The following is a 72,089-nucleotide window of genomic DNA, read 5'->3' as shown; positions in this document are numbered from 1 at the left end:
TAAACACTGAAAAGTAATGGGATGCATGGGTAAATAATCTTTTTTGTGTGTGTGTGTGATATAGATGTTTACAAATGCTACGTCTCTAATCTCATATGGCACAAGAAAAGAGCCTTAGTCTAAAGGGCACAAAATGGATTGGGGTTCATAGCTGCTTCATTCAGACCAGCATTTAGACTGCACAGCATTTATAACGAGCTCTCCTCTTGGACATGTGTGGCAATCTTTGTCACTCTAAGCCAAAATTACTGGTTTTTTATTGCCTTTTTTAAGTTCAACATTTCTAAAACAGTGTAAAAGGGTAGCTGATGAACAATAATGTCATCCTGTACATCGAAAGAGGAGTATATTTTGCATGCTCTAGGATGCAAGATGAAGGTGCTCAGGACTATTTGAAGGTATAGGCCTGCCTGGAGGAGGAAGCTATTCCTGCTGCACTCTCACCATGGACATTTGTCACACTGCATATAGCCTGCCTAGGGACATCACTCAGGCTGGTGATACCTGAATGTTTCTGCCCAGCTCAGACTGCCTGGATTAACCTGGATGAACTGGATAACAGAGGAATCTTTTCCTTTTTGTAACTCTTTTGGCAGGAGTCAGAGGGTGGTGAAAACCACATTGGCAACTGCTGACTGGCTCAAGATTGACTAGCTGACTCGCAAAGCCATGTAGTTCTTGCTGAAAAACTAATAGAGAGAACAATAAAAGTTAAAACAGTAACCCTTACTGGGAAGGCACCAAATGTAATGTCCAGGATCACACAGAAGTAATAGCCTGAGCATGACCCATTGCACACAGTAGCCACACTGCTAGGCACGTATCTAACATGCAACGATGTAGTCAGTGACAAAAACCAACCATGTGGTCAGCAGCATGCAGGGGTCCTAGCCTATCTAACAGCGTGGATGTACTTTCATGATAATACCTGCTGGAAAGGATGCATATGCTACAGTTCTCTTGACATACGTACTACATCAAGTAAATTACCTGAATAGCTCCCAGGTCCTTTTAATGTGAGTCAGTAGATTTAAGACTATGTGCAAGACTAGCTAAGAAGCCAACCCCGTTGGTGTTCAATGATTTGGGGTATTTTTTTCTCCTTTTTGAATGGCAGTAAACTAATATCTACTGATATACTGTACTACATTGCCAAGAAAAGCAAATTTCAGTCATATCTCTCTGTTTCACTTTTCACTGTTTTTCAGGAAAGTGTCTCTGATCCCAGAAACACAATCATATTTAAGGATAGAATCTATCTTTTGTTCAGGAGCTCATCTCTCCTTCTTCAATGCCATAGCCCATGATCGTACTTCAAATAGATTCATTTTTTCACGGCTCTGCACTCAAGCATTTATGAGGCAGAAACCTGATCTTGTTTATGTGAGAACCTCAGCTGATGTACGTCGAGTTTGGAGCCTTTGCCGATGCTGACTCGATTAATATGTAAATAGATCTAGATCTCTTTGCTCAAATTAACATTCCTATCACCTTTTTTCCTCAAGATAACTGTTTCTCCTGGCTAAACATCAAAACTGAATGTCAGTATTTCCCCAGATCTTAAAATTAAAAAGACAGGGCCCATATTTAGCAGTGATTTCTCCATCTCTAAAATGAAATCCCAGCAGATGCAGCTCCATCTGGCCTGGTTATTAACCACATTTATCCTGCTCTGTAATCCCGTTGAAATTCCAGATTGGTTCACTGAAAAAAGGAAAAAGAGGATGAAAAACATTCCTCCACTGAAACCTCCCTGCCACAATTGAATGGGTGATGCCAGTAATGAGCCCAGGATTCTCTCCTCTGCTTTCTGCTCCTTTCTTCCTCTATGGTAACACTGATGGTGAGGAGAACAAACATCTCTGCATCCACATTTTCTTGAGGACAGAAATTTAAAATGTCATTTCTTTCTTGCTCAGGAAAAAGAATGAATCAGAATACAAAATGCCGGTCCAGCCATGCACAGCTTAGGCTTCTCCCAGCCACTGCTGCCCATTCCTGATGCTCGCCTACCACCCAAGCCTCCTCTTTCTAGGCCACATCACAGGCCAGTGGCTGCTGGCATATTTTGCCCCCATTGCCATCAATCCCCTTCTGATGCTACAATCCCATCCACATGCCTATTTTTCTCCGAAAGTGACAGGGTGTCTCTGTCAGAAGTAAAAGCAGCTGGCCATTAGAATTCAAAGCTGATGGATAGCGCGTTTGAAGAATGACCATTGAACTGTTGGCTGTATTTGCTTTTAACACAAGAAACAGAATACTTCAGTCTATATTTGTAAACACTACAGGAGAAAAATGTGAGGTAATAGCTACAGTAATGTTAACTCACATCTTTTTCCACAATTTCTATACATATTTTCTCTGGAAAGAAATATTTGAAAGCCCTTTAAACTTTAAACACTTCTGATCCATAACTTTGAAACAGTCATATTTTATCTGGGGGCATTCAACTCCTCCTTTTTCCAAGGCTTTCAGCTCATTTTCTACTGATCAATAAGAGTGGTTGTGATCATGAACTATATATATAAGGGATATGTCTACATGACCCTGTCTGCATTCCTGTGTGAATGTTTTGAAGCTAATGTTAAGCTATCTACTCTTCTTTCAATGACTTTAGTAGGAGCACAGATTTGTAATTTGAGTATGTAGACAGCTTTTAGTTTAAAGTAATATTAGATATGTCTAAAGCTCCAGTCACGAGCATGTGTCCTCCAGTCACAATCATCTCACAATAACTCCTGTAGCTGTGAACTAAACAAGAATCAAAAATGATCAAGTTAAACATATATGATTAGTTGATTAGCCGTACTCTCATATATTTTACAGTAGGGCACGACAATTTCCCTAGGGAAAAAAAAGTTTTTTTTTTTTTTTTTTTAGTTTTGAAGAATATTTTCCCAGTCTTTATTTCTATTTAAATTGCAAATACATTATGGGAAATATATATATATATGTTACTATGCATGTATGTTCTCTGCCACACTGTCCAAGAGTCTTAGTCTTTCTTTATTTCAAATATAATGTCAGGAGTGAGTGACTGCAGGACATGCAGACACTTCTATTTACCCACCTGCTGCCTGTGTTAGCTCAAAGTTAAAAGCTAATGTATGAATAGGAGTAAAAATGCAGCAGCTACTGAATACCTGCCAAAGGTCCTGAGGTCCTACTGAGATTTTTTTAGCAGCTTGTGAGGTTTGTGCTGGAGGTCTAGCCGCTGTGGCTTTGCTGTGGCTTGATTTGTTTGATATACATATATTAAAGAAAATGTTCCGTCGATACTTGCTGCCTGTGGTACATGTTAATTATTGTAAAGAATGATAAAGGGGCACGAGTCAATGTTAAAGCTTCAATCGGCACAAAATGGAACAACAGATAAAATCTAGGAATCTTTTAACTACTGGCTTAGCACATTGAAACCAGATGTGGTGAGTAATAGCTTCCTATATGAGAGGGGCTTAATCCCCTTCTAATACATTTTCCTTGAAATGCATTTGAAGGTTGCAACAAGTTCACTAATAACTATTAGTTCTTCCTGTCACAGATCTTGGCATTGCTTAAATCATGTTAAAGTGCTCTTAAATATGTTTTAAGTATAAAAAGCTTTAAACTGTCTTCTAAACAATAAAAAGGAACAATTTATGGGATTTCTTTCTACGGAAAGATATCTCCAACCTTCATCCATCAAGTGACTTGAATTCAACATTTGCCCAAAACATCCACTGAAACACATAATCTTTGATATGTGTTCATTCACAATAGAATCCCAGTGCAAAATAGAAATATAATTATTTTCACACATGCATATACACTGTAATTTGTGTGATTCATACAGGTCTGACTCCTGATAAATCTTATAGCTTTGTGAGCAAATAGGTACATTTCAGCCTTGCAAAACCCAGAGTGAAAGCAGAAAGCTCATCCCATGGAAAAAAAAAAGAAGAAAAACAAACAACAACAACAAAAATCCAAAATATCCAAACATTCATAATTTATTCAATTTAAATCTTTTCAAAACAACTTTAAGATGGTTTTCATTTAAATTAGATTCTTCTAGAAATGCAAACTATCATCTTTGTTAAGTCACTCTTATGTTCAAAGGCTTTTTTTTCCCCTTTTTTTTCTTAGAGCAGAATGAATGCCAAAATATTCTCTTTGTGGCCTAGTAAGCACTCTTAGTTCATAAGTATTTGAACTGTGATCAAACCATTCTGAGCATCTTTGAGGAAAGCCTTTCTCCCTAATGACCTCTTACACTGAAGTGAAGCTTTAAAGCAAATACCAAAACTGAAAATATGAAATAAAGATTTAAATGAAAAGTCAAAATATAAAATACCTGACCTTCCTCTACTCTGATCCCCTCCCTCCTTTTCACTGTCCTTTCTCCTTACTTATGTTTTTTTCCCCCAAAACACATAGTGTTTGCTGCCTGAGAAAAGCTGATGAATTGTAAAAGCTTTTCCGTTTGGAGAGGCTTTACAGTTCCAAATCTCATGTCTCACACTGGACTTAATTCTCCAATATATTAAAGACATAAAGCCATTTTACCAGATATTGTAGGATTACTTCAGTCAAGGGGGATGTGGAGAGATGATGATGGAGAGATATCACAGCAATGTGTTTACCTCTGCAGATCCTTTTGGAAGAGTAGATGTAGATGTGGAAAATAGTGTGTCTCTTCTTCCTTATATTTGGATAATTGGGTAGTTTGTGGCTGTTAAAATATGTTGTTGGAGTCATTGGTTGATGGCAAAAACTGCATATACAGAAGAGTTGTTGATAACACAAGCACTAACATTCACATAACTTAAAAACCATTCAAAAATGATTTTTTTCCTCTCTTTTTTTTTTAAGCTTGCCTCCTTGAAGTGTTGCAATTTTGGATATACTCTGTAGTGAAGCAGAATGCAGAAGGCAAGACAGACTATGAAGGAAAGGTATGTCTGTAATACAGCCAGAATCTTTTCAAAGAAAGAATTAAAAAAGCAGAAAAGCAGCTGAAATGTTTTGTATTCCTGATTTCTGGCTAGGACTAAGACATAACATAATGATTTCCTGCTATATTTCCTGGGAAGTATTTTTATTGCTCTTTCAGTGAAATTGAAATTTTTTAACAGCGAGGGTGACAGAGCACTGGAAGAGGCTGCCCAGAGAGGTTGTGGAGTCTCCTTTTCTGGAGATCTTCAAAACCCACTTGGATGCAGTCCTGTGCCACGTGCTCTAGGTGACCCTGCGTGTGCAGGGGGGTTGGACTAGATGATCTCTAGAGGTCCCTTCCAACCTTAAGCATTCTATGATTCTATGGCAATTCTTTTTTCCTGTCTCTTCTAAAATCCTTATCTATTCCTTTCTGCTGTTCATTGCAGTGGGAGGGTATTTTCACAAGGAGCCACCTTATGAAAATTAGTAGGGAGAGAATAATTTCTAGACTAACTATTTAGATAGAAGTAAATTATACATTAAATATTAAATGGCAGCAGCTTCTTTAAAACTTAACTGAGATCTGTTAGAGAGCTACTTATTGAGCACTCAAACTGAAAATGAGCTTTCACTGAAATGTCGTGAAACACCTGGTGTTTATTATTACTTCCTGAAAGATTTCAGGGATTTCCATCATTGCCTTTATTCAAGTACTCCTTTCAAGGAAGAAAATAGAAGTTAATCAGCAAACACCCCAGCAAGCTTGTAGATAGATATCTCAGACACTACTAATGATATAGATATATGGAAACACAGACTTACTGTGTCTTAGCAACTTAAACATTTTCCAAGTTATTTCAACTGATTTTGCAACTTGCCCCTTGCAGTAACCTCTGTGCTGTAGTAACTGTACTGCTAAAGCACAGCACTGGATCTCCCTGTCTTACAACTATTTGAAGTAGATTTGTGTAAGTGTAGCTACCAAGGGTGAAAGAAAAAGCAATAAAAGCCCCAATCCTGCAATTACAACTCTGATAGCAAATTCACGGGTGGAGGCTGAGCCCATTATCTCTAAAATCCTAGAAAGCATCTGAAATTCCAGCAGAGCTCTACACAAAAGTAGGGCTTGTTCATGCAGAACCAATTGCAGGATAAAGGCTATGTACGTTTTCAAGGAGGCATGTGTAACAGGCTTCTCACTGTAAAAAAAGATGTAGCTCAGTAAAAAGATGTAGCTATTTGCTACTTTTCTATTGCAATTTTACGCTAAGAAAAACTATTGTTCTGGAAGACAAAAATATTTGTGGACTCTCAAAAAAGAAGCTCACTTTGCCTTTTTTTTTTTTTTTTTTTTTTTTCCCCTCCAAGGAACAGTATGGTGGTATATCTATCAGCATCTTGAGTTAATAGCCTTGATTACATCCCTTTTTAAACTGTTTGGAAGACTAGAGTTAATTTAGAGCCTACTAGATTTCATTCAGTAGGATTTATTTGGTCATATCTGATGCCAGTCAACACACAATATGTAGTTCTGCTGCAAAAAGCTAAACTGAGTACCTTGCTGAGATTTGTATATTATGCATCATAACTTCCTTCACTAAATGCAGAAAGATAGATGACCTTATCCTAGATAAAAGCATATATTTAGCTGCATGGGGACTTATATTTTGGGGGATTGCTGGTATGCTTTTAGACATTTTCAGGGTCTCTGCCTGATTTCAAGTCAGCGATTCTGACTTGAAGTCAGTGGTACTTGCTAGCTTCTGGATAAATGGATGTAATTTCCTTCTCATTTGGCACCTTTGAAGGAAGTCCCATCTCAGGAGACTGAAGATAGAATAAGCTATGAGACTGAATTGAATGTTTACCACAGTAAATGATTTGCCCATATTTGACTTGAAAATTGGTTATATCCCAGCACGTTTATTATTCTGGAATTGATCATATGTCAGTGCCAAGCTTTTTATTTATTTATTTATTAAAACTTCAGGAACTACAGTCTACTGAAGTGATTTGTTGCAGTCTTTAAATACTTTCTCTAGAGTCTCATATGCACAAGCAGGTGAATCATTATGACTGGACTACAGATTTTCAGCTTACTGGCAGACATCTGAGTAGTTCTTTTATGTAATGGCATTAGCAGTGCTTCCCAGTTCAAAACAGTATTGGCTACACATAGCAGGGTGAGAGCAGTTCAGATTCTACAGTGATTATAACTGTGACATGGCCAGGGTAGAAAAAGGGTGAGTGAGAGAGGAGACAATGTTGTTGTCGTAATAGGGATTAAATAGGATTTTTTGAGTGTGAAAACTTTCTAAAATATCACGTTGTTAAAATAATTTTGGCAATATATGAGGTTTCATTAAAATACTTGGTGCCGATTTAGTAGTTTTGAAAAATGATTCTGGCTGAAAGAAAATGTCCAGAAAGAAGAAAAAAAAAAAGCTTTTTTTTTGCTTTTTTTTCAAGTAATGAAGTATCATATACCACAAATAACTTTTGCTTGGAAGTATCATTTGGAAACAATGTAAGAGGAATAGTGGATTCTAATATACATTCACCTATTTTTCTCCGTTTTCTAACCTGCAGTAACACGGGTCTCTTCATGCTCTGAAATCTACCTACCAGTCTTCATGCAGATCCTTGGCAGGAGCAGGAATGCTACCTGCAGCAATGCTGCTTAGAGCCTCTTTGAGCAGAGCTGTCCATACCCAAATTGCCTAATGCCATACTAACAAATAATAATAATAATAATAATCACAAACACACAAAATATGCCACCCAGTCTATCTGGGCACTTTGCTCAGAGCTTATGCTCATGCTTCTAGAGATGTCCACTGAACAAATAACAATGCAAGGATCAAGGTTGCCATCAGAGCAGCCTTTGCCAAGCCCTCTAGCCCTTCCGGCTGCATCCCGTATCAGGCCATGGTGATCACTGCAGGATTTGCTGGCAGTCAATCACTCTGGGAACAAACAAACTCTGAGTCAAGCTCAGGAAGAAGAGCCTAAGGAACATACTCTCTAAAAATGTCAGGCTTTAATGCCTTTGCCTTTTAGCGCCTAACTCTTCAGGATAGTGTTGTGATAGAGAAAAACAATAGGGATTCTTCAGAGCTCCCTTGCAAAAGCAGTCAGTCAGTCTTCTTTCCTTTTAGAAAGTGTTTCAGAGAATACTTATTTTAAACATTTTAATGAAATTTTCTTCTCCAAAGCACGCTGTTTGTAAATATCCATTTGTTTTTAACAGAAGCAGATAAAATACAGAAATCTATTACTGGAGTATCTTTAATTGCAAGTCAATTGGATATTCTTGTGTCTCAATATATCCACATCTTTTTCTACTCTGTTACAGAGACAGTGAGAAACACAGTTTGGCTTTGTGATTTTGTGATGGTCATGTGTTTATCCTTCACAAATATGAATTGCTTACTTGTTTTTAAGGAGAAATCCACTGAGTCAACCCACTGCTACAAGGCTATTTTCTAAGAAAACCCTTGTTGATACTATAGTTGATACTATATCAAATTCACAATGCTTGGAAGGAATTAAAAATTAAATTCACCATTACGAATCTCTTTCAGCCTTCTCAGAGCACCAAGTGTCAGCTACAGAGGGCAATAGATTCTACACACAGCATACAGCTCTGTTATGGAAGGCAGAGGGAAATAAGAGGTAGTAAACATACTATCGAAATATTGAACCATTTTGAAGAAATAAGAAAACAGGGATCTTCATGTTATCCCAATAAATTGCCAATTATGTGCATAAAAACAGCCACAGCACAAATACCAATGTAATACAGAGACTGCACTGGCCAAAGCGAACTGAGTGAACTAGGACTTACCTGTAAATGTTTCATTCAGTCTATCATTTTCATTTACACAATTTTTGCAGTATGGCCAAAAAGTACTCTTTTATATATAATGAGGTATATACATATACCTCATATGTCTAAGATGAACATAGAATTTTCAAACAAAAGTCAACATATCTAATAAACTATTCCACACATTGCATACCCTATATGTAAAACCAACTAGAAATAAAACTCAGCACCTTCCAGGTAGTTGCTTTGAAGCATTTTTTTCAGTACCATTATGTTTACATTATTCTGAATGCTTTGCTAAATGAAATCAGAAGGGTTTTTTTATTGGTTTTGTATCCTTTTGTTGTATGCCATGGACTGTTTTTTTATTCTTCTTCTTTGCCTGAGTACCTTTTGGAATGACTTTGGCTCTCTTTGTCTAACTGATGTCAAGTAGGTGCATGAACATAATTATAAACACTGAAAATGAAGAGTGTGTAAACTCTGAAAAAGATGAAAGGAGGTGAATTTATGTGATGATGTTTTTCATTGTGCAAAGACATTAAAACATTAGAAATAATCCATTTCATCAGCCTACTGCAGCTTTTATGCACATTTACCTGTTTCTGACCGAGCATATTAAACCAGTCTATCAGAAAAAAAAAATAATGTGCTAATTATAAGATTAAAGCAATATTGAAAGCTGAGGCCAGTAAGTTAGCACAGACATATTTCTATTACAAATGAGCACTGTATCCCTTTGCAATATGTGGGAAATGGGGACTATTCAGCAATATAATAATGGAAGAAAGAGAGGGAACAGTAAGGGAGGCAATAGGATCAGGCTATATTTACAAAGCCTCACAATGTACTCTGATCAAAAATCATCTGCTGTGTGAATCAGTACAAATGACTTGATTTCACTCACACTCTGCCAGTTGACATCTGTTTCAAAACTAATCACTATATTTCAGTTTCTCATGCAATTTCATGTATACTTTTTTTGCTAACTGTGCTCATAAACATTATAGAATTCCATAGCTTTTTCAGTGATATACTGTCTTTCTTACCTTAGCTATTTCTTACCTTACCTTACCCTTACCTTTCTTACATATTTTCCTGGAAAGTTCTGTACATGTTGTCTCATCAAAGAAATGGGATGGCAAACAAAACTTCCAGAGGACTTTTAGAATGGTTTGAATGGTAAAACAGAGAGCATAATGCAAGTTCTCAAATATTAATTTTAATTCTCTTTAGGAAGAACTTAGCATAGGTCCCTATAAAATAGTACAAATGAATGATCAAGTTTAGTATGATTAACCTAGTGTCTTCCAAATAAGATTATATGTTAAGTTATTGAAGGTTTAAAGTGACTGAAAGCCAATGAAAACCAGGGCAGATTCTAACTGCTGAGGAGGCTACATTTTTCTCACAGTATTTCTGGGAGAAGTAGCTGGGCATTATAGTCATTTTTTAGAGCCAGTAGTAAACCTTTTAGGAAAAAAAGGAGAAAGAATGTTCTCAAAGATCAGAGCTTGGCTCAACTAATAATAAAGAAAAAACAGTCACACAAATATGTGATATTTCTCATAGTTCATCATAGGCCTCTGGGACCTGACTGAAGTTTTGCTCCCAAAGGCCAAACAAAATGAGTGGAAAAATGGAAAAATCATACAAACAGAAAAAGAAGGACGGAAGGAAGGAAGGAAGGAAGGAAGGAAGGAAGGAAGGAAGGAAGGAAGGAAGGAAAGAAGGAAAGAAAGAGAGAGAGAGAGAAAGAAAGAGAGAGAGAGAGAAAAAGAAAGAAAGAAAGAAAGAAAGAAAGAAAGAAAGAAAGAAAGAAAGAAAGAAAGAAAGAAAGAAAGAAAGAAAGAAAGAAAGAAAGAAAGAAAGAAAGAAAGAAAGAAAGAAAGAAAGAAAGAAAGAAAGAAAGAAGGAATGAAAGAAGGAAAGAAAGAAGGAAAGAAGGAAAGAAGGAAAGAAGGAAAGAAGGAAAGAAAGAAAGGAAGAAAGGAAGAAAGAAAGAGAAAGAAAGAAAGAAAGAAAGAAAGAAAGAAAGAAAGAAAGAAAGAAAGAAAGAAAGAAAGAAAGAAAGAAAGAAAGAAAGAAAGAAAGAAAGAAAGAAAGAAAGAAAGAAAGAAAGGAAAGAAGGAAAGTAAGAAGAAAGAAAATTATTTTCTCTTTCTTCTCATCTTATTCATTCCTGCTTTCCAAGAACAAGCAGTAGGAAAAATAAATACGGATGCAGATGCATAGATATAAATGTATATAAGTGGTTTACTTCTGAGAAAATTCACATGGGTGACATAGCTTTCTCAAAGAATCACTGTCAAATCCCCTGCAATGTCAAGTAGGTTGACAGCAGGCCTCATCATGACTGTAATTTGTGAGTCATTCTGCCAGTTCCTGTCTGGTAAAAGCAAACTGTCCTTGAACACTGACTTTTTTTCTCTCCCACAAAGTGGCCAGTGATTCTCCCCTCAGTGTATCATCTCAGAGATGCAAAGAAACAGAGCTTGCTTTTCCTACAACCAAGTAAACTATTCTCTTGTCATCTTCAAATAATTTGATATCCCAGTCAGGTCTGATCTGGCTGTTTTACAATCCAAATGTGACTGGTTTTCCTACAGTTCTACCGATTCAATGTAGTAGTGACTGCTATACTTTTGAAGAAAAATAGCATTAGCCTGAAGAAAAATACAGTGCAGTCAAAACAGATTTGCTGATTTCAGATTAAGGTAATACTCTGTGGAATGTAAACTCTTACTGCATTCAGAAGTCTTAAAGGCTACTTTCCACAGCCTGGTACTACATGAGAAACACTACAATAAAGGTGTGCTAATTATTACATTATAATGATATTAACATACCCATTACTGTTTATTTTCAGAGTCCTGCATTTGAAAATGCAATGAAAATATGAATCCATATTTTATTTTTATTTATCTTTAGATACAATCACTTTCTAGACAAAAGATGTCAACCAGTCTGAAAATATAACATTGTAAGTCCTGTGAAGTTTTCTATCTGAGCTTAGAATATATATCATTAAAGACTGGACGCACCATCTGTCCTTCTGTTCTGTAACACACAGTCTAATTTATTCTAAATATGGGTTTAGTATTATCCACGTTTAATACACAAAATGGTTTTTATCCCTATGCCCATAGTTAAACCATTTTAAAATTGCAGGCACCTGCTATAACCTCCGAAACTGAAATCTTTAACTTGGGCAGCAAAGGTTCAGTCTATTATACCAAAGATTTCCAAAATTTCCATTTTTTTTTCTTCTAAATCATTTGAAAATGACCTCACATTTGGAACACAGTTAATACCCATTTGCATGGTGGTTATTTTAGAGGTGCAGGCCACCTCACCCAATGCAACAGCTGTTTTTCAGGCATCCCTGATGCTCAATGGGATGGTTATATTTCCCATCATCATGCAATAGGGGAAAAAAAAAAAGAAAAAAAAATCATGCTGATCTATAACTTCGGGTTGAAATAGCTATAATCTAACTAATCTAATCCATCTAAACTGATTTATTTATTTATTTATTTATTTATTTATTTATTTATTATTTTAACCTTCAGTAAAGTACTGAGAAGATACTACAAATCCTGTGATGAAAGCCTAGAGGACAAGACAAACTTCTCTCATGCTCATTCTCTACTCTTTACTCCATCTATAATTCCAGAAACATGCTCTATATCTATGGAAGAGAAGGGGAAATAAACTGAAATAGTTAAAAGGGGAAGCATTATTATAAGTGTAAAAAAAAAAAAAAAAAAAGTAATAGTCTATGTAAGCCTGGGAAGTTAATTATGTCTGAGGACTCCCAAATATAAAATTAGAATCTGGGACAAAAAATAAACAGCACAGAGACTTCGTTTTGTAGTTTCTTAGAGCTATGAGAGAGTCAAGTCTGCTAGGAGTTTCCTTGCAAGAAGCTGTTACTCATGAATGATATTGTAACCTACATAAGGAACTTGCACACTTACGGATACAAGCTGAAACACAGGAAGTTTTGTCTCCATATGAGGTAGAACTTCATTACTTTGATTGTGACAGAGCCCTGGAACAGGTTGCCTAGAGAGGTTGTGGAGTCTCCTTCTCTGGAGATCTTCCAAACCCGCCTGGATGCCAACCTGTGTCACGTGTTCTAGGTATCCCTGCTTGAGCAGGGGGGCTGGACTAGATGATCCCTAGAGATCCCTTCCAACCTCAACTATTCTGTGATTCTATGTAATGGCTAGGGCATGCATCAGGTGGCTAGAGCAGCTAGCGGGGATGCAGCAAGTGATGAAGATGGTTGGTGATCCAAGAACAGGACCAGGCAGGGAATGCCTGGTGGAAAGAATCATAGGAGACCAGCCAAGGGGAAGGATATCCTCCTACAAGACTGCTGTCAGTCTGGATCAGGCTTTGTTGCCTTGAAACATCTGACAGTCACCTGCTGGTGTAGTACCATTACAGCTTGCCAGCAGCTACCTCACAAGAGCAGAGGGTAGTGAAGCGTTTCATGCTACCTGGTTTGCTATCCATAACCTATCTGGTTGAGGTTTTGTTTCATTTGTTTTTCATACTGTTAAGCCAACTGACTGGCATTTGTGAATGGGGAAATGAGCACCATTTATTAATGTATTTTTTCCTAGATGTCCAAGTTCCTCTGTGGGGCAGGGTTTTTTTGTTGTTGTTTTGTTTGTTTGTTTTTGTTATAATCTCATTTAAATTAAAATCTAATCCTACTTTCTGTGACCTGGTAGAAAAATTGCAATCATATTATATTTTAAGAAAATATTTACAGAACTTATAACTATCAAGTACCATGAAAGAGCTTGCATCATCTATAAAGATTTTGAAGAAGATAAAGAAAGCTTGTGAAGTCTCGCTTTAGGAGTTTTGTCTTATCTTTTGCATAGACATTGACTACCTTAGAAAGACTGAAAGGAAATACTAGAAATACTAGAGGCAGGATTCATCTATTTATGACCCAGACCTCCCTCTATAGTCACTGGAGAGAGACTCTACACCGGTAGAGCATGAATTATCTCACCTTACTGAGAATACCTAAAGCGGACCAAAGGAATCATGGCCTAAGAAAGCTTAATTACCTCTTTGACTATAAGGTGAATTCAGACTTTCTTGAAAGTTGTTCTCATACTAGGCAAAATGAATCTCATGTAAAAGGCTCAAATGAAGTTTTGGGAAATACACTTACCAAAAAAAAAAAAAAAAAAGCCAACCAACCAATTAACCAAACACTACCAAAAAAGAATGATACTTCTTCAACAGGAGTGAAAAATTAAATATATGGAATAGAAGAGAACCTTGGATCAAGAAAGAATTTAGTCTTCTTCAAAAGAAAGGTAACTGGGAAAGTTAGCTAATTACAAATTGCCAGTTACCTACACCTAGACCCACATGTAACAAATTTAATAGTCTACGAAAGAGGTTTAATGGAATATTTTGTGTTCTAATGGAATATTTAGGAGTACTAAATGATAATAAAACAAGTGGAAGAGATGTATTAATCTTATCATTCACTCTAACAATTGCACTAAGAGAAAGATAAGAGATTCCTCTTTCAAAGACTGGAAGAAAATTTTATTTTCAAACTGAAAGGTGTTTGGAATTCCTCCAAGCTTGCAGTACATTGGAGTTATCAAAAGAATTGATAAAATCACTCAGATATATTTACTGCTTGGTGCCTTAGGTGGCCTAGAAGAGGCAGAGAGTCAATATAAAAGCAGAGACAGGGTAATAAGCAGCATGAACTTAAAGTGAAAGTAACAAAATATTATCATGTGCAAAGCATTGTGTAGAAATATACTCTAACAGTGTTATAGGCTCACAGACAGAATCTTATTTTTTTTCAAGTGAAGCTTAGGAAAGCATTGCATTAGTTTTCTCACATGATTTTGATGCATTAGGTAGTTCTGAAACAGTACAACTCAATTCACAACACTGTAAACACTGAGGAAAGACAATAACCATTAATGACTGGATGCCAAATCAGTTAGTTAATATTGATAATTAGAAGACTAAGCAATTAGTTAACAGTGTTAATGGGAGATTTGTTGTATTGTTTCCAGTGGAAAAAGAAACTAAAGTCAAAAGAGTCATTGCACATCAAATTCTTTATGTGCAATTCAGCTCATTCACAGAGAATATGCATGCTGTTTTTAAGGCAGCAAACAGGGCTAGCATTTGGCTCATAAGTAAAAGCAGGCCCATTGCCTGAAACAAACTCTTTCCCTGTCTGATCTCTCATTCATTATTTTTTCAGCTATTTATTCGGGAGTGGGGTAGAAAGGGGCAGAAGGGATGCCACTTGTCCTCTTTCTTGTGATACACAGAGACACACTCAACAAATGGACAGTGCTAAACCTGAAACTGAAAGCTCGTGAATGAGACTGTGAATAGAATTCATTACTAAGTGTTTATTCCTCGTGGCTAAGCACCCCTGATATTTGTGTTGATGTCGTTCTAGTGAAAAATTGCTATTTTGATTGTCTTATCTGATGACTAATCCATCACACTGAGCATGTTTTAATATGGCTAAACAAAAGCAGTATTATTTAGCCACTTAGTGGGTTTCATCAATCTGCTAAAAAAAAAAAAAAAGTCCACCAAGACTGCAATTTCCCCCTTAAAATCACTTTGCCCCAAGGTATGTCAAGTAGATGCTAAGCATCCTGTTGTAGTTATAAAATTATGGAGATCCCAAACATTACGTCCCATCAAAGTAATTTCCATAGGAAAAGCATGCTTTTACCATTTGTTACAGAAAATTCCCTCACACTGTATGATGTCTTATTGTCATATAGCCTGATAGACATTTTGAGGCAAAGCTTTCTTCAATTTATTCCTTTATTATAGAGCCACTTATCCCAGCTACTTCCAGTGCTGCTATATTCCTTTCCTGTACCTCCTATATACCTCCTATCTCACTGTTTTTTTATGAGGGCAAAAGAAAAAAAGAAGATACGATTCTTAAAATAAGAACTATCTTCAGTTATAAAAAGTAATGACATGTCAACAGTTCTGGTGGTGTACAGAAGCTCTGTGATCTGATATGATCTGCACTTTGTGGGAAAATTACAATGGTTTTTAAAAAAGCAAAGAAATCTAAATAGAGATTAAATATTAAAAATAAAGCAAAGGAAAACAAAGGAAACTGTTAAAGGGTAGCAGTTTAAATAACATCTGGCTCCAAGCCACAGTGAGTGTGTAATTTCTGGTAAAATTCTCAACTCAGTCATGCAGAACAGCATTAAGAAAAGCAGTTGAACCAAACAACTTTTAAGGACTGTTGTTAAATAATCTCTTTATTTTTTTTTTTTGCCAAGGGTACATAAGAAGAGCAGTTTATTCAATTATACTTGGTGAAAAAGTAAGGAAATAAATAGAAAAAAATAAGTAACGATCTTAAAGACTTCAGAAGTGTTAGCTGTGAATTTTCACAGTTATTCTTTGGTACATTTTCTTTTCAATTTCCTTCTCAACATTTGCACTCTATCCTTGCAATGGTTGCATATGAGTACATTTCAAAGGATTTACTGAGGTTTCCACATTTAGGAAGTTCCCCAAGACTCAAGGCAGGTACTTATAGGGCATACATAAACGTACCCTGCACAGAGCAGTGCTGGTTATGGTAGACAGGCCTTTCAGGACTCAGCAAGGTTTGTACTAAGCAAAAATAAAATAGGACAACAGAAACAGAACTGGAAGAGACTTCAGGAGGTCATTAGGGAATGGTTTGCCCCAAGGAAGTAACGACTATATCTATGACATTTCTAACAGATGCTTGTCTAATCTGTTTCTCAAGACTCTTGTGAGTGAGATTTCACAACTCCTCCAGGCAGTCTATACCACTGCTTCGCTAATCTTACAATTAGAAAAGGTCTTCTGATATCTAAACTAAATCTTAACTTAACTCTAACCTACTTAATTTAAACAGCTTACTGCTTGTTCTATCCTCCAAAGATGCACTAAACAGATAGCTATTCCTTCTTTAAAAGCCTTTTATGAATTTGAAGCCTTTGTTGTATATCCCTTTTGAATCTTCTCAATTTAGTTCAATTCAAACTGTTCAATTATTTTAATATGATTTTATTTTCTAAATCTATAAATACTAGCATACATATAAAAATATATAATAGAGTTTTGTTTAAAAAGAATATGAATAATAGCACAAGTTATATCAACATCAGTAGGATTTATCACCTCCGGAAATCACACACATTTGATTTGTGTGGACCGCACAAATCAAAGAAAGTAAAGTTATGCTACTTGATTCTTTCTCCTTTTTGACATTTGTTAGTAAAAAAAGGGAAAAGAGAAAATTAAAAATTGAAATCAAGTTTTGATTTTAAAATATCACATTTAAAAATAAAAATGGTTCCATTTTCCACAAAGAAAAATGGAAATGAACTGCACAACTTTTTAACTGACACAAGCTGTGCTTTTTTGATTCTCCTTTAAACCATTCTCTGCTTATTCTAAGCTCCAAATTACTTCTCCCTGTACTTGCTTGCTCTGGAATAACTAACTCCTGCAATCAGCCCCTTTGTCTTCAACTCCTGAACTATTTTTATGTTAAAGCTGCTGCAAGATTCTGCTCATATTCTCATATCTTATCAATAGTTACTAAGTATTAGATAATTTAACATATTGGAATATAAGAAAATGGAAAGAGGGGGAAAAGGAGTTCAAAATATTTTTTTATTGGAATATATTTGCTTAGAGCAAAGGAAAAATCATCATTCTGTATCAAAAATTGGTTAATGTTGATTCTCATGATAGTTTTTACAAGAGAAGAACTTAGGCAAAGGAAAGTAATTTCTGATATGATATTGGTATGAATAAGCAGAGTTATTCAAGATAGACTATGAGGCATAGAGACTGAGTGGGGTTACAGAACAGGAGGGGAAGAAAAGTTGCAATGGTGGGTATACCAAGATTGCAAACATTTTTATGGAATCATTTTTGAAATCAGGATGACATTGTATTCTCTGCACTTTCTGAGCTCATGCAAGGAAAACAAAGTCCCTGATATAAAGATAAATTTGCTGCAGTCAACTCTTTCACCAAATCAGTAAGTTTTAAATATATTGAGTTCTTGCTTTTATTGTGAGGCTCATTTATTTAACTACTTCTTCAGTAAGTAATATATCATCATCATATAGATTTTGTGGAATAAATTTATTTGATTCTGCTTTAGGAAGAGATCAATATTGTACTGTAATAGTGTATGGATTCTCAGGAAAGCAAAAGTTAAACAAATGCTAGTCAATACAGTGAACTGTTATTACCATAGACTAAAATTTATATGCAGAGAAAATAAAACAGCATTCTGAAATGGTTGCTTCTGCTGAAAAAGATATTGTTTTCTTGACAGTATATATCATTCTCATTATGACACGATGCCAGACAGACCATCTCTATTAAGATATGAAATGCAATTGCTCTGAAACTATTTGTTGGTGAGAAAGTCTAATTTTCTAAATGTCAAGAGAAGATCCGGTGATCATGAATGAAAGAAATGAAATAAGCAAAACCTGATATTTTACAAGGAGATTAGGGGGTTTCTTTCATATGAAGTCAGACAATATTATTGAAAATTGCTAAATTTAGATAGCCTTTTAAAGTTAAAAGCTGTAAATATAAATTTATATGGTTGGTATTGCTCCATTCCTACAGAGATTCAGCCCATTCCTTCTGAATAGTATAGAGGAAGTACCTAAGTTCCTATAGTGTCTGAGTAGCATAAGAAAATACACAGGGAGGAATGTAACAGACCATTTTTCCTAAAGGAATTCAAAACTTTCAATGGCAACTATGATGCAATTGATTATTTCAGTCTAGATCCCTAAAGTCATTAAATACAGAGCTTCTCTACTGAAATGAATTTGAATTAGAACCATTAATGAGAAACTGATGACTAAATATTTTTTTTATTTAAGTAACCTGATTTCTTCAGTGTTCCAGGCAATGAATCAGAGGCTTCCTAAAGGAAGTAAAAATCCAAGTTATGACATCAAATCTTTTTTATTTGATTCAGAGCTAAAAGGAAAGTTATCTATTTTTTTTTTACATGGGTACAGATTTGGTCTACAGAGTTTAGGAGCAGAGGCACAATATCTGTAATATAAGTATCACTGAAAGTGAAGATGAAGAGAATAATATCATCTTTAATAATATTTTATGCTCTAAGTAATGGGTATGCAATGCTTTAATCTAATTAAACAGTACACGCAGATAAAAGATTATCTTCTGTCCTCATTGTTAATCACTATTTGTTAACTAGAGTTTTTCACTACGGTAACTGCTACGGAGAATATTTACCAACTACTGTTCTTTGTTTGTTTTAGCTGTATTGGTTAAGTGATTACTGCATATGTCCTAAGAACTGCAGTTAAATTTGAAGAGACAGAATTCCCCAATTTAAAATCTTCAAGTGAGGGGAATTTATTGCATCCTTTGCAAACAGGTTTCACTGATTGAAGTCAATTGCTATTAAAACCTTGTGCTTTATTGCTAGTGTTGCCAGCTTCAACTTCTAGCCCCCTTAATCTTGTTATCTGATTAAGATACTCCAAGGTAATAGACAACTCCGACTTTTTCCTGCATGTCCTACAGTGTCTGTTTTTCCATATGTCACACAGTAATCATGTTAAAACAATTTTTTGTCTTTTGCTCTTACTTTGATATTAAATGTAGGTTAATTTCAATAAATTATCTCTTTTGACCCATCCAAACTAACTTACCTGTCCTTGTCCTTTACAAACTCTTGTTCACGTCACTGTTAAAATCTTTTGAATGGATACATGTTTTCCAGGTGGAAATGATAACCCAAAAGACTAATCTAGAGTATCTGAGGTAATGAAATAAACTAGCAATTGATAAATGGGACAGTAAAAGCACTAAAACATTATCTCATGATGAGTAGAAACAGATAATGTCATTTAGCTAAAGATGTCAAATCAGTCTCTACAGAAACCTCATTTGATGTCTCGGTTATCCAAACAAAAGCTACAATCTAATCAAAGAAACACAGCAAGGAAGTGCTGGACCTTTCACAACTCACTGTGAATAAAAGTGTCTTAATTTTTATTTTTCCACTTTGCTTTACATACCTAGACGATTCAGCGGTGTTTTAATGTTAAATAATATATCAGTTTGTTGTTTTTTTTCCCTCCATTTGGATAATTCCTTTGGAATTATGATCTTGTATCCTCATATAAAATGGAGTGTGGTGATATTGCTTTGTCACTTGAGGCAGTAGAATTCACTTCTCCAAAGAAAGAAATTATCATTGGTCAGGAAATATAATAAAGTAAAGGTTATTCTTTAATTCCTTAAGGCACTTGTATCTGTTACGGTCATTACATTTTAACTGAAAGATTATAGAGCTAATTAGTCAGAAGCAAAAGTGTAATCAATGCTGATTTATGAATATCTCCCATGAGTAACACTACTTGTTTGGACAGAATAAATTGTTATTTGTATCAATTAATCTCTGTGACTTCTTAGTGTTCTTTGTCATTAAAATAATAACCCTATTTCTTTACAACAGAAAATATCCAACTGCAGTTTCCTCTGAAACACACTTTTTCTTTTTTTTCATGTGCATATGTACAGATGCCTATGGCTGCTTTGGGACCATGAGACTCTGAGCTCTGGATTCTTATATAAGAAGAATTAATCCAGATCAGCTCCTGGCTCAAGATTACTTGTGATGTTATGAAAATTAATGCTAGCTAGTTGCCAGTCATTCATCTGTTCCTTTGCAGATTAGTGTGTGTGATCTCTGGCCCCAAGCAAGCTTGACAGAATTACAGGCATCACAGTCTGATAGGCTGGCATCCTGTTGTAAGTGAGATATTTCTAACCATTTTAATTGCCTTTCCCTTTTTCTTTTTCTTTTTCTTTTTCTTTTTCTTTTTCTTTTTCTTTTTCTTTTTCTTTTTCTTTTTCTTTTCTTTTCTTTTCCTTTTTTTTTTCCTGCTTTGAAACACATCATTCTTACTTCAGTATTCCATGTGCTGGTAGATCACCATTTTTATTTGGGTCATCTCTATTGATAACCTGATTTATTCTTCTATTCAGAATTTACAAGTCTTCCTTTTATACCATTTTGTAACACTATCAGAATGACCACTGATATCTAAATGACTTTGCCTGAGTTATCACTAACTAAAATGGAACTCACGGTCAGTCTGGGAATGACAGTATCAGTAAGTGGGAGTTCAGAGGACAGCTACTCAAAGCATAGAGGGGCTGTTACATGCACATGGGTTTTACAAAAGGAAACAGTCCCTGATGTCGACACATTTCACAGACAGACGGTGCTCTTGCTCAAATTTACTCAGCTATACAGTGAAAGATAAATTTATGTTTTCCTTTTCTCACTTTGCTTTCATCTAGTCGCAGACAAAAATGATATTATTTCAGAAATAGTCTTCTAAGGACAAACATTTTTAAGTACTGTGATCTGTTTCTCTTGACCTCACACACAAAGTTTTCTAATCTGATATCTGGAGAAAAAAAATACCTGTCCAAAGATCTGCCATGTTATTTCTGTCAGGCTAGCTAATCCAACAATTTCCATTTTATAGATGTCATGTTTTCAGTATATAGCAGGCTGCTTTCAGAAAAATTCAGTGCTCATCATGATACTGCTGTGTTATGATTGTGCATTCTTGCAGTAGTGGCCATATCAGTATTTATAGTGGCAGCAGTTGCCTAATATGCAGAAGTCCAAAGGCTTCACCTATTGTGAAGCCTTTGGACTTCTGCATATTAGGATGCTGCCACTATAAATACTGATATGGCCACCTACTGCAAATGCACAATCATAACACAGCATCTAAGATCCATTTCTGTATAAACACAGGTATAGTACACCTTAGTAGATGTCTTTCATGCTTATCACTTCTTCATGTTTAGAAGCATAATGGAAATCTCTCATATCTGACACTGGTATGACAGAGAAATGTTATTTCACCTACCTGTGAATATAATACTTTGAACATACTGTCTATAAGCTCTGGGATGTTGCATGGGATACACTCTTACATTGCATTTTTGCTGCTGGTTTTATTTTCAGTTCTATTTTTGTAGCTGTTGCATGTTGCTCTGTTGCTTTATCATTACTCTTATTCTGTTTATTTTTATCCTTTGTTCTTTTATTTCTTTCAAGGATCTTTCTTCAGCATTATATGCATGGCAGTAGCTCAGGAACAGAAGCAGAAAGAGGGCATGTGTATAGATGTCTTCCTGAGGACTGTTTATTTACTTTCATATCATTCATTTTTCCATCGCCAAGAGAAGTGTATTATTTTCTTATGGAAAAGGGTCTGGAAAAGTTTCCTGAGAATACGTGTGGTTTTATTTTGGGGTTAAATGTGGATAGTCTTAATGTTCACTGCTTCACTTAGACTTCTGTTTATCTAATAGGAAAATAGGACTGAAAAAGTCCTCCTAATTCATCAAATCCAATCCCTTGCTATTGCAGGAACCATTTCATCTGATTTTGTTTATAAGCTTACAAATATATAAATGACTTTGATATATAAATACTTCTGTGACTAAAGAAATCTAATTCACTGCAACTCAGTCAGACTCATGCTCCTAAATTATAAAGGTTCTTTGAAATTCTCATTGTCAGATACACTTTCCCCTGTTTTAGAACTAGAAATGCACAATCAATCATATATTTAGCTCTGGAAACAGGCACTAATGCAGATGGGAAAAAAAGGTACATGTAGAAGTCTGGGTGAGATGGTAGAAGAAAATGTTTTCACCATGAAGTGTAGTCTAGACTATGAATAATCAAACTAGCTTTAAGTATCAATGGACAAGAAGACATAGAATGAGTGAAAAGTGGGTAAAGAAAAACAAGCATAGATTTGAAGACAAGAATGGAAATATTACAGAATTTCATAGAAGCATTATTGAAAGAAAAAAAAAAAAGAATATAGCATAATTACTTCAGCATTAAAAACATGGGAGTTTATCTGTTGCTTTTTCTTGCTTAAATGAAAGTTATGTGAAGTTATATCACTGAAGTCATGACATACCTGAATGAGGCCTTCATGGGTCATAGTACAAAACATGGCAACATAGATGGTAAAAAAAGTGATGCAAAGCAATCAGTGTTATTCTCAGGTCTTCATAGGTTCGGTTTGATAGCTGATAGACCTAGAATTTTACATTTCATATTCCAGCTTCTTATGGAATCATGGGCCCAAATATTGGGCCTATAAACTATGTAAGCCAAATATACGGGTCTATAAAGGTTCAGAAGCGATTCTTATCACAACTGAGATGACAAGAGTTGAACTTCCTGAACTTTAGGTTTCTATCTTTTCAAGATTGGTATCAAGTTAATAATCTGACCCCACATGTGTTTTTTAAACATAAAACATTTTATGTCAATAAATAAATAAACAAACAAATAAATAAATAAAGGCATAATGGTCTCTAACCTTAATATCATTATCAAATTTTTCTTACAGAATTCTTTTTTTTTTTTCCTGGGGAAAAGAATCTTCAAAAGCAGAAAGCAGTAAATTTTGTACATCCTATATCTTCAAGAACATTGAAGAAGCTGATTGAACATAGAGTTCCTCTCACAAGAGTAGTAGAAACAAGTGTTTTGATTTATTCAGATGACTTTCATTGCTATTCCTTCCTTGGAGACTACTTTTCCTTTTTGTTATTTGAAATACAGCGCCTATCTCCTCTTGTCTCCAAGTACAGTGGTAAACTACAGCAAATTTATTGCAAATCAAGCAGAAAAGGTCATGAGATATACCTACTAGCTCCGTTCAAAAAGAAAAAAGTCAGCAAAATTAGAAACTTCTACGACAGTAATTTGTCTTTTATTTATAGGGAATTAGGAAACACTTCTATTTCCATTTCTTCTTTTTTTAACTTCAGTTTAAAATCATATCATATGCATTTAGCCACTATAACACACTGCAAATTTTCTCTGTACATCTGTGAAAAAAAAAAAAATTGAAGCAGCATAGTTTAGAGACACATTTTCAGCATTTTTCATGTGTGGTATTTTCACTTTTTTAAAAAATGTAATGATAGCAGTGGAACATATTTGGTCCTGGTGGCTCTGAGAAAATCAAAGTGCATTCTCTAAAAGTACTCAAATTTAAACAAGGAAGTGCAAATAAGGGGTTACAAAGGAATAATGAAAGATGATGGGAAAAACTAGATGGAAAGTAATCAATGAGGAGCAAAAGCGGTCTTCAGCATCTCCAAAATTAAAAGAGAATAGGATGTTAAAATGTACTTATTAGCAAATGCAAAGAGACAGAAATTGAATTGTATGTTTGAGGTTTTGTTTAATGATCTTCTCTCACTCATTAACTACCGCCTATTTAAAATTCTCAAAAATGAATAAAATAAAATGGATAAATCCTAGAAAAAAAAATCACATGTTGCAAAACAAGGATCATCATAAAGACTTTTTGACACTTAAATCTTTACAGACATATAGCATGAATTTTAGACCAAACTGACAGTTTATGTGTGGCAAAAAGTTGGAATTGTCAGTCAAATTGACTTTGGTTTAATATTGAATAAGACATAATATAAGACTTCTGTTTTTAAACCCGCTGAATGTGCCACAATATTTAATCTTCACGATCACAAGGCTGTGAGTGCTCACATACGCATTCTTAGTCTCTCTTATTTTCATGTAGGTAAACATGGTATAGGATACCCCATCTATCTGAGTGTAAGTTGTGTGACAAAAACATCATAAAATTTTAAAGCCATTTTGTTTTAGAAATGAACAGCTGTGAGGCAGAATGTTTCTTCTTTCTTCCACTTTTATTCCACCCAAAAACAATACAGAATAGAGAATAGCAAACTGCAGACCTGTTGGAAGATCTTATCTGTCTGTATAATTCACTCCTCTGCATGGCTCAGTGGCTGAATCAAAACTATCAAGGCCTAGATATTAAGATTTTAAAATAGTAGCTGAACTTTCCAATATATAGGTCATTTAATACATAATGTATTGAAAATATCATCTTTAATACATGAAATGTGTGAAGCACTGACTTCTATTTTTCCCCAAAACAACAGTTTTTTAACAGAGATATGATATATAAAAGCCGCTTCATGCTTTCGCACTTTAAATAATGAGATCACACAAAGGAAAAGAAGAAATCAGATGACCGATGGTATCCTGGCCTGGTTAATTGAATTATAATTTTCTCTAGATCACATTTACATCATGGTCTCTTAAATTAGCATTGTTATTGCCCTATGGCAAAGTTTAAGATAGAAGCTAGAGATTCTTCAGCCTAATGCAATCATTTCATGAAAATCCTACTGAGGGAGCATGTGCCCTATTGTAAACCCTTGGGCCTAACAGCATGCTTAGGATTCTCCTGTGCTTTTTTTTTTGCTCAACCAGATATTAAAACTCTCACTTAAAATAAAAGCAAAGCTCTTTGTCGAGGAATCACACAGTTTCTTGGTTCTCAGAAGGGACTACAGATATGATATCATCTGATGGCTAACTACTGTAAATATCCATCTTGGTATAATTTAAACTGACTTGAAAAGTGATTGGTATAGAGTGCACAATCTGCTTTTGATCTTGTTCCCCTGCTCTCTCTTTTCTCCACGGAGAATGCTGGACTGAGTGGTGATAGAGGTGGCAGGAACATTATATCATGGTAGCTATACCAATATGATGCACTGTGCATATCAGCACATCCTGCACTTTCTTGTTGTCACTAATTTTAAAATAAAAACTTCAGCTTATTCTGGGCTGTCCTAGGAGACATGACAGTCTCTGTCCTGGTCAGCATTAGTCTCCTGTTAGGCCCTCATGGATGCCTGACTTACCTTGCTCCACTGCTGTTTGGGTCTTTGGCACCCAATGTGATCACAACTGAGGAAAACAGAACCTTGGAATCTCTGCTTTAGTAACATTATTTATTTTTCTTCACTTTGATATGCCTTTTGGCAGAATTCTCAGAGGAAAAGTTTATATATTCATATGTCCAGGGTGTTCTAGCCTCTGAAAAAGGCCAGTTAAGCAAAGTATTATAGCTCATATCCTGAAGACAGACCTCCTACTGCAATCACAATATACTTTAAAACATTCAGACTTAAGTGAAATAATGTAAGGAGAAAAGTGAAGGTGAACATACTTCGAAATTCTTCTGTTTCGTATTACATATTTAATAACTTACAGTTCTCTATCGGGAATGTATTTAGAACATTTCTTGATAAGAATAACAAATATAACCTTCCTTAAAATGATAAACAGGTGCTGGGTGTTTTTTGATTTGTAAAATACAGAAGAAAAGGGAAAAGGGAACAAACCCTCCTGAAGCCTGTCAGTGATAGCGTTTTGTTAGTTTGATATCTGTGTCCGAAAATCAAAGTCCCCCTGCATAAAAGTAAAAGTCACTCAACTGACAAAATTCCTGAGTGACTGAAAACTGGCATCTGTTCTTTATAGGTTCATCTTTGAGAATTCTCACTAGAAAACAGCAGTTGAAAAGATTATCTTATAGCAGTACTAAATAATGGAGTGTGCTGTGACATTCAAAGGTCTGGAGCTCCCAGTGGAACTCGTGACATTTGTACAGCAAGTTAGACTGCTTCAGCGGAGGAGGAGGATGGAAATGGGAAGCTGATAGATTTTTGACAGCATGTTAACCCCAAGTTCCCAGATTTTCTGGCAGATAACCATATAAAGCACTGTAATAATACTTCTCTAAAAGGGCCAGATTCTCAGGTGAATTTTAAACTGATACATTTCCATTGATTTTGATGGTCACAACAAATACTCTGGCCTTGACACCTTATAGCAAAGAAATAAATGGCCTGTTGTTGTTTATGGTGATGAATCAGCGGGATATTTTTTCCCAGGTGGTATTATGCAGCATTTTATTAAGGGCAGCTCCTTTTACCTGTCATCACAAGATTTGAAATAGTTTCTCTGTTTTTTTTTTTTTCTGGTTGACTTATCTGAAAGTTTTAAAAGTTTTTCCAGGCTTATTTAAAATAAATAGGACTAGTTCGGCTATTAAGCAGGGGTCACTGGCTCCAAATGAGATCTCTTACTTCCCTTCCTCTATTTATTTCTTGCTCTAGTGGAATAGCATTAAGACAGAATTCAATTGTGGACTTGCCTCACCCTGAAAAGATTTGACCTAACATGTCCTGCCTGCCTCTTAGAGCAGACAGAAACTCATGCTGGAAAGGAAAGTGCAGAGGACTCTCCACCACTCCTGTTGAATCTGGACAAACTTATAGCCAGGAATTTAAGAGTCATAGCAAAATAAAGCAAGCAAGCAGGCAAAGAGAACTTGGATTTCTACCGGAAGCAGGAGTCCAGTCCAGACATGGCTATTCGACATTTCTTTCAACAGCCCTCCATATACTGATATTTTCTTCACTGTTTGAAAATTCAGCTCCACTATGAGGATTATCTTATTTATGATACTCATAATCCAGACACTGAAGTCTTTCACTTGGTTAGTGGGAATCACTTCTTTACAGACTGAGGGTCTACAAGTCAGAAGTGCTGAGGAAAACTGACACTGGGATGCCTGTTAAAGTGCTGCTATCTTCCCCTACCAACAACCTAATATGGTTAGTTGTGTATCAACACAATGACCCATATTCTTCATGGCATTTCTTCATTCTTCAGGGATTTAAGTGGAATTCAGCAGCTATCTAAAATTGTGTAGCGCGACAACTCAGCTGGAAGACAAATGACCAGCTCTTTGGATCAGAGGTTAGAACAAATCGGATCCAAATTTGAATCCTCTGGCAACTTCCAAGTCAAGAAAGGTAGCACCTACTGAGGTAAAGGAACTAGAGAACTTGGCTGTGTTAGAAGCAGATGGTTTTGACTATGATCTTAAGTGAAACTGAAGGGCCTAAATCCCAAATGAGATGGATTTCACAGGGTTGTATTTAGCCCCATTAACACTTCCGCATTGCCTACCTATGTCCTCTGGGTCTGGCAGGGAATCATTCAGCCCATCTCAAAGCAGTTCAGACTTTCTTGTATGGAGAAGCAGAGAAACTGAGCTTCACACCAGAGAGGGATTTAGGCCTCAAACACTGATGGCACTTTGCACTAGGATTATGGAAGAGGTACAGAGAAGCCTTCTTTAATCCTTACTCTTACTAGTATCTTAATGGATATTAGTAACAATTTAGCAGGTCAGGCTTAACTCAAAACACTTTTAAAAAAAATACTGTTCACTGCACAGCTAATAGAATAATGAGGCATGTATGGATAGAGGCCTGGCATCTTAGCTGCACTAGGACTTAATCCCCCCAGCTATATATTCAAATCCTTTCACAAAAGTAAGCTTTTTGTTTTCTTTTCTTTAAAAGTTCAATAAGCCTGAAACTAGAAGGAGATTTTTCTTTTAACAAGGAGATGACTGACCTTAAAAACAGGTGTTCTGTGTCATTTATAAAGATAACCAATTCTTAGAAATCATCACAGAATAAAAAGTCAGAAGGGGACAAAAAACAGCAAAAATCAATAGAACAAAACAAAATAAACAAAAAAAGCCCTGAGGTTCCTCTAAGCTTCCTAACACACTTGATAAATGCTGCATCAAAGCCTCTCCTGTGAGACATACGCTTTTCCTTCTGCTCTTGAGTGGGCTTTTTTCGTTTGTTTGTTTTTAGCAGTTTCTTAGCTGAGTCTGTCAGCAGTCACATGATCTATCCAGAAGGGAAAATGGCGTGCAATACTTGGTTCCTTCTTATCCAGCTTCCTCACCTCTGTTTTTCGGTCATAGCTGGGCTACTTCTGCTGGGCACAGATCTCAAGTTCAGGGCCTTAATCAGTTCCCAATTTCAGGTATCCTTCCTGGAAAAAGCTCTGAATTTCCATTCTCAAATAACATCTGGATAGAACAATGCAATCAATAACTTTCTGTTAGTCTTCTTGCCTTTACTCCTCAAAAATAAATCATTCACAAATACAGACTTTCCTTTCTAATGGGGTATACTGTAAATCAATTGCTTAAAAAAAGCCCACAGAATTATAAACATATTCAACATAGATTTAAAATTAGCACTCATTTGCGTTATAGCACAGTCTGATGGGTCCCACGGAGAACAAGGACTTATTGTGCTTCATGCTGTACAAACACAGATTAAGGAACAATCACACCCCTTAAAATCTAATAGCTGCAACAGGCAAAAGTTTCCTACCTAGTTTAACAGATGAGGTACCAAAGCACTGAGATTAGACAATTTGCCCAAGGAAATCCTTGGCAGAACTGAAGCCAGATCTTTTAAATCTGAGCCAGATGTCCAATCCACAAGGCCATTTATCTTCCTTAGGTTAATTTATGCTCTGTAAAAGCCTGTCTTATCTGCTGCCTCAGTGGACAGTAGCTCAGTAGAGAAAATTTCCTATTACTGTCAATAAGTCATCTTTCAGTTCCACTCTCTGTCTCAAAATAAGCTTTCAAATTTCAGGATACTCTAAAATGTTAAGTTTTATTTTTTTTAAATGCAGGATATTCCCATTGCAGAGGCTAATATTTCATGCCTCACAGAGTAACTGGCACAAAGACGATTTATGTTCATTGCTGTAAACAAGATGTAATGGAGCAGCATAGCAGCAGCCATGACTGTCACATTATTATTGCTCTACTTGCATATAATTAATTCCTTACAAAAGACACCATTATAATAAAACAATTCAAAACAACCTCCCAGTCAGTATGTGTGCCCTGGAAACAACATATCACAGTCAGGAAAATGATCTGGACTAACAATACTCCTCTTGTTCTGTATCAGAGCCAACAGGCTCAGTATCTGTCTGCATTGCAATCAGCCTACACACAATAATGAGCTTATTGGAAGCATCTACAGTGGAAACTACACCTATAATTTAAAAGTATTTTAGTAATTAAGCAAGAAGAAAATAATGCATAATGGAATGTATAACATTTGTGGCATAAAGGTACTTGTGGGGTGCTCCATATCTCTCTCTCTGCTAACAAATAGGGCAGGTTCTTATTTCCTCCTGGGGATGGCAGCAGACTGCAACTTCTGTTATGAATCACTAACTACTTCTGAAAATGAGTTTATTGCTCACAGTCAATACAGAAAATAAAGTTCCATTTTTCCAATTTCTGTCCAATTTCTTCGGTTTTTAGATTCTATGTAAGGCAGGAAAATAGGAGTGGAAATGATCAATAGCTGAAATGTTTTGGCTATCCAAATATTCAGTAGCTTTTATCTGAAGCTACACAGTGCTGTATTGAACCCTCTAGTCTCATTCTAAACGACCCTGGAGTGTCAGAGGATTCAGAGCTATGAAATAGTTGATGAACATGTATGATCATACATTTCCTTTGCAGATCAGAAAGCAGAAAAAGTGATGCCCAAAGACCATAGGTTTTGTGAAATATTTTCTAAATTTAAGTGTGGTGATTCAGATTTGAATCCTTTCTGCCTGAAGCAATCTGAGCCCACATCATCCAGAAGGATGTTTTTCTGCAAGTCATTTTGGAATGTGGCACTCAACTGAGAAAGTCCAACTGCATAAAGTAAAATATTCCGTGGGTTAGAGAGTAAAAAAGTACAAGCATGACCCCACAATATGACTGTCTTGCAAGCCAAAAGAAAGAGAAAGAGGGGGCATATTTCTGCTCCAATTAATGAAGGAGAATCGCACAGAAAATGAAGGTACTTTAAAGAGAGATTTGCCTCCTCATGACGTAAACTTTCCAAAAAGTTGAGTTCAGATGCCCGACTGTCTACCACAAGGAAGTAGTGAATAGTGAATAGGGCCTTCGCTTAACACGTAATCAGAAGGCAAAGACTGCACTCTGAGCCACACTTTGAGACTGGGAAATTCAGATACTACTAAGATCAATGAGGAGTTTGCAGTAGAATTCTACTGAGCCAAGACTGAATTCCCAGAGGAAGCAAACAGACCCATAATCTGCTGTGTTTTAGAGAAACCTAAGTATGATGTATTGTATGAGAAGTGTGTGCTTGTAGGAAAAGGAAGAACATACAAAATACAGAACAGACATTTTCCTAACTTAGCAATGTAGAAAGCCTAACAATATTTAAAAACCGTAAGGTTATAAATATATAATCGCAGTATAATTAGCAATGATCCACCTCTCACTGCAGTCTGATAAAAGATTATAAGAAGTACCACACAAAAACAAGTAACTTCCACCAATATCCTTGGTTCCAATATCTTTATTCTCTGTAGTAATAACACCAGCTTTCTGATTCTTTCCCAAACAGTTACATGGGGCTTGCCTTCTACAGATCTACACAGAAACACCAGTTCATTTAGTGTCATGGGGACAACAGCTGTGATTTTTACACTTGCTTGCAACCTCATAGAGAAGAATGATTCAAGAAAAAAAAATCTTACCTTTGAAAGTATTTCACTGTCATTGTTTACACTAGCGATGTACTGAATATGAGTTCAGCTCATAGTTACAGTCCAGCAGATTTCTTTGTAGCTCGCTACATGCCTTTAGACACTCCAGTAGGAAAGCAAACATTAAATATTGAGTGCCTAAAATTTACAACTACAGTGAGTCTTTAAAATGTTACACACGCCTCACTGTAATATTAAGAGTAGTATATCGTAAATGAAAAGTGTATGTTCATGAATAAAGGGCAACATTGATTTCATTTGCTGCAAAATTCTGTGGCCATAATAAACTATAAATCATGAGGAAGGTAAGTCAAGCTCCTAATTGAATGTCCAAGAGTTTCTAATCATGATTTCACAAGACTGAGGAAATGAATAGTGCCTTCAGTAAATACAAAGTTGCAAATAATTGCATGTATATAAAGTGCATGTAATTATGAAAACTACCTTACTGCAGAGTTTTTATTTATTTTACTGTTTATGTAGATTTATATAGTATTACTATGTTGTTTTCTTTGAATTAACACCACTTTGGGCAGTTAGGGGAAGCAGAGGAGAAAAGTCTGTTAACAGGAAACAGTATAGATCTATCAGCAGAATACAGAACTATATGAAAGGCCACATACTATTTTCCTTCAGCCCTTCAGCCTCTTTGCTCTCTCCACTACTCATATCCACTTTCTCTTGGAAAGCAATTTATTCTATTATTAGGCTATAGTGAAAAATGGGAGGAGATAGAATATGTTTACACCTCTGCATTTACTTACTGCCTTCTCCAAATACTAAACATGATTGCAAGATCCTCTTTTCATTTAATTTGTGGTGTACATGCACGGTGATTCATAAAATCGTTTGGATATCTTTCTTTTTTAAATGGAAACATTATTTCTTTTCTCTTTCATCTTTCCACTCTCTCTCTAGTGCCTTTTCCTTCTTTTTACATTCTTCCTTCCTCTATCCAACATCTTTCCCTTCCTGCTGCATTCCTTTTCAACTATTGTCCTATGTTAACGAGTCATATTTACTTTCTATGAATTCTTCTGTCCTTAATGACATGAGACAAAGAACAAAAAGCAAATAGAATTCTTAGTTAGGTTGCTGCTGCCTAGGGGCTCATCATTGTCCATGCTGACTCAAAGACAATGAAAAGACAAGAACAACAAAAGCAACAGTGCATTGTTTTCCAGTATCTTATTGGACTGCTGGTTTCAATAATAAAGCAAAGAAATACCACTTACCATTCTTTTTCAGACTTTGAATGCATTAGTTAACTGGTACCAATCATAGAAAGATTGAGGAATGACCTCTGGAAATGATCTAGTTCAACCTCCCGATCAAGCAGGGTCACCTACAACACGTGCCCTGATTAGACGACTTTGGAGTACTTCCAAGGATGGAGAGCCTACAAGCTCTTTGAGCAACCTATTCCAGTGCTCAGTCACCTGCACAGTAAAGCTTTTCCTCGCGTTCAGATAGAACTTCCTGTGTTTCGGTGTGTACCAATGCCTCTTGTCCTTGCTGGGCACCACTGAAAACAGTCTATCCCCATCCTCTCTATACCCTGCCCTCAGATATGTATATACATTGATAAGATCCCCCATCAGTCTTCTATTCTCCAGGCTGAACAAGCACAGTTCTTGCAGCCCTTCCTCATAGAAGACATGCTCCTGTCCCTCCATCCTAGTAACCCTATGCTGGACTCACTCCAGAACCTCCATGTCTCTTGTGCTGGGAAGCCCAGAACCGGACAATATATTCCAGGTGTGGCCTCACTAGGGTTGAGCAGAGGTGGAGGATCTACTCCCTCAACCTACTGGCAACACAATTCCTAATGCAGCACAGCATGCCATTGGTCTTGGCCACAAAGGCACGTTGCTGACTTATGGTTAATTTGTTGACAATGAGGACTCTCAAGTACTTCTCTGCAGAGCTACTTTCCACCAGGTCAGTCCCCAACTCCCAGCCCCTGCACTTGCCCTGTGGAACTTCATGGGACTCCTCTCAACTTTCTAGCCTGTTCAGGTCCCTCTGAATGGCAGCCCAGTCCGCCAATCTGTTGGCCGCTCCTCCCAAATCTGTATCATCAAGAAACTTGGTGAGGGTGCACTCTGTTCCTTTATCCAAGTCATTGATGAATAATTTAAATATCACAGGACCAAGTACTGGGTGACACTGCTAGCTACAGACATCCAACTACTCCTTGTGCCACAGATCACAGCCTCTGAGCTCTGCCACTCAATCAGTTCTCAGTTCATCTCTCTGTCTGTTCATCTAATCCACATTTCCTGAGTTTGTCTATGAGGAAGTTATAATGGGGACAACATCCACAGCTCTGTCTTCATCTACTGAGCCAGTCATTCCAGCACAGAAGTTTATCAGGTTAGTTAAGCACTCTTTCCTCTTTGTGAATCCATACTGATTACTGCTGATCACTTTCTTGCCCTTCATGTGTTTGTAAATGGCGTTCTGCATGAGCTGCTGTATCACCTTTCTAGGGATCAATGTGAGTCTGATTGATTTGCCTCATTGTAGTTCCCCATGTTCTTCTTGCCATTTTTGAGATCTGGAGAGACATTTACTTTATGCCAGGCACTTCTCTTGATCACCATAACCTTTCAAAAAGTAAAACTAGCCTTACAGGTTAATTAGTGTTTTGTTTTGTTTGTTTTATTTGCAATCTCTGTATTATGAAGACCAATACAACACATTTCTGGGAGCTATCAGGCTCTCTGTATGAAATCCACTAAAGAGAGGAAGCTGAAAATCTCCGAGTTCAAAGAGAGTTTAGCATACTTCCAATTCACTGAATCCTCTGCTATGCAGTTTCTTGAACTATGCATGCTTACCTTTCACTATTTTACTTTTATTTTTTGAATGTGTGCCTACATAATTACTATCTTGCAAGTACATTCATACTGCACATGATCAGTTATATCTACATAAATAAATTACATAGGACTATCAAAGCAGTTATGTAGAGCAAAACGGTTAATTGCAAGGACCCAAGGTCCACACAATCTTAATTTCTGACATTTTACTATAGGATTTAGGCTGTCTGTAACTGGTCCAATGACCTGAAAGCTCATTAGCATAATGTGAATCTTGGAGTATCTTCTCTAATTCAGTTTCCTATAACAGCAATCCATTCTGCACACTTTAAGATTGTGCCATGATTGAATCAAGCTCAGTCAGCAGGGAGAAGTGGGAGATTTGTTTCAAAAGCACAATTCTAATCTAAACTAAAATCCTAATGTGTTTCCATGGACTTAGGGACCCAATTTCACCCTTTTTTCACGCATGATGTGACTTCCTATAGAAAGGTTTATAGAAAGATTAATGTTGCACTGCTAGCATTACGTTATTAAAAAATGAATACACTGAAATCTTTTTCCTAGAGCAAAGAAAATCAATATAAACATAATTATCAAGGAAAATTAATAAATCTCAAAATCTGAGTAATGTTTTCCTTTCTCTGTAAATTAATGTTTCCAATGCTATTTTATTTCTCCTGTCAGATGTTTATCACACATTCCTGAAATCTTAAAAAATAGTTCTCTAAAAAGTATATCTGCCTAACAGTATGAATTTCTAATGGGCTTGTTCTGAAAATAGTCAACATGACCTAAAATCTATCCTTAGTTTCTTCTAAACTTCTAAGATATTCAGTAAACATTTTTTGGGCAAATTTTATCTAACGGGAAGGTTAAGCTCAGAATCTGTTCAAACAAAGACGAATAGTCTAGGAAATCAGAACTCACATAAAATTGATTGAGTCAATATTGTATCTTTAAGATTAAGAAATTAAAAAGGTTAAATAAAGATAAAAAATTCTTTAAGATTAAATTCTGATTTTTTTCAGGTTTTACCTTAATTTTCCCACTTCTATAATGTTCTTTTTTATTATTATTTCTGGGTTTTTTTTCTTCCTTTTTTTTTTTCCTAAAGCAGAGACAAATAAATTTTGATTAACATTGTCTAAGTTTGTGGAGTCCACATGTTCTGGCATAAGCATCAAAAGACTTTATTCTAAATGTAATTTCAAAACTTGTTTTATATTCTCTAACTCTCTGAGTAACCAAGGACTTTGAATTGGGAATAATATGTTTTTAACAGAACAGGGAATCTATTACAGATGGAGGAAAGTTCTGCATCTTCTGAGTTTCTAGGTCTCAAACAAAAGCTGGTCTGAACCAGAATCTTACAATTATATGGCATTACAGCTTGTTTTCTTTACAATCAGTGTTTGATATAACCATCTGACAAATAGGATGTCTTAGAGCTGTCTCTTCGTCTTCCACTGATTTCTTATGTTGTCCAAGTCGTTTCCATTCATGTGCCTGATAATCTACATGTAGGATTATTCCAAGAGGATAAAATCCCTTACATTAATATCAAAGTCAAATGACTTTGAACTTCAAAATGTATTTAAGAGTCTAAAAGAAGTAAATGAAGTACAAAAGGAATATGCATATGAAATCAGAAGATGTGAATAATCTTCTAAAATTTCTCATTTTCTCAGAGTATTCATGGTTATGGTAAGGGTCAATCTTTTACATATAAACACTAAAAATGTAATCTAAATGAAACTGAATGAAATCTTATATTTTTACTTATATTAGACTTATCAGCAATCACACAAGCAATCATTGTCACAAACAGTCCACCTCATATCTGGGAGGAAATTTTCTTCAGAAAGATTACACAGCAAGAAGCACAAAAACATACATTATTATGGACAACTAGCTGACTGTAGATCACTCATAGCTGTCATGTCACAGAGACTTTTTATAATAAGAAATTCTGCTTTCATTTTATAATTTTTAATACAGTTGTGGGTGGTTACGTGCATTCCAGAAAGATTTTGTATGTCACTCTCAGCAACTTTGACTAATATGTCTAATTTACGCTTAATAGAAGCTGATCCATCTTTTAAAAAAGTTCTCTACAGTTTCAATTAAACTTTGTTAGAGATGGGTTTTTAAAGAACCAGGCCTAGAGTAGAATGTATTTTTAGGTTTGTTGTACATTAGTTATTATTTAATACTTTATCTATTTAGGCTTTGGAATATATTACCTATGGAACTGTTATTCTCTCTGCATCACTAAACTGAGAATAGTAATTCCCAATTTGGCATTTTACCAAGTTCATTATTTAATTTTTGAATATTTTGCCTTTTTTTAGTGATGGATGTATGTTTAGGACTATTGTGAAAAAGACAAAAGAATAGCACCAAGAGTACCACCTTCCTGGATGTCTCCTAAGCCTTTTAAGGTTATAAATAAAATAAAGCTGTTTCTTTATCACCATCACACATTTTGATGAGAACTGGTCATTTCAGGAGACTAAACTAACTGTATGCACATTCATAATTCTAAATTCTAAATTAAAAGGCATTTTACACCCATAGCCCTATTTCAGTTTGACACATCCGCTCAAGTTGCTTTATGCAGTGATTAAGGAGAAACATAGCACAAGTAACTAGTTTTTAACAGTAGACACTGGCAAACATCTTACCAATTATTTACTAGAGTAGCTGAGAGAGGTTGAGGAGGGGGACAGAGAAAGGTAGAAGACAGATCCAGTATTTAAAGTGTAGCGGTCTTGCCCTATTCAGATTTCTATGCGGTTAGAAGTAAGTGAACATAGATCTGGTTTGAAAGAGGGCCTGTATAGTAACACCACAAAACACACTGAGCATATGAACTATTTATGTGCCCCTATGTACAACAGAGAAGGTAAGGGCAAGTTCCTTAAATACCCTGCAGATCATAGAATCATAGAATCATAGAATGCTCAAGGTTGGAAGGGACCTCTAGAGATCATCTAATCCAACCCCCCTACACACGCAGGGTCACCTAGAGCACGTGGCACAGGACTGCATCCAAGCGGGTTTTGAAGATCTCCAGAGAAGGAGACTCCACAACCTCTCTGGGCAGCCTGTTCCAGTGCTCTGTCACCCTCACTGTTAAAAAATTTTTCCTTTTTGGTGCTTCAGTTTCCGGCCATTTCCTCTAGTCCTATAAGTGGCCACCACTGAAAAGAGGCCAGCACCATCCTCCTCACTGCCTCCCTTGAGGTACTTATAGACACTGATCAGGTCTCCTCTCAGCCTTCTCTTCTCCAGGGTGAACATGCCCAGCTCCCTCAGCCTCTCCTCATAGGGCAGATGTTCCAGGCCCCTGATCATCCTTGTGGCCCTGCGCTGGGCTCTCGCCAGCAGCTCCACATCCCTCTTGTACTGTGGAGCCCAGAACTGGACACAATACTCCAGATGTGGCCTCACCAGGGCTGAGTAGAGGGGCAGGATCACCTCCCTCGATCTGCTGGAGACGCTCTTCTTAATGCACCCCAGGATCCTATTGGCCTTCTTGTCCACAAGAGCACACTGCTGCCTCATGGTCAACTTATCATCCACCATGACACCCAGGTCCCTCTCTGCAGATCTCCTCCTTTGTACTGTTTTTCACTACAGGATTTAAAATATGACTTCATCACTAGGAGACCAGGCTGCTTTAATATTGCTTTACTCACAGCTGGAGGGTTTCCATAACCACTGTTCTTAAGAATATGTGGAAATCTCTACATGTTGCAAATCCTCTGGTATACATTCAGCTAATGGAAAACTCTTGTGGACGTCTATGAAGTGAGAAACAAAAGTCAGGAAATGTGTATGATTTTACCTATATTCAATAGTCCACACCTGGTCACTCTGAAAAAGAAAACAGTGGATTTAAGACCACAAAAAAAAAAGGCCATAAAATGTATATGAAGATAGATTGTATAACAAGGCATAAAAACAGCTAGAAAGTAAAGAGCCAACACGAAACATATTCTGTTTGCTAAATCACTAATCAAACCTTTGGCCATGATTTAAAATTCCTAAAATGCACTGTAGAAAACACAGCTGCTAATGTTTAATTAAAATATTTCTTCTGCTTTAGTGAAGCTTCATTCTCCATTGAATCATACTGATAAATCTCTCCTTTGCTGAGAAACAATCAGCAAAGGCTGAATTCCCAAATGTACTTTCTTTTCCCCTTACCTAAGGAAACATCAGAGACTCTCTCAGCTTAATTTTCAGCAAATACCACCATAGAAACTCAAGACTTCAAAGCAGAACAATCAGGGAAGATATTTCTTTCTCCCAAGCCTCCTTCACAAGGGTGTGCTCTAGAATCTTCAATAAGCTCCCCAAAATACCACTGGGATGTAATTGGAAGAATAATCAGTCACTACATATTTAAAGGAACCATAAAACATTAGTAATTTCATTTGAGTAGCTAAGTAACATAACGACATAACCAGAATTTATGAGCATTCACTCAGACTACCAAAAGTTACCCAGGCTTCCTGTTTACTAATTGTTCACACACAAAGAGACGATTTGTTGCACTACTGGTTGAAGAGGACCTGCTGAGAGCAGGGAATACCACATATAAAAATAGCTGTTCTTTGGGTATTAGAGAACAAACAAAAAAATTCCCTGTGGCTCCCGAAAGAGCTACAGGACAGACTTTGGTCATCCAAAAATATCCACATAGAACTAACGACTAACATAATCAGAATTCAGCCTCTTCCTGCAAAGAAATGATGTGATTTTTGGAAATTTTTTTTTTTTTCAATGAAAAATTTACTTATGTCCTATGCCCTTAATAGCAAGAAAAGCAGCTCTGATTTTGCCCCATGCCTACAAGATTTTAGACATATTGCCCTTCATTACTAAAAGCAGTACAGACACCAGCCCCTCTCTAAGTTTTGGCTACTTAATATTACAACATATTCCAGTGCAAATCAGCTTTGCTCTTCAACCACCCTAGTACATTTAGCAGCAATGTTCTTCAAAGTACCACAGAAGTTGATCACATAGGCTCTCCTGGATAGGGAAAAAGAAAGTGATACAATATAAGCCCAGAAATGGGGGCGGGGGGAGGGGAAATCCCACAGATTTGGGGACTACGTAAGATCAAACTCAGAGTTACATAGCCTCAAAATATTTTTAATGTGGTAGGCTTTCCAAAAATCTAATTAAAAAAAATGAGTTGCAAGTTCCATTTTTTTTGCTCTCGTCCATCTTTTTTATTTAATTCTAGATTCTGATTGCAATGTATAACAAGCTAAAACTGATCTTTGGAAAGAAAAAAAAAACTCAAAAAATACCCTTAAAATAGCCTAAAAAGTAATGTTTTTACTAACGTTTTTAAGTCTGTAAACAGAAAACAGTCTACAACCCATAATCTGGTTTATGCTAGTGAGAGCATGCAGTGGTGTAAAATAAAGCAATACTGAATTGTGAAAAAGGAAATTAAATAAAAATCCCTTTGAAATGATTGGGTGTTTGAAAGCCTAGACGTGAAGAACAATGAACAGATGATATGGAGAGGAGAACATAGATATGAGGAAAGGCAGACCTAGAGAAAAATACAAGTGAATGAAAGTATGGTCCCAGCAGAAGTCTTTTAACAGTCAGAGAGACATATGTGTAGACCCACAAATTCTTAATCATGCCAAGCTAAGGAAAAATCTAAATTAGATAGCCTCAACAACTATATGAAATGTGAAAACAGTCTTACTGACAAGTATAGTCTGAACAATGTATTTTTGATGTTTTATTCTTAATATAGCACAATTTAAGTTATTCAATATTGCCCTTATATTGAAATAAAGATACACTTTGTCTAGTGAGAAAATGATAGCAGAAAATCACATATATACAAGTAAAATCTGTCTCCACAGAGGAGTCGTTCTTAAAATGGGAATATCAGAAAGTGCTCCAGCATCCAAATACATAGTTTCTGTATGTAATAGGGTTAATTTCTCTGAGCAACAGAGTTTACGGCTCTGAAACTTAGGTGCTGGTTAAGCAGCCATCAGATAGTGACTTGAATGAGCTAATATGGCTTCTTATCATGGGAGAGAGAGTAATGGGTAAAGCACTTGGATCTATATGGCCAGAGAATGTCACAGGACATAAAGGGACACAAAATTATTTTCTAAACCGAGGAAAAGAGGTGAGAAGTAAAGGGGTATTAATGGATTTTTTTCTGTTTTCTGTGAGCTAGCTGCACCTTGGAAGTAAAACATGAGCAAAAAACAACTTGGTCAGCGAAATGACTTTCTGTCTGTCTTCAAATATCACAAGCATCTCTCTACAGCTGCATTGACCCCTCTACATTATATAAAGATTCTCTTTACTTTCTTTAATCCTCTCTGTAGCTAAAATAAAAATTAGAGTATTTACATCCACATTAAAAAAGATATGCGTGGACCTTTTTTTGAAGAACAATTTCTTCCTGTTTTAAAATACATAATGATTTAGAAACTATATAAGAAGCTACAGAAAATAATCAGAGAAACAGCTGATTAGGTGGCAGACAATCATCTACCTTATATAATTAAAATCTTCAGCAAGTAGTGATTTTGTTATTTAAGATATATGCAGATTTATTTCAAGTAATGAAACAAATCATTGGTAAATATTTTATTTTCATATCAAATTTCTTTGGATCAATGTTCTATACAAAATAAAAATTCCTATCTCTTCCTCCAACACATTCATGTTGCTGACTGAAATTCCCCAACAGGAAAATTTGCAGGTGAATCCCTGTCAGACACAAGATGGATATGTTTAAACTGTGATCAGCATAATCAAAAATCATTATCATACATAGAATTGTTTTAACAAAAGTACAGTTCAGAGGTTATATATCCTGACATATAATAGGCTAAAAAATATATATTATACACTATGTTTGCTCTACAGTGCTCTACCATCCCAACACATGACTGCAGTGATCAAAAAACATTAATTCTGTGATATAACAGTGAGCTTGAAACAGTATTCAGTTCATAATTTCTGTACAATCAAGGGATAAAGGGAACAGTTCTTGCTTTCTCACAGCACAATATGCAAGAGCATGCAGCAACTAGAATACAGATTCTCTGATCGTCATCAAAAAATTAACTGACATTAGAACAGGAGACTAACCACAGAACTAGTTCTTGAAGGCAAAGATAAGTCAGGTATTGGAGAGGAGAAGGAGAGATGGAGATCTTTGAATATGAAACTGGATTTCAGATTGATGGATAAGGGGGGAAGTTGCAGATGCAATCTTGGAAGAAATGAGTTTTGGAATGAAGTAAGAGAAAGCAGAATGGCAAAGAGACTGATGTGGTCAAGCATAAAGATGAATTGCTTTAGGTTAGGCTAAAGAGATGAGAGGCAGATTTGACTACAATGGGTATAAAAGGGGAACTCAAACAAATTGAGCACCATACCAGTCTTGCAAACTGTAGATTAAAAGAGATTAAAAAAAAAGACTTAAAATGTCTTGAGGATGATTCTATACAAAACCAGACTGTGGTTCTTAGAATCTTAGTTCTCTTGTATTTTCTTATATACATCTATACTGTCTGTATATTGGAAATATTGGCATTAAATCTAGTCTTTGGTCAAACAAGGAATTCAGCTGCTGTGGTCATTATTTATTCTTCAATTTAGAATATTAACTCTACATATGAGTTTTCTGCTAATCATTTACATTTCCTTTAGAAAAGATCTTATTTCCCTGAAACACTTTAAAACCCTTGCTGCAAATTATGAAGATTATAACAAATGCATTTTTTCAGTGCTCATTAAAATGTACTTCATTTGTTCTTAGGTTACTATAGTTACCACCACTACCTGCATTTTATTCATTACTTTAAAATTCAATTAAGTTTGAAGCTGCTCATTTTAAATCTTTAGAGTGTGCTGGAGTACACTAATCTATCTTAGCAAAACCTAAGGATACTTACAAATTCCTCTGTTATTAATAGCACAGCTTTTCAGACAAGTGTTTCTTTTCCCTGTAGCCAAAATGTAGGCTGCAGAAATTTCTCTGCAACTGGGGTACATCTCTTTCCGATAACTAATCTTAGGTATCTCTGTACACTAGTGAGTGGAAAGAGAGGAAATTTGTTACCTTGGAGACACAAGGCAGTAACAAAAAGTAAATGGAAAGTGAAGTCTAAGGTTATTGCTTAGAAGGAATACCTCAACACAGGCACTAATCAGCTAGTATTTGTTAAGTTAAACATTGTCTTTGATAGTTCTATCAGAGGAATGCAAATTGTTTCAGTTGCTGTGTTTTAGATACTTTAGATAGTTGCTGAGTTATAGGTCCAATCTTATGTAACTGTATCATAGAAAAAGCCTACAAATTCTATCCTGGCTTCTTCATTACTTAGCTGTTCTGATAGAAGAGTAACACTAAGCAAAGCTAATAGCAGAGCTTTTTTCCCCAGTTAGGGAACGTGACAACTGAAAAAGATTTGAAGACGAAAGTCATTTGCCTAGTGTCTGATAAATTGTTAACAGACCTTCCAGGGAAGGAAGTTAGTTCATCCAGGAGTTCTCTCCATAAATCCCATACTTTGCATTACGAACTGCAGAATACAGCCAGGCTCTTGCAGTTTAACAGAGTAATATTAAAAAAAAAAAAAAAAAAAAAAAAAAAAAAAAAAAAAAAGATGATATGAGCAAATAACTCATAAAATGTTTCAATTAATTAAGAAAGGCTGAAAAAAGGCTGAAAAATGTGACAGTGACATGAGACAAGAAAACATGGTTTCAGTTTGTATTATCAAATGAGATTTTTCTATTTTGAGTTCTACACCTTAGTGATTAGGAGTCTCATTTGGTTTTCCCAGCTTTCCTACCTTCAGCCAAGACTGCTTCAGAGAATTCTGAAAAGTATTTTTCACATATTATTAAAAGATAGGTGTATCTTCTGGAGCAGAAGGCAAGAGTAGAAGAACATTATCCTTGCACAAGATATCCCGCTTTTTCTTTTCCCATTCCTTGTTTATCAACATCTGTTCACAGTGGCAGGAGTGTTTCACATCAGAGCATTAGGATTTTAAGTAATATACTTTCCTTACCTGAGCCTTTGTGATAATAGGTGGACAATAGCTCAGGACAAACCTGAGCTTTCTTTTTCTTGAAGGCACAACAATAATGAAACTTTATGCCATGTTCCTTGAAATGCTTATAGTTGTATAATCACCTGTCAGATTCATTGCATTCATGCATGTTGCTATCATGTTGTGCAAATATGAAACAATTAGAAATTGAAGTCCTCTGAAAGATTAATCTTCGTTCTCTGCATCTTTTTTTTTTTTTTTTTTTCTCGCATTTTTTTTTCAGGCAGCCATTCCATTATTCATATTTGACAGGACTGTTTTTTCCTGAAATCCTTAACTGACAATAAATGAGCATCATATCAAGAAAACAAAACTTGTTTCTGAGATGAGATAAAACTGTTCTGGTATTGCAACAGAGATGAGTAAATTTACCTAGTGGAATTTTTTTAGAAACGAAGTTTTTGGAAATGTTATTTTTGACTGAAATATACATTTGCTTACATTTGCTTATTAATAGTTTTATTTTAGATATACCAGATAGTTTTAGATATTTTAGATATACCAGATAGTTTTAATTAACAAAATAATCTGATACATTTTAAAATGAGAGTTTATTTAAATAATTAATCAAAAATCATTCAATCTCTTGGCTTTAAGATAAATTTTATGCACGGTTAATATTAAGCAAGCATTTAGAAGTTGCTGTTTTCTTATAATTTCACAGACATAGGAACAGAAAGGATACCAGACCTTAGTTTCAAATTCAGGTGGAACAGGAAAAGAAGATAAACTCATAAAACTATGATTTTCCTACCCAGCAGAAAGTGTAGCATCTTCCCTTTCAGCTGTTCCTTTAATGAACGGCTAAAAGGAAATGAGAGCATCAGTGAATGTTAGCTCCCTAAAGCTAGGATTCAGAACAGCAACTGTAAACAGTTATGAAGAATTTGCTGAGTTTTGTTAATGCCCTGCTTGCTTTCCTGGTATATGTGTTATTTTTTCATCCATCCCATCTCTGTACTTCAGATCACAAAATTCTTTATGGAAGAGACTAGCTTCTATCAGGTTAAAGCTCAGAACACTGTGATATCTGAATCACGCCTTGTTTTATCTGAATTAAAACAACTGATACAGCTGAAAAGTTCATTTGTTCACGAGATTTCTCACCACCTCACTGAACAAAAGGATTCTAGTAAGATGAACAATATGAGGTTTATGGACAGAAAAGCTGCAGTATTATAGAAAGGAATAGAATTCAGGAATAGAAAATGGTCTTAATGTAAATTCACTTTCAGCTATCCAGTCTCCAGAGAAGCTCTGAGGCTTTTCTCATTCTTGATGCTGCTGCTTCTGTGGAATATCAAAAAGAAATGTTCTTAGTTTTCCCACTACAAAACTATAAAGCCAAGAATAATGTGTGCCTCCTTCATTACCGTCAAAAACCTAAAACAGCAAAACCAATACTAGCACTGGACCAGTATATGTATATACTTCTGTGTAAACATATGTGCATATACATATACACACACATATATATATATCTATACTTGTATGTATATACTGCCCTTCTCGGATACAGCAGAGAAATGAACGCCTGAGAAATACGAGGAGGTATATAGGGAATAACAAGGAAGCAAAGTAGACATTTTAAAGAAGAGTAATTAGAGGAAGACAAAAATGGCAGTAAGAATTAAAACAAGAAAACGTGTCATGTCAGCATTTAAGGGGTCTTTTAGCAATAGAACCATGCTGAGAAATTCTCAAGCTGTATATCCTAGGTGAGGGGATGCAGCAAAGCACTGATTCATCATGAATCTCATAAAATAACCTGCTTTCAACTGTGTGTCACTGGCAATATATAGTGTGCAATAGGTGTGCATATGTCAGTGGTGTCAAAAAGAAAGCTCATAAAATATCAGTTTTCCTTCTTTAAGCAAACCTATGGAGAAAAACACTTTCAGCGATGGACAGATTAAAGATTTACTCTAATGGACATTTTTTTCTCATTATCAAAGTGGGAGGATAATTTTATTCTATGTTACCTACCTTCCAGAAATCTAGGCTCAGAATTTGATTTACTGATTTTGAACAAATGACTGCAGCAGTGTTATTTGGGTCTTTGCAAAATTGTCCTGGCAGCATACCAAAGTATTGTCTTCTGTCGAAGGGAAAATAATACTTTTTATTGTATTCAGTCTTAAGTTTGCTTAGAAAAGCAAACTTAGAAAAGCTATCAGGACAATTTTGCAAATTCTGCAAAATTCTGAGGACTGTGCTGCCATTCAGAGGACCTGGACAGATTGGAGAGTTAGGCAGAAAGGAACCTCATAAGGTTCAACAAGGACAAGTGCAGGGTCCTGCACCTGGGGAGGAATAACCCCAGGCACTAGTACAGATTAGGGGTTGACCTGCTGGAAGCCAGCTCCCTGGAGAGGGGTTTGAGAGTCCTGGTTGACAACAAGTTAACCATGAGTGAACAGTGTCCCCTCATGGCCAAGAAGGCCAATGGGATCGTGGCCTGCATCAGGAGGATTGCGGCCAGCAGGTCGAGAGAGGGGATCCTGCCCGTCTGCTCAGCTCTGGTGGGACCGCACCTGGAGTATTGTGTGCAGTTGTGGGCTCCTCAGTACAAGAGGGATGTGGAACTTCTGGAGAGGGTCCAGCGTAGAGCAACAAAGATGATAAGGGACTGGAGCATCCATCATGTGAGGAAAGACTAAGTGAGCTGGGCCTGTTTAGCCTAGAGAAGACTGAGAGGAGACCTGATCAATATGTATAAATACCTGAGGGGAGAATGTATGCAGGATGGGGCCAAACTTTTCCTGGTGGTGGCCAGTGACAGGACAAGGGGCAATGGGTGAAAGCTGAAACACAGGAAACTCCATCTCCATGTGAGGAAGAACAACTTTACTATGAGGGTGACAGAGCCCTGGAAGAGGCTGCCCAGAGAGGTTGTGTAGTCTCCTTCTCTGGAGATCTTCCAAACCTGCCTGGATGCCACCCTGTGCCACGTGTTCTAGGTGTCCCTGCTGGAGCAGGCGGTTGGAATAGATGATCTCTAGAGGTCCCTTCCAACCTGAACCATTTTGTGATTCTGTGATCACCTCCTGATTTAGGTAAGAGACTATCTACCCCAAGCAGTAGAGTTCAACTAGATAGGAAGGTTGGTGCTCACTTGCAGTCATATATGAGGATTAAAGGAAAAAAAAAAAAAGAACACAAGTAAAATACAAAAGCAAAAAGAAAGGAAAAAGGAAAAATAACAAATTAACAAATATCATAAGTACAAACCAGTAGACATAGATTTATTTTTACAGTACTATTTTCATTCCACGTTTAAACTATGTGTGCATTCAAAACACAAATAAATAAATAAAATCAAACATACTGTAATTCAGGCTTAAACAATGACTTATTCATTCCAATCTTATGTGATGGCAAACAGTGATGCCTAGCTGCCATTAATCAAAGCATGACTTCACTTCTGATACATGTATTGTGAAGTTTTAGTTCTCTCACTTTGGTTTGTTCATCATGTAGAGAAATTTCAAAGATACCATATTATTCTTACCTTTGCATAGCGGTTTCTTTAGTAAGTATTTGTAACTTTTCATAATCAATATTTTGGAGATGGTATCCTATTTAAATAGATGTGGCCATTTTTCTTTCTTGAAGCTTTTTATTGCTCATTATCTGCAGGCTCATACATTGTGGCATTCTCTGACTTACTTATACAAAATTCATGCTCCTGTATTTGTTTGAAGAAAAGGTCACCAGCATCTTTATTTTGGATTTGAAGTTTAACTTACATTCACTATGCATGGATATGGTAAGATAAATTGGCTTTGTGAGTGAAACCAGCTTCCCAGTACTTGCAGCAGAGCAGCTGAATGTGCAAGGAACAATTTAGAAAGCAAGTTGCTTCATGATCCTGAGGCAAAAGACACTTTTGAAATCTTCAAATTCTACTACAAATGGCCTTACTGTAAAGTTAGAACAGAGACAACTTTCAAATACTTCTTTTCACATGAAAAATAAAGCTGCTTCATTTTATTCTTCCCAAAAGACAAAGAAAATATATTTGTTTTTCTTCTTTGCTTAGAAATGCCGGTACTATCTGGACAGATACTAATGTCAAAAGAAACAACAGAAGAAAATAGAAGAAGAAAAAGTAAGAGCTCAGGAAAAAAGTAATCTACTTGTTCAAAATTCTTCTCATGTATTTGTTTTTGTTGCTGACTGTTTAATGTTAGTCGGTATCACACTGTTCTCACAATGAAGTGCTCCAGAGTGTCAAGTAAATATTGTAGCAGGGTTTGAGAAAGCAGAATTCCTCATCATTCTGAAAGTTAAACATATACCGCAAGGGGAAGGGGGAAAAAGAAACAAAACAAAACACAGATTTAAAAATATTTTCACTGTCAATTGAAAGAGAAAACTTTAGATGAAATAAAAGCAGCTTCTAGCAATTTCCTTTGAAAAAAAGGATGGAAGCAAGGAAGGAAGGAAGGAAGGAAGGAAGGAAGGAAGGAAGGAAGGAAGGAAGGAAGGAAGAGTTCTAGAGAACATTGCGTATTTACAGTTATTAGTCCCATACAATATCAAAACTTCATGACAGCTTCTTTTTTTACAATCCTACACACCAGCAGTATAGGCAGTATAGTTATTGGGACTACATGTGTATGTTGCCCTGCATTGCACTGCAGTAAAGACTGAAAAGTCTCACAAAGTTATACATAAGTGTACTAGCACTGCCAGTCCAGGAGAGCAAAACTGGTCGCTACAGCAAGTCACCTCCATTGTTAAAAACTGCTTGTAAAAAAATGAAAAATATCTGTTAAGATATATTGCAAACACCTATTCAGTTGTTAGACAGAAAATAAATTCAACACTAAATCTCAGGTAACCCCTGGAATATATCCAGAGCAAATATCATGGAATGAGGGACCCAACATGTGGCAAAAAAGCCATTCTAGGAAACTGGAGTTTGTTTCCTGAATGCCAGCACTGTCCTCTTGCTTATGGATTTTCTGTGAACAGAGTGAAATTATATCACCTAGGTAAATGTCAGAGGCTAACCTTCAATTAAAGACAGAGCTATAAATCATGACCCTACACAAGGCAAAGAACAAACATAACACTTTTTTCTTTAAGTCTCTTGTGTTTGAATGAGTTATATAACAAGATTCCTCAGCACTTTTTATTTCTTTATGTTGTCAATATTGTATCACAGATCATCAAATGGTAAAAAAAAAAAAAAAAAAAATTTACATTTAGGGGAAAGTATTTTAAAAAAATCATGAAGACAGTTGTAAGTATAACATTCAAAATTTGGAAAAACATTAAAATTCATTTTGTTTATAGTTTATCTCCCTTGTAAATATCCTTTTAGTTACAATATCACACACTTTTTCACTGCAGATTTTGTTGTATCATTCATTATCCTCACTAAGTAATGTTTCTGTGCTGAGTTACTCAGCATTTATTTTTTGATGCATAGACAGTGTTTGACTCTAAGACATTTCACACAGTTCACATCCATCTTTGCAGGGAGAGCTATTAGTTTCCTCTCAAGTTTTTCAATAGCACTCCCTACTCCAACACCAGAAGGTTTCTGAGAGATTAATTAACACTCCAGCATGAGAAATAAGGCTATTTCCTTCAATGGCAGGAGGAAAAAATAACATATGTAAAGTCACATCAAAAGTATTAGCTTATTTGTTTACCTAAAATAAAATACTTAAGCTCTCTATAGCATTTTATTTAGCATTTTATACAGTCAAAGCTCAACTGCCACTGACCTCAGAAGTAACTGAAGGAGAGTTAGCATTTCAGCACCACATGCCCTTGGGTCTTAAATTAGATATCAGGAAAATGAAGAATTTGTGTATTGAAGTGTATTGAAACACGGGAAATTTGAGTTTAAACCTAAGACCAAAGCGTTGTTGTCCAGAGAGGCTATGGAGTCTCTGTTCTTGAAGATATTCAAAATCCAACTGGATATAGACCCAAGCAACAACTGCTCAGTTAGGGGAATCAGACTAGATGTCCAAAGTTTCTTTCTAGTCTCAGCAGGACGTTTGGTCCCAGGCTTGTTACACATTTTGCATTAAAAGTAGTGGAATAGACTAACCATATATCTGGTTATCTTCAACTGGCAGTAACTGGGATTGATTGAAGGTGGTCAATTCTGAGTTCCTAGATCAATTTTAAGACAGTTAGATAACTGCAATTTTCCTATATGATGTATCCATAGCAGCAAGAGATGCAGCTTAAATAGAAAAAGATGCCTCCCTAGTAATTGGAGATTAAATTTAGAGGAAGTGATGAAAACAAACTTGCTATTTCCTTACATTTCCTTCTTTCCATGTGTTTCCTTCTTTTAATGCTTTCACTGCCTTGGATTCTAGAAATTGAAATGGGGCGAGATTATAAAAGTGCCTATGATACACCTCAAATCATTTTATTTGTGAACTTCATACTCATTTACATGAGTAAAATATGCCACTTTTTGGTAGCATTCTCATTCTTACTTAAAGTACAGATTATATCTCAAAATACCTACTTATACTGAGTTCTGTATTACCTACATAGTATAAGATGCAGGTAAAGGATGTGTCTATGTGGTAGAGGGCAGTAAGAAAATTAGTATAAGGTAATATAAGGTAATTTTGTTCACAATGTCCAAGAGGTCTAATTAAGTTGTAGCAATCTATTATTAACTACTGAGAGGTTTTTTTTCTTATTTTAAACTCAATCTAGGGGTTTTGAGGCATATGGGATAAATAGTCACATAGCACCACTGCTTTTTATGTACTATGAATGCAATACATCTTGTTCAATATGCAAATGATCAATCAAATTATTCCTGTGATCGATAAAGGGAATTACCTTGTTAACTCTGCTGCAACTGAAAAAGGTGAAAACCCATAGTGATTTTTTTTTCTAAGAGGACATATTTCCTTACTAATCTTAATAGCCAAATAGTTTTCTTATAGCAAAGATTTCAGTAGGTTTTTCCATACTGTGACACCTTGCTTCCCAGCTTTTTTTTGTCCTGAAAAATCTATGTTCTTTAAAACCTAACACATGCACTTTTAAAAGTGTTTTCATGCAGTGACTGTTTGATGTTTTGAAGATGTAAAAAATAGATTCTACATCTCTTCTGCACCCAAACAGGGTGTTTTCTTTTCTCTTTTATTTTAATCTCTTACCCATGAATGTGTGCCCAAATGTGAGCAAGAAAAAAACATAAAAGATAAATTAAATACAAAGTCTAAAGGCAAATTTGTTGTTTGAAACAGAGTCTTCCACTGGGAGTGCATAGGTGAAGAGAGCAGCTAAATTTACCAAGAATTACAAGGAAAAATAAGATCAAAGGAAGACTTTTTTTTCTTTTTTTTTCCCCCCCTTTTTTCTTTTTTTAATGCAAGCCTACAGCAGACTTTTGAAGAGAAGCTATTTAAGTTAGATGGTAAAGATGAGAAAGCAAGCTGCTTTCTGGTCCTCTTCTCCAGCAAAAACACTGCAGTGTAGGTACCATATCTCTGAGACTATAATAGTCTGCTAGCCTTACATCTGCACTTGTTGAAAATCTTTTGTATATATCAAGGCGTGGGGAGGAAGAAAATGCTGAAGCATTCAGATTTTCAAACAAAATTTAATCACGTAGATTTGGGCTTGCTGACCCTCAAAGACTTCTGTTCCAAGCTGCTTAATTTCTCTAAATAAAAAGTCAGTTACTTGGAATCACAGAATCACAGAATGGTTAAGGTTGGAAGGGACCTCTAGAGATCATCTAGTCCAACCCTCCCTGCTCCAGCAGGGACACCTAGAGCACGTGGCACAGGGTGGCATCCAGGCAGGTTTAGAAGATCTTCAGAGAAGGAGACTCCACAACCTCTCCGAGCAGCCTCTTCCAGGGCTCTGTCTCCCTCGCCATAAAGTTGTTCTTCCTCGTATGAAGATTAAACTTCCTATGTTTCAACTTACAACTGTTACCCCTTGTCTTGTCACTGGCCACCATGGAGAAGAGCCTGGTCCCTCTCATGAATGTGAAGTCTTTACTTTAGAAAGAAGGTGTTAAAGAAATTAGTGTGCAAAATGAAGTAAGGGGAAGTGATAAGCAGGTAAAGTGAATGTCTCAGTGAGATCAGGTTCAAAGAGTATTTGGAAATTCTGAAGTTTTAGGAAGAACACAGATTTGGAGATAATCATGTTCTTAGTAAAGGGTGATATAAGTACTTTGACAGATGAATTTGTAGTTTTTGGCTTAACTACACAGAAAGGATGCACACTAACCCTTTATGAATTCTGAAACCACCTAAAAATGCTACAGTTCTCCCTACCCTCACTTCTCAAAAGTTCTTATAGAGTACATACGCTTTACAGGAAATACATCCTGCCTATTGATCACAGTGCTTTCTGTCACTGAGCAATAGGCCCCTAGGGAAACAACTTTTTATGACCTCCCCATATGAACTACAAAACTGCTTAGCTAGTAGCTGCCAGCATATAGATGTTTACCTGTATGGCAGGGCACAGCTTTAAGTGTATGTGGTGACTGTCAGGAACTTGTACAATAAGGGAGGGAAGCAAGAGGGAAGCAAAAAGGCACTCTGTAAAGTTTTTGGGGACTCTGCAACGGTAAATTCTTCCTTTAATTCTGCTGTGGGAGTGCAGCAGAATTCATCCTCTCAGCCTCACTTGCATGTATCTTCAGTTTCTAGTTTGGCTCTGAAAAGTAAGGTTGCAGACTGTTGCATATGACTCTATTACACAATTAGAAACACACTCACATGAGAAAATAAATTGGACTCATCTCTTTGTATGTTTGTTTGTGTTTTTGTTAAGGGAGTTCATTGCTCTTACCACTAAAATGATGAATTCCAAATATAACTGCTAAATAACTCAAAACAACACATTGCCTTTCTGGAATGCTAAATTTGGAGTAACAGTCTCAGCCTGAAAGCGTACATAAAATCATAGAATCATAGAATCATTATGGTTGGAAAAGACCTTCAAGATCATTGAGCCCAACCGTAAACCCTTCAACACCATACCTGCTAATCCTTGTCCCTAACTGCCTAATCTTCCCATTTCTTGAACACGGCCAGGGACAGTGACTCCACCACTCCCCTGGACAGCCTGCTCCAATGCTTGACTACTCTTTCCGTGTAGAAATTCTTCCTATATGTAACCTGAACCTCCCCTGGTGCAATTTAAGGCTATTTCCTCTTGTCCTATCTCTAGTTATTCTGGAAAAGAGATCAACACCCGCATCACTGCAACCTCCTTTCAGGGAGTTGTAGAGAGCAATAAGGTCTCCCGTGAGCCTCCTCTTCTCCAGACTAAATAATTCCAGCTTCCTCTCAGCTGCTCCTCATAAGGTCTGTGCCCCTTCCCCAGCTTTGTTGCCCTTCTTTGGACATGCTTCAGGATCTCCATGTCTTTCTTGTAATTAGCGGCCCAAAACTGAACACAGTATTTGACATGTGGCCTCACCAGTGACAAGTACAGAGGAGCAATCACTTCCCTAGTACTGCTGGCTGCATTGATACAAGCCAGGATGCCATTTACCTTCTTGGCCACCTGGGCACACCGCTGGCTCATGTTCAGCCATTTGTCAGCCAACACTCCCAGACCGTTTTGTGCCGCACAGCTTTCCAGCTACTCTGCCCCAAGCCTGTAGTGCTGCACGGGGTTGTTGTGACTGAAGTGCAGGACGCGGCACTTAGCCTTGTTGAACCTCACACAGCTAGTCTCAGCGCATAAATCCAGCCTGTCCAGATTCCTCTGTAGAACCTTCCTACCCTCAAGCAGATCAACTCTTCCTCCCAGTTTGGTGTCGTCTGTAAATTTGCTGAGGGTGCACTCAATCCCCTCATCTAGATCATCAATAAAGATATTAAAGAGGACCGGCCCCAACACTGACCCCTGGGGAACACAGCTTGTGACCGGTCATCAGCTGGGTTTAACTCCATTCACCACCGCTCTCTGGGCCCAGTCATCCAGGCAGTTTTTCACTCAGAATAGAGTACATCTGTCTAAGCCATGAGCTGCCAGCTTCTCCAGGAGACAGCAGTGGGAGAGTGTGTCAAAGGCCTTACTAGAGTCTAAATAGACCATGTCCACAGTCTTTCCCTCATTCACTAGGTGGGTCATGTGGGCATAGAAGGAGATCAGGCTGGTGAGGCAGGACCTGCCTTTCATGAACCCTTGTTGGCTGGGCCTGATCCTCTGATTGTCGCGCACATGCTGTCTGATCGCCCTCAAAATGCTCCACAACTTTCCCTCATACCAAGGTCAGGCTGACAGGTCTGTAGTTCCCTGGATCCTCCATCTGACCCTTCTTGTAGATGGGTGTCACACTGGTCAGTTTCCAGTCATCTGAGACCTCCCCTGTTGATCAGGACCACGGATAGATGATGGAGAGCAACTTGGCGAGCACTTGCACCAGCTCCCTCAGAACCCTCAGGTGGATCCCATCTGGCCCTGTAGACTTATGGGTGGCCAAGTGGAGTAAGAGGTCACTGACTGTTTTCTCCTTGATTATGGGGGTTTATTCTGCACTCTATAGGTGCCTTCCAGCTCTGGGGACCAAGTACCTTGAGGATAACTGATCTGAGTGTTAAAGACTGAGGTAAAGAAGGCATTAAGTACCTCAGCATCATCCTCTGATGAATATGGTGACAAATATCACAAATAGCACAATTTATTCAAATGCAACATTTAGAAAACAGATTTTGGATGTCAGTATAGGAAATTCTCTACAACAGTGCAGGGTTCTTAGCTAGTGCCTAGCGTACAAATGCACAATCATAACTCACCCAGAAAACGGAAGAGGACTCAGTCTTGCATTCTCCTCGGGCAGTGTCCTGACTCGAGGGGAGAAAAGAGGTTCAGCCTGTCAACTGATCCAGAAGTTACAATGGAATCTTCCCTCTCTCCTCTTCCTTCTTCCTTAGTTCCTCTTCCTAGTTCTTACTACCCCATTCTTCCTACTTAGTTCTTACCACCCCATTCTTCCTATGTACTTCTTAGTTCACCTTTCATATATTTTCTTTTAGATTTAGATGGATCTTGAGTGACTCTAGTCATACTCACTTTGGTTATTCATTGGTTTAAAAAAGTCTCCCAAGTTAATCAAAAATCTAGAGAGCATGCTCAGTGAGGAGTGGTCGTTCCTTGGAAGCGGGTAACTTCTGGGATAGGGTTGTGTATTGGTGTTATAATGAGATTACAAGGAGGAGAAATTTGAGCAAAGTCTGTCAAAAGGGACTGATCTGCCACCATTGTTGGCCAAGCAGACAAGCTGACCAGACATCTTATTGTACTATTTGTGGCATATCAGTTGCATAGTTTAACTGGGTTGCCACCTCTGCAGGGAGTACAACAGAATTTGACTGCGGTGTCTTCACTCCACTCCACCTTCCGTTCAATCATTGCCTGCACAGCACCATCAGATTATTGCCTCTCCAGGGAAGCCAACAAAGTTTGGCCATGGTGTCTCCATTCTGCTCCACTCTTTGTTTACTCTTATTAATGTGTGCTAGGAGGGCAGATTGTGATGCCAAGGGAATCGTGGAGAAATAGATTCCATACCTACCAACCATTCTGGAAGTCTCTCTCTGGAACTGTTTCTCACCTCAAGCAAGTCTCTGTAATGCCACAACTTCTGTTAGGCCCTATTTTTTCTCTTAAGTTCCCCTTTCTCGAGCAATTCTCTCATGCTTCCTTGCACACTTCCCAAGTTACCTGCCCCTTCTTCCAAAGGTGGCAAACTCCCTATTCAGCCAGGCAAGTCTTCTTCCCCTCCATCTTGTCTTTCAGCACATAGGAAGTGCCTGCTCCTGCACCTCTAAGATTTCATTCTTCTTCCAGCCTTCCTGGAACTCTTTGCTCTTGAGGACTGCCTCCCAAGGGACTCTCTCAACCAATGTCCTAAAAAGTCTGCCCTCTGGAGGTTCAACATAGCAGTTTTGCTGACACCTCTCCTGACTTCACTGAGAATTGAAAACCATATCACTTCATGGTCACTATGCCCAGGATGGTCTCTGACTACCACATCTCCCACCACTCCTTCTCTGTTGGCAAAGAGAAGGTCCAGTGGGGTTCCTCCCATCATAGGCTCTCTTACTAACTGTGATAGTAAGTTATCTTCCATGCACTTCCATGAACTGCATTTTTAGGGCTAAAAATATACTTATTCTGCAAAATAAAAAAGAAAAACTTCTATTATGGACTTCAAATAAAGAACAAAAAAAAAAAAAAAAAAGTTATCAGGCAGTGGAAATGGAGACTGCTGGAAAGGTTAAAGAACTACCAAAAGGCATTGTTATATCAAAGCATGTCTATAAGATGATATTGTAAGCTTTAATAAAAGACAACACACCACACTTTCATAAATGATTCCATGTTTTCATTTTTTTTTCAAGGTCAGCTATTTGTTCTTTTATTGTAAAATATTGGTATTAGCCAGAATAATCTTGTGGCCAGGCCTTTATTTCAAAAGTCTCCTACTGCTCAGCAGGGTCTCTGTGCCCTGACACCCAAGATCTATCCAAGATTCCAGGATTATTTCTTTGAGGTATTTCACACGTAATGATTTTCCTGTTCATAGAAACAACCAATTTCTCATTAAGAGTTTCAGTCACTTATATCTTGATTGCTTCAGCACAAATGCCTTGGATATGAACATTGACAACTTTAAATCACCATTTTAGTGCATATTGAGACTTAGGCTAAAACGCCGAGCCTCTCCGCACCACCACCAGTGGTTCAAGTAGCACAGTAAGATCATAACTTGTAATCAGTATCAAGAACTTCACAGACCATTCTCAAGGACTAATTCCTGGACATGCACATTTGTCTTACCTATGTAAGTGCCCCCTCTCTCCCAGCAAATGCGGTGTGGTCTGCTACTCTAAAAAATCCCTATGTTCTGGTCTGCCTCACTACATTAAAAAAAAAAAAAAAAGACTTTTTTAACATAATGACAATGCATCATTCAAGCTTGATATAGCTTTGAATAGAATTCAGTTAGGAATGAAATTGAGCAATTAATCACAGAACTTTCCATTTCCAATCTCTAGAATTCTTCTACTTTCTGTCTAATTTGCCCCACTCATCCAAAGCAATACTCCCCAGGAGTTTGTCTCATCTCATAAATATCACAAGCCATTGCTCCTTTGCTTTATCACTCAGCAAGATGTTTAAGAGATGCCAGTCCTGAAGTGATTTCTAAAATTATGTATCACCTTCTTTTGTAATTGCTTTCCATTTCTCACATTCACTCTTCCTTTTTTCCTTTGAATAATTTATCTCTGTTATTTATATCCTTCTATGATTTTAATTTGCTGTTACATGTCCTTTGACCTGTCATTATTTATACAAATTAGACATAATCTGTGACTCATCTCTTGATCTCCTCCAATTACTAATCTCTTCTTTTTTTCCCCCAAAATTTCTGTTTTGCCCATGTCCTTGCCTGTATGTCATACGGGCTGTCAAGGGATCAATAAAAATCCTCTAGGAATTGCCTTACTGCTTTAACCATTTTGTCCTCCAGAAAGGAAAAAGATCTTATCTCTATAAGATATCTGCAAACATCTTCTTTCTTTAAGTAAAGGTCACAAATATGAAGTCTTGAAAAAATTATCAATAAAACCAGTATTTTTAAAAAAGATATCTTAACCATAGTGATAAAATAATTAATTAACAGCAAGTCCTCCATCTGTGTTTCTTTACACATTAAAAAAGGCAAGTTAGCTTTTTCTTTCTTAGCCTATTTCTTAGATTACTTGAATGTTATCAACATTAGCATTAAAAAAAAAAACTAAGCTTTCTCAGAGAACTATTAAGTTTTTGAAACAATTTCCCTTCTAAACAGAAACAAAAATTGTAAAGAGCTGGCATAGAACAAAAAAGCATCATTTTTTTGTCTTTCTAGTCAGTTGACGATTTCAGTTTGAACTCCTTAAATGGAAAACATTTATAATGTATCTATGATCACAAGGAAGATGTTAAAGAACATGATCATAACATTTATACCAATTCTTACTGTACTATGTTACTGTAAATTTCACACTTCTTTTTTCACGTTTTCGTGACAATCTTTAGGCTATTTAAGGCACTTTCTGCTAAGATTTTCTTAAGAATATGTATAGCCTGAATAAAAAAAATTGCTCTTTGTACCAACTTCAAAGACATTTGAAAATGCAGATTCTAAATAACTGTTCAATTTACATTGTTTTCCTCAGTGTTTTTGGCATCGGATTCTAAAAACATCATGGCTTTAGCTTCATAGACCCTGGACTTTTCTGAGTGTATTTTTTCCAAGGGTCATCAGTTTCAGTTTTATAACAAGAACTGAGTTCATCTGCCATTATATACACCAGGTTTTACTCACCTAAAGCAAGTATAACAGCAAAACCTTGTTTACTGGGCTGTAGTTTGCTGATAAGGTCATTAGCACAGAACTAGAAATACATTAATGTTGGTTACATATTTTACAGATATGCTTTTTAGCCTTAACTTTTTGTGATAACTCAGATGTATAAATGGAACAAAATTCTTCATGGCTATATATGGGAAAATGGTCTATATATTGAAAAAAAATATCTTGTAGCCTATATTTGTTCACTTTTGTTTTTTCTCTTTGAAAACATTCCAGATGGCATTTGTTGTTATTGTTTCAATATTATGCAGATAGACTATAGATCTAAAAGTCGATTTAGAGCTGAGATTAATTCTTTTGATTTTTGGAAAATGCCAAAGAAGTTCCTTCTCAGAAACCACAATATTCTTCCCAGAGAAAGCCCCTGGACAGTCAAATGTATATGGTCCTACTGAGTAGGGCAATGGAAATATTTAAGAGGGAATTTGTGTGGAATTGCCTGTTTGGTTGTCTACAGGAACTAGAGGAAAAGAAGAAGTGGAAACTTGGGAGCAACATGCTCTGAAAAACTTGTTGTTTTGCCAGATCTCTGGTATTCAGTTCTGCTTTACAAGATATATACTTCATTTAATTAACCAAGTAGCTTAGAGAGGCTGCCAATATGTTCTAAGATATAATAAGTAAGAAGTACTTATGAGCAACTTGGGTTGCTCATTACCATGAAAAATTAGTCATGCACATCAATTGCTTGTGTTGAAAGTAACACCGTCCTGCTAGTTATTGACAAAAAGAATTAATATCTTAGGTTAGCGATTTGTAAGTTAATGGAAACTCAGCAATTTTAACAACTGTATTCTAACCAAGATTTCCAAAAGTCTGAAGTTAGATCACTAAATCTATGTACTTAAATAAGTGCTCTGGTCTGTAAAAGCACTTGAACAATGTCAACATTTTATTGAAACCCACAGAACTTCATGGGTGTTAAAGGGCAAGATTCAGCCCATTCAGATATGACTTCATTTTTGTTGCATTCCCTGCAGGATAGACAAACTTCCATTTTTCCACAGTGTACATTGGAAAATTTTCATGAGCTTAACCCCAAGGACACCAGTAGCTGCCATTCTAATAATGTTCTTCACACCTATAATATTATAAAGCTTTTTTTATATGGTCACAGTGATTTTGTTGCTTGCTTGCACCTCGACAGCATATAAATACCATCTTACCTTTCATTTGTATAGATCTACCAGCTGTAATAAATAAACTCAGACATTTTAGAATATAATGAAGCACACTAAAAAAATAAAAAGAAGAAGAAAAACTTTTTGTCTCCTTTTGCCAAACTATGGTCAATAGGATTGATATGAAGAAAAGTAATGTTGCTGCAGGGACTTCTCAAGGCTAAAACACCCTTTTTCACACTCATTAAGTTTGCAAGTTCTTTTCCCTTTACTTTCATAATAATTGTATCTATGTACCACAGAAACCCTTTTTGGAATGTGTTTGCTCTCCCTGACTGGATTCAAAAGAAAAGCTGCCTTTCTCTGTGGGCTGATTTCTTTTCCTGTCTAATCAACAGCATGGACTGAATGCTAATTACAGGTTAGGGACTTAATGAATAAACTTCAAGACTATTAATTTAATGCTTGAAACACCAGCAAATTCTACCTTTAGCAAAGTCTCCCTTTAGTGGTATTAGAATGCACTGATGAAAAAGCATGAAATAATGGAAAAGATTAAACAGGTTAGTAGAGTAAGTTAGTAGACACAGAAAAAAGGAGATAGATAAAAGGAAGAAAATAAACTGTAATAAAATTGCTATTATACAATTAGCAATCTAACACATTTTAAGCATTTTTACCTACAAACAGCAAAATCTCAACAATGAGAATGTGCACCTCATAATTATTTCAGGTGGATTCAGGGTATATTTGAGTGTACATATATTGAACGATTAACTTATGCCTATATTAGTTGGTCATGTCAGTAGCTGAGGTATTTAGCATATTTTTGCTCAGCCCCTCAGAGAAAAGTTCTATCCCCAGTCATCTTCTTACTCAACATGAATTTTCCTGCCCTGTCACTCAAGAACAAGTTTGCAAGCATGGCTCTTTTACATAAAAGATAATTAATTTAATGTATTCCTTAGTGATGTCTATTTATTTCTTTACTAAGTTTCATAATACTTGAAATATTGGAGCTTGGAGTATTTCGATGCAGTGTCTTTCTCTTTCTGTCCTTTTTATATATATATTGGACAGAAGCATTTTTATGTTTTTGGTTTTGTTCTATTTTCTTGAGGTTTTTTTAAGGAGAAAGTGGAGAAGAAAGACCCTTCATTTTATAGTGATTAATAGAGAAAAAAATACGAAAGTCAGTATAACACATCAGATTGTATCTATCACCACCTTTAATATGTGAATGGACACTAGAAGGATTACCATCTAGAACTGAAAAAGAAATTTCTTATGTGCTTTTCATTAAGCCTCCTCCATATATGGATTTTTTCTTTCTTGGAGAATTTCCTGATTATGGTACAAAAGCCTCTCTTTTCCTCTTCAGAGCTGGACAAGATGCAGGTAAAAAGCTACAAAGGGGAAAGTTGTCTTTAACATTAAAACAGAACCCTTTTATTATTAATATTCAGAAAAAATATCCATTTGTTACATATATTAGAGACAATAAATTTTTCATTTGAATTTAGTCAAGCCTCAGAGACATAGGAATGTTTAGGTAGAATATTTAAAGAAAATTAAATCAATGTTTCCCTAGCAATGGAGCATAGGAAGGAAATATGTTTATGTTTACAGAAACCAGACTGATTGGAGCTAACATAGACTGAAATTGTGGCTCTTCTCTAAAGCGTAATTTAAATTATGTGTGTTTCATTTAATTAACTCTCTTAATTTTCTCTTTGCTGTTGAAAAATTGGAGTTTTTTTTTTATTGGCTTTATTTAAAAATTTTGTTCTTTAAGAGGAAGGACATAATAAAACTGTGAAGATTACATATTGTTACTAAAAAATCTGAAAATGTAAACTTCCCTACTGACTCAAATTCATTGAGTCAGATTTCTATTGTATTTTTGCAAAAATTTCTGCTTCCTCTCTCCAGTCCAAATGACCCATCACTTTGATGCCATTAAAGCCTTCAAAGTCTATTGCTAATATCATATAGAAGACAACTATAGCTTTTCACCCTACGATCAGAACAGGGAACTCCTTCCAAGAGAGTCTGAAGGACAGAATACATCATGAGTGCAGGGCAAGATCCATATAAGTAACCGGATGGATAGTAAGTTAGTCTAAAGATAGCCATGGCACAATCTATTTTAGCTATATCTATTTGCATTTGAACAGTCTCACTGTCCTGAACATTTCTTTATATTTATTTCTCTCTGGTGAAGCTGAATTTATTCTTGTTAAAAGTTTTTTGTTTTGTTTTTTGTTTTGTTTTTTTTTTTCTCACATTTTACATTTCTCAGTACAGTTCTTTGTTTCTATATCCTCGCTGGGATATAATATCCATGCTCTAAAGTCAATGGACCCTCAAAAATTGTTTCTTATTACACAAAATTGAAAAAAACTTTTTATTGCGATTGATTGAAATTGGAACACTTTATTCACGGTTATCTAAGTTAGGAGACTGAAAATATAGCTTGAGTTAATAAATAGCTAACACAGTCCTTTTGAAAAGTGTTAAGACTTCAAACATCTACAGAACTGTATACAAAACAGCTGTTGAAAAGACTAACCATAAAACTATCAGTGTTTACAAGATTTTATTATACAAACCTAATGGCTCCCATGGTTTTAATGCTCCGCAAAATATGGTCTTTTCAATTGCTTATGAACACAAAGCACATCTCCCTGAAGGGACTTTTCTTCCTGCAAGCTATCAATGCAATCAAAACTAGTGATGCATTTTATTACATTACTGTTTCTTGAAGAAGCATATTTTTATTGTAATATTTCATAAAGATCTCCTGCTGGCAATGTGAGAAGTAACTATCTAATAAGACTTAGCAATATGTTCTTGCAAACCCCATTAAAAAATGTATAGTGGGATAGAAAATATCATTTTTACATTTAAATTTACCACTTAAGAATGATATCTTGGAGCTGAACTACTGCATACACCTTCTTCCATCCTGTGCATTCCACGTGACACATCTTCTTTTTCAATAGAAAAAAAAAAAAAAAAGGTGTGTTGGGTGCTTGCTGAAAAGTTCAAAAGAGCTTGAAGTCCTGCAAAGTCTAAATAAGCTTGGTATATCTGGTGAACTGGACATAAATATACCATATATATTTATATTACCTAGATATTTATATCATTGTATTAGTGCAGCAATGCACCATACAGAAGAAACAAATTCATTGAAAAGAGATAAAACTTCCTAAAACATAGAAGGAATAAATACAGTATTCAGGAGTATTCAGGAAGGTTAATCTTGGCCTGTTGAGGTTAATCCCTATACTCTGTTGAGCATCTATTATCATGGAAATACTCCTTTAGGGAATTTAGAAAAGAAGCCAGCTTAGAATCTCTGACACTATGCATGTATTAATGAGTAACACTGCTGTTTGCTTTTATAAATAAGAGTGCATTTGTAGAGCAAAACAGTCTGTGCTGAAGACCATTCACACTCTATTAATTTCTAGGATTTTTATTTCTCAACATATTTAATTTGGTCCTGTAGGTTGAATGCCTATTAGTGGTTGGACAACATTAGGTACAATTCTGACATTCATCTTTTGTTTTAGGTTAATCAGAAAAGTGTCCAGTTTGCTTGCTCTAAGAGTACTCTGCAATGTATACCAACATGTTACAAGGTGAGATTATCTGCATATTCCTCATAAACGCAAGCTCCTAACTCTCACTAAAACATCAATGTAGATGCACTTTGAACTTCTTAAAAGTGCAGTTCTGAGAAATGATGGACTGGATAGCTAAGGGAATAGTTTGGTAACATTGTACACAATAGAAATAAGTGGCCTATAAAATACAAAGTTTTAGGGAAAAAAAATAATTCATTTTTTCATCTGTATGTGTCTTTGGTTCCCTATAGAGCTGGGAGTAGCTGCTCTTGTGGCTGGGAAGCTAGCTCCTCCTTTTCCCTTCTCTCCCCCACCTCATCAAGAAATATTTTGGGAATTATGTTATTGTGTACTGAGGAGGAAAAAAAAAAGTAGGTTCTACCTGAAGATTTTAAACTTGTTTTTTCCTCCTCTTTACTTTTCAGTCTCAGAAAAAACTTGGCAGGAAATTAAGCATGTATGCATATTATACTTTGTACTTTTGAAATATGGTATAAGTATAGCTCACCAGTATAAAACTGTTTTGGAAAGTCACAAAAACAAAAAAAAATATTACAGAGATGGGGATGTATACTGGTTACAGCAGGTAGGATGAAAAAAAATAATAGGTTAGCTAACTTTTGTTGTTGCTTTAGGAAAATAAAGGATTGAGTTTTGTTTTAGTTTTTTCTGCAAGCATTTTTCTTCCCAGATTGCCTATATGGAGCTTTTATTGCATATGTGACTGCATTTCTCACATGCCAAAAGTCTAAATATCTAAAGTTTTCTGAACCAGTAGCTTTTTATTTGTTGTCTTCTTCTTCTCTTTTTTCTTCTAATGCTGCACTTTAGATCTTCAAAATACTCCACTATACAATGTCTTTTCAATAACATTATAACCTCTGCAGAGTAAAGCAGGTTGCGTGCTTCAACAAGTAGGACAGAAGGGAAGAGCTCTCCTTGAGAGTTACTATAGAATTCACCAAGTAGCTAAAGATAGAGTTCAGTAACCCTCATGTTCCTTAAGGGATCCTTTCAGAAAGTGACGAGCTTTTCTGTACATTTGATAGACTGCCGAGGTGGGAGTTAAGAGAAGGGGTCAACTTTTCTAATGCTCTTCATGTTTTTCTGCCACTGAGATTGCATTCTATTACTTGGTTTTCTCATTGCTAGCCAGTGGGCTGAAACATGGGTGAGGTCATGGTTTGCTGTAGCATACAGATCAATGCCTGCCATTTAGAACCTGGGCAAATTGGGGTAAAAGATGCTACAAAGCGTGTCGGAGATAGGCAGAGAGAGTGTTTCTGTTATTTTTGTCTAAAATTAGTTCAGGGTTTGTGCTTTTGTTTCTTGTGGCGGGGGAGGGTGGTGATGAAGTGCAAGTGGAAATGTAGAATATTGTTTAATACCTCTTTTTTACATAGATACTATTAGTAACTTGGTAACAGACATGCAGTTTGTAATGACTGAACATCTTTAAACTGATATAGCAGGCTGCAGGTAACCTTTCATTTTTGCCATGTTAATTCAATTTAGCATTTGTTTAATCAAGGAGGATGCTCAGATCTGAGTTGTCAGTTTGGATCTTCACCAAATTGCCATTTTAATCAGTCCAGTGAGATCAGTATGTGCTATGATGATAGATCTTCAGGAATAGTCAGGTTTCTTGTCTGTATGCATATTCCGTAGGTGCAGATCCTCTGCCTAGCTTTGCTTCCTGGGAACTTGGATGTTGCAATTGTGTTTTTTGGTTCCACATGTCTTGAAGCTGTAGCTGGAGGTGTCTCACACACACCTCCTTGTATTTCGTTATCATTGCATCAAATTCTAAAGAGATGATCTCTCTTACCAGTGAGACATACAAATTAAAGCAAAGCTAAACTGTGCACAGATTTATTTTCATCTATTTTGACACTATCTCTAGAACTCTTTGAAGAACTAGAGTTAAGTTTGCTGGCTTAATCAGTCTTTTTTGTTAATCTCATAACTCACTAAAATCCGCAAGACTTTCTGACTCAGCTCACCACTTGTATTTACTTTGGATTTATGTCTACACTGTTTTATATCGTCTTCCCTTCCCCTTCCACAGAAATGTATGGTTCTTTCTTTTTCCAGGCCAAAACTTTGTCATATTGGCTTCCATGACCTATGCGACTCTCCCCTACCCTGATTATTTTCTTTCTGTATGTAATAATTTCCATTATTCTACACCTACTTAAATCTCATTCTTTAGGATTTCAGTTATACCAAACTTGCAGTCTTCTTCCACAGAAATGCTTGTTTCCTATTCAGGTGGCAACATTTGAAAAAACAAAATAAACAAACCAATAACTTTCAACATTGATTCTATAACGTTAAGTAAATGGATATAATATGGGTGAAATGGATGAGTTTCTTACAGGTATAGCCATGAAGCCATGAGAGCTGATTGCCTGTGTGAAGAATATTGGTTTACATAGCCTTGTGTCCAGTTTCAGATAAGGATTTTAAATGTCTTTTCTGTGAGCATCACTGAGTCCTTGGGGAGTACATGAACAGCTGATCTTTCTCCACTTGAAATTTCTCACAGGTGGTAGTCTAGAAACTGCCCAAGCCAGAGATTGTTGAAATTGTTTACTTAATAGCTTCACACCTGCTAATTTGCTTAATCCTCTTTTGAAGCTGTTTTTGTCCTTGCGGAATCCTGTGGCAAGAAAGTCCACAAGCAAATTACGAGTTGTCTGAAAAAGTACTTCCTTGTGTTTATATTGAATCTTCTATCTGGTAATTTGGCCGTATACTACAAAGTTATTTGTATGTAAACAATTATTTACTAACTATGTCTGCTGTACTTTTTAAGATGCTTTAAACATCCTCTTGTTTTCCATGCTGAAAGGGGTTCTATGTTTCTCATGGAAGCAATGCTTCTAATTGGCAAATTTCCCTCTTCTAAATCTTTTCATGTTTTGGTGCATCTTCTTAAAGTCCCCATATAATGCTGAAAGAAAAGGTTCAACATGCACTTACATAATTTCATCATGATATTTTCTATTTCTCTGTTCCCTTTCTAATAACTCCTCTTAACTTACTTGCTATTTGGACTGACATGAAATGCTGAAATGATGTTTTCAGAGACCTGACAACAATGGAATAACTGTAACAACTGAGAACATATTGCTATAAAGATCTTCTTTGAACACATTTGTCCAAGTATACATCTTAATCTTGAATTCTGTCTGTTCATTTTGTCACTCAATATGAGGTTCTTCTGCAAATTATCAGTTAGATTTGACTGTCTGAAATAATATGGTATACTTTGTAAGATTTTTTTTCCCCATTCCATTCACTACTTCTTCCAGAATATTTATCAACATACTGAACCACGCAGGCTTATATAGCTAGTAGCACGGTGCTGCATTCTCTGTTTCCCTTATGACAAGAGAGTTACATTTTGTGATGAAAATCTTATCGTTCATGGAAACCTTTCTCATTTACCGCTGTAATGTAATGCAGTAATGTATTCATATGTGCTGTTAGTAACCATTACAGACTATAAAAGTGCCAAAGAAAGCAAGTTTATTAAAATTATACATAGGAATATTTAAATTTTATATGTTGTGAGTACTATACACATTATTATACACTTTTGATAAGAAGATTTTCTTATACTATAAACAAATATAAAATTCTTTTTTCATTTACCATGAATGAAAATTTTGTTGTATATCTGTCCAAACCAAGCTCTTGTCCTGTTTCCATCTATTTAATTTCAGTGACTTCTTAAATCAAATTCATTTATTCCCAAGTCAAGCTTATGAAAGCAGGATACAAAGCATTGCTTGTGTTGATTTAACTGACCATAAAATAGTCCATGGTACTACCAAAACATAGGCAAACACTTTATATTTACAGTGTTTGCTTCCTGAGCTTAGTGCTAAGTTTCTCAGTACATATTTTTTCTAAATCAGTGGCAGAATGATGAAAATCCAGAGGAACTATTCAACCAGTCCAAATTAGTAAAACTCTCAAAATTAACTATTTGCCCCTGGAGCATTTATTAAATGCAAAGGTCTGTATTTTGGATACTCTTACAATAACAAGTGAGAAGGATATATACTGCTTCAGTTTTGTAGAAGTTATCAACATACCCAAGATACTTAGTACTCACAATTAAAATGCTTCACTAAAAATTTTTGAAGTAAAATATGTCATCTACTCTGAAGTTTTTATCCTCTTTATTTGTTTGAAACAAGTCATTAAGTTCAACTAATATTCATAAATGTCTGAATTTAAAACTGCTTTCCAGGCTAATAAGTTGTTTAATTACCTAAATTGTCTTGATATCTATTTCAGAGTCAGGCTACTCAGTGGAGAAATGTATTTCCTTGATTATTTATGTATAAAAAGTGATGTTTTCAAAAGACAAAATTGCACAGAATGACAGTTATGCAGATTGCCTAAATTTCATCTATCAAACTGGTGAATGTCAGGATTCACTTCACTGAAACCAGTAGATTTAGATTAGATGCTATAATATCTTGATGAATGAAAAAGAGAGTGAAATCTTCCATTTTATACTGCTTCAAATTTTGCTTCAGGTTAAAGTATTGCAACCCCATTAGTCAGAATGGGATTGCACAAGAGTCAGTCATAGAAGGAATTTTTCCAGCAAAACAATGCTCCATTAAGGATAAATGCTTTTAGAATGCTTAAATCTCTGTAGAGTTTTCCCATTAGAAAAAAAAGAAAAAAAGAAAAAAAGAAAAATCTGATGTGATGCTATTTCTCTCTTTTAAAGTTATATCTTAATCATCTACATTTACAGCAGCACACTGTGCCCTTGCAAACTCGCATGCATTTACCTTATGGCAGAGAAGCTCAAGTCTCTTTCACTGAGTGTATTTCTGCCAGCATGCCAGACCAAAATACTGTATCCATCGCTTTTTTTTTTTTTTTTTTTTGAGAGAGAGAGAGAAAGTAAATATGTGAAATTCATAATTTTTGATTTTTCAGAGAGCACCTGTGGAAGATAAGTAACTTTACTTCTTCCTGATTGGTGCAATGGTCTCAGAGTCTAAATGCTGTCAAACAAAAAGTAACTTCAGAGGCTTCAGATGTGCTTTCTAAGAAGCTTTGGGGCTTCCATCACCCGGAAAAAAAGAAAGGTGACTGGAGAGCATATGGAAAATGGAAAGAGTGGTTTCTTAAAATAATATACCAGTTGAAGTTTACTTTATGCTCCTTACCCTTCCTTTTGCTCTTATTCTGTTTTTTGTTATCATCCTTTAGTTAGTGCAGAGCAAAATGCGTTTCCTTCAGGGCACTTTGATTACAAGAGAAACAGAGCATGAAAAAGACTGTTACAATCTGATAAAATTCTTGTTAAGCTGAGGGGCCATTTGTATCATAAGCCATTATCTTTTGGCATTTGAACTTTCTCATCCTGGAGCCACCTTTTGGCAGCAATGCTTATTATTAAGACCATCAAGATTGATACTAGAAGTCATAGCTTCTGATTTCTGGTATTGGCATTTTGGTCTATTATTAGCAATATAACAGAAAAATTACCTGAAATGCTGCAGGCCTGTAGGTACATACTAATACCAATATTTCAAATGGAGAGGAAAATAAGTAATATAAAAATGAAAGGAAGAAAAATGACATGCTGAACAAAAGAAGACATTTACTGGCTAAGAACTGGCTAAGCTATTTACTGGCTGTGTAATAAAAAATACACGGATAATAGTGAACTAATCTGAAAAACTGAATCAGATGAAAGAATTAGAAATGCGCAGTTTTCTTAGTAAAATGATGAAGATCTCAGTAAAATGCAATTTTGAATTCTAAAAAAAACTAAAAAGACTATTTTTTTTCTCCTCTTGGGTTCTTATTACAAAAAGCAAATTATACTGTGTCATGCTGAATATTTGCTGCAGTCTTCATTTCAAGATTGGTTTATGTAATTTTTCTAAGTTTTAAAAGATTTTTATCAATTCTCCTTTGGACAATAGGATCAGGTTTAGAGATCTTAAAAGAACATTTTCTGTCGTTATTTGCTATTTCAAGGATCACATAATTAATCGACATTTAAAATTTCAACTACTTCTAATGGATTTTCTCTAATCGTAATAGGTTGGTCTGGTAATATTAATGGGATTATGGGCATCTTTCTTACATAGACATGGTTTAAATAAACCTTGTTTTAATTTCAATAATAGTCTTATGATGCTTACACCATCCACAGTAAGATTTTTTTTCTGGGTTTCTATCCGGGTTTCTGCAGCTAAAATCAGTGAAAGAGGTTAAACAAAATCTCAGATGTTCAGAAAAGTGATTAGAGAACAATATATTCTTTTCTGTCCATAGTAATTAAAATAAGAACTTTTCGATGTCCTTGGGAAAGTAATTCTCTGTCACTTGTTTTGGTCTTTGAATATGTAAGACAGATGATTTACGTCAGACATATTCTTGCCTAAATTTGCCTCTTTTTTTTTTTTAAGTTATTACAAAATTATTGCATATGCTAGACAGACTTACCAGTATACACCTACAATCTGTATTTTATTATGATAGCTGATAAAAGAAGGAAATAGTTCTATTTAGCTGCTTGTGAAAAAAGATTTTTTGGAATGAATGTCTTTCAGTCCTCAGTGAGGATTTTTGTTGTTGTTGTTGTTATTTACATTTGGAGATGTCCAGGATGATAAAGATTACTTGGATAGGTCATTCTCAAACACCCAACTTTCCCTTTATTTCACTTCTGTGACAAAAGCATGTGCTATGAGGGACAGCCACATGAGGATACTGTCTAGATTTAAGCACTATGTGATACCATACCAGATTGTATCTCCCAGGTTGTTTATTATTCTTGAGGAAAACAAGCTTGTTCACCATAAAAGTAGCTTTTCTATTCACATCCTTTATTTATCTTTGACACACCAGGTTTTAACTCTTTCATTGACTCAATGATTTCACAGATTTGGGAAAAAAACAAGTTGAAAAACACAGACCACAATGAACACTCTTAGTAAGGTATTTTTCTATGTGCTCTGTTGGCCAACTACATTCTGCTTTTATAAAGAAAAAAAATAAAATAAAATGTGGCGCTTAAGACAGGGTTCTCCTAAATTGCATTTTCTGTTTAGAGATTTTTAGTTTCTGTGCTACACGGTTCACTAGAATGTTCCTTCAACACTAAAAATATCCCGCGTCAACATCTAGAAATATGTATTGGTGAAATAGCATATGTGAAATGACATCTGAGGCCTCAGTAATTACAGAATACCAGAGCTGAACATGAAGACGGCTTTTTTTTTTCCTTTAATATAACGCTGTATTGCTGCAAGGTGTAAGACCTTAAAAGGAGGCTGTCTTCTCTTATTGCCTAACATGCAAGAGTCAGAGAACTGATCTTAAGTGTTAAAAATCAGAGCAGAAATCCAGGAAGAAGGGCAAGAAGAGAGATTTCATTAAGATCTGAACTCAGTATGGAGGAGGAACTGAGGGAAATGAGACAGAAGAGCAACAGAGAGGAAGAAGGAGCAGGTCAGAAGGAAAATGGAAGTGTATTTTGGAGTGGAAAGAGGACTAAAAGCAAGCAAGAGGTGAGAGGGAGTCATCCCGAGAAGCGATTCAGAGGAGAAATTAGTGTCAACAGTCTTGGGGAAAAAAAAAATATCTAGTATAGGAAGTTATAAATTGGCTATTGTTTGATGCCTTAAATCAAGATGGATCCTGTAGGGAAAATCTGCTAGTGAAGGAAAATACATTCTTCACTAATGCAGGGGAAAAAGTATGGAGTAGTGTGCCCAAATGTGATGCTTTGTTCTCCCCTGTGTAGTCTCTAACTTGTAAATTCCTCTGGTAGTGCCAGAAGATCTCATGTACATCATGACAGTCAAGATCTGGATGTTGTATATTGAGGTTGCAAAATAATGAGCTTCAATATTTTGCATAGAAGGTCTGATTAGATATCTATAAGGTAGGAACAGTAACACTCTTTAGCTTAAAACAGTATACAGCAACAAGTATAGACTAGTGTTACAAAAAACACTCAATATACAAAAGATCACTTTATTGAATTATGCTTACTATAAATTAAGGCATTTCAATGTATTAATTTTTTTTCCCCCCATACAAAATCAAAAATTATCAGTACCAGGGAAGAAGTCTTTAGGAGTACACAAGCCCAGACTGATGCCAAGGTGGAGCAAGTCTAAGGTCTGTAAAAGTTTGAAAATGTCTTACACTGATGATTTTTGAGAAAGTCATCTGTAGGCTCAAAATCAGTTTGCATATGTTAACAAATCTAAACGAGAATGCTAATGGTAGAGGACTTGAAAGCAAGAGAAAATAAATCAAAATAGCCTGCTTTATTTATTTGCAACCCCTCAGTGTCACAGCACCATAGACCCTTGCTCACATTACTAATCCTTGTGTAGTTCTGTGAAATAGAGAATGATACAGAGCTGCAGAGATTTCATGACAGATATAGGTGGTAGAGATTAGGCATCACAAACTACTAGAGGTATCACCTTCATATCTCATCCTCAGAGTTCAGTATTACACTCTCCACTATATAAAATAGCCACATCACTGAAGGGTCTTACTCCCCTTGTACAGTGAAATTTAGGGTCTGCACACCGTATCTGTTCCATGTTCATTTTTAATGGAAAAACTACAGCAAACTCTTGAGCAGCATAGTAAGGTTTCAAATTGGACACTGTAGATTATTCCTTACTGGCCACTGTATATCAGGGATCATCTGAATTTATTTAAGTGTGTCGCATCCCCACAAGAGCACTTGTTTATATTTGATGAAGCTGGAATATGCTAAAACACCATTCAGGGTCAATGAAGAACGGGATGTCTAAGAGAAACAAGCTTACATCTGTTACGTAGGGATATAAAAATCAATAAAATATCTAAAAGATATAATAAACTATTTCTTGCAGCCTACTTCCAACTTTTTCTTAACTTCCATAAAATAACTATTTTATGGATAAAAATAAAATAACTTCCATAAAATAACTATTTTATTTTAAGACAAATCCATTTTCTATCCAAGAGAAATAGAAAATGAAAACAGTCCCAGAGGCATGTCAGGTAAGATACATAGAAAGAATATGAATATAACAATTATAAAACTATAATATAATTAGAATTACAGAGCTGATAGACTTCATGTTAATTTAAAAATAAGCAACTGTTTATTCCAAAGCTAGTCCACCAGCTGCATTAAACAATATTATGATAATGGTTTATTAATTACACTGTTCTTGCATGTTTGTTGAAGTGAAGAAAATATTTACACTTCTAAATGGTTTGTAAAGGTGGTTATGCAGACTCAGTTCAATAAACTGCAAAATCCCAGTCATCTAATTCACACAAAAGAAAAGAATTACGGACAAGCAACTGTAGGCTGCAGTTCACCTTTGTTTTTATGGTAATATTATAAATTGCAAGTGAATCAGGGTATCCACAGAAAACAAGATCAATGATACTCATTTGAGAGTAATTGAAATCTTGCACTCAGAGACAATAGGGAGGAAAAGCAAGCTTGCTGGACATTCCTACGATCTTGGAAACAATTTGGAGTGGCCTAATTCTGGCCTTCATTTTGTTTGCCCATAGAGACCACACAACAGTCAAGAAGCCCTAAAAGAAGAATTTTGTATGTTCATCCCACCTTTTCCTCCCCTTTCTGATTCCAATGTGATATTTTCTCAGGTTGGAGGGAAGTCATTATTGCCATATCACCTTTTAAGTATTTCCTTTGCTCAGGAGGCTTTTCTATTTATCTCTTATTTTGAATTTGGAGAAAACTCAACAACTGCGTCATGGAAT

The sequence above is a fragment of the Tinamus guttatus genome, unplaced genomic scaffold, assembly GCF_059628265.1.
Source record: "Tinamus guttatus ecotype Peru unplaced genomic scaffold, ASM5962826v1 Tinamus_guttatus_pri_ptg000134l, whole genome shotgun sequence".
Classification (NCBI taxonomy): domain Eukaryota; kingdom Metazoa; phylum Chordata; class Aves; order Tinamiformes; family Tinamidae; genus Tinamus; species Tinamus guttatus.
The sequence above is the reverse complement of the archived record's forward strand: the minus strand, read 5'-3'. Positions refer to the sequence as shown.